At 36.2% G+C, this 61,415-nt stretch overlaps 3 protein-coding genes across 4 annotated transcripts; 1 reads left to right on the top strand and 2 right to left on the bottom strand.

Moving 5' to 3' along the window:
- Positions 1-7,384: 7,384 nt before the first annotated feature.
- Positions 7,385-22,308, top strand: hps3 (HPS3 biogenesis of lysosomal organelles complex 2 subunit 1). The gene is given in 19 exon segments (XM_051094219.1): positions 7,385-7,705; positions 9,136-9,357; positions 9,547-9,834; positions 9,917-10,094; positions 10,184-10,266; positions 10,352-10,538; positions 12,043-12,124; positions 12,898-13,052; positions 15,061-15,169; positions 16,343-16,524; positions 16,604-16,781; positions 16,867-17,002; positions 17,005-17,099; positions 17,179-17,364; positions 18,367-18,561; positions 20,699-20,806; positions 21,089-21,295; positions 21,452-21,539; positions 21,623-22,308. Coding segments are annotated over 19 exon segments (3,009 nt in total). The 5' UTR covers positions 7,385-7,488; the 3' UTR covers positions 21,736-22,308.
- A 1,013-nt stretch (positions 22,309-23,321) lies between these two features.
- Positions 23,322-36,535, bottom strand: cp (ceruloplasmin). 2 transcript variants are annotated; one of them, XM_051094217.1, is made up of 20 exons: positions 36,345-36,535; positions 35,752-35,996; positions 35,450-35,662; positions 34,415-34,588; positions 33,969-34,223; positions 33,719-33,884; positions 33,473-33,612; positions 33,149-33,289; positions 32,997-33,041; positions 32,066-32,280; positions 31,725-31,875; positions 31,396-31,608; positions 30,636-30,843; positions 25,699-25,838; positions 25,468-25,596; positions 24,951-25,057; positions 24,304-24,523; positions 23,910-24,049; positions 23,663-23,825; positions 23,322-23,439 (listed from the first exon to the last, which is right to left on the bottom strand). In XM_051094217.1, the coding sequence occupies exons 1-20, from the start codon at positions 36,500-36,502 to the stop codon at positions 23,399-23,401; spliced, it is 3,264 nt and encodes a 1,087-aa protein (XP_050950174.1). In that variant the 5' UTR covers positions 36,503-36,535; the 3' UTR covers positions 23,322-23,398. The 2 variants fall into 2 exon arrangements, with proteins under 2 accessions (XP_050950174.1, XP_050950175.1); XM_051094218.1 differs by lacking the exon at positions 32,997-33,041.
- A 3,294-nt stretch (positions 36,536-39,829) lies between these two features.
- Positions 39,830-42,105, bottom strand: tm4sf18 (transmembrane 4 L six family member 18). Its single transcript, XM_051095627.1, has 4 exons — positions 41,846-42,105; positions 40,811-40,882; positions 40,566-40,708; positions 39,830-40,477 (listed from the first exon to the last, which is right to left on the bottom strand). The coding sequence occupies exons 1-4, from the start codon at positions 42,020-42,022 to the stop codon at positions 40,279-40,281; spliced, it is 591 nt and encodes a 196-aa protein (XP_050951584.1). The 5' UTR covers positions 42,023-42,105; the 3' UTR covers positions 39,830-40,278.
- Between the last annotated feature and the right edge of the window lie 19,310 nt (positions 42,106-61,415).

Here is a 61,415-nt window from a genome sequence, read left to right as displayed (position 1 = left end):
GGTGAGTGTGATGTCAGCTTTAACTTACACTTATTTAAATATTAATAGCATGCAAACATTAACCATCTGCATATAGTTTGCTTGTTAAACAAAGAGAACATGCAATGCTATTATTTAATGCTATAATTTAACACACATAACTAAACCTATTCTGCCACCTCTTCTGATTTTCAGAATCGTTGTACAGTTTATACGAACTGCAAGGTGTGTTAGGAAGGGGAAGCTTTGGCACAGTGTACAAGGCAATCCGAAAAACCGACGGCCGACAGGTAACACAGTTTCACTGAACATTTTGTTCCTTATGTAGAGATCAAAGAAGTATGTTTGAAATAACTTACAGATTGGAGAATGTGAGAAAAATGAATAATGTTTGTTTATCTCTTTGCAGTTTGCCATCAAAAGACTGTGCAAATGGAACAACACCCGTTCTATTCAAATTGTGAGTTGGCAAAGATTAAAGAATACAATTCAAAAGAATTGTAAAGTACATTTAAATGTATGATAACTAACCTTGTGTTCTGCTTTTCTCTAGCCTGGTTATTCCAAACCTCTGCCTAGAGAAGTGGCACTGATGCTCATGTTGAGGCGTCCTCCAGTAAGCCCCTACGTTATACAAATGTACGAGTGGTTTGATCGCAGATTGGTCATGTCGCTCGTTCTGGAGTTCCCTCATCCGTGCATGGTCCTGCGCAAGTTCATCAGCACTTCATCGGGACTGACTGAACGGATCACACGTGGTTTAATGCGCCAGTTAGTTCTGGCGGTGCAGCACTGCATCGACCACGGTGTTTTTCATAACGACATCCACGCTGACAACATCCTGGTGAACACAAGAACTTTGGGGCTGAAGCTGATTGACTTCGGTGCCGCTCACCTGGTTAATAGCGCTGGCTATGACAGCTGGAGATATTTAGGTGAGGTGGCTTTTTGTATTGCATTGTGTTTTATTTTCTATTGGAAAAATAAGTATGGAATAGTGTTGACCATGAAATGTGAAATGCTTACAGGAGCAGTAGAGTTCTGCCCGCCAGAGGCTTTGTCATGCACCCAAATACTACGCTGTCCCAACAAACGTCTGGTCTCTAGGCGTTGTGCTGTATTTGATGGTGAACAGACAGCTGCCCTTTTACCTATGCCATGCAAACATTGGAAGGCTCTATTAATTCTTTTAAGTCCACCGTATCCACTGGTGAGAAAACAGACACTGATAAACACACACCAAACCACGCTAATATACTTTAAATGATCAGAAGGTATTTTCATACATGTCAGATTTGGTGTCCTGACTAATCATCTCTCTCCTCCAAACTTTTACAGAATGCCGTGATCTGATCGGTCAGTGTCTGAACCGCATTCCTGAGAAACGGCCGACGTTCAATCAGATCTTACGGCACCAGTGGATTCAAAGTGAGAGCTAGAGTGAAGGCAGACGTGGGATTCGCTCTCTCATCTGGGTCAGACGTGAGGTAGTGTTGCAGTCGTTCTCCACAGAGGTCAAGTACTGTCGTATTTTGCATTTCTAAATTATGTTCAGAAAACGAAGCAGCTTAGTGACTGCAGGCCATTTTAATGTTCTGGTCCTATTGTAAACAACATGACTAGATAATGACTAATAATGTGACTGAAGAACACTGGACTGGATAGGAAACAAGATTTAGAGACAGAAATGATTTCAAATTTTCAGACCTCTGAAGGACCAGTGTGGCCGTTTCTTAAAAATGTAAATTTTACGATGGAAAAGAGGGTTTAGCTTTACAGTATTTGAAAAATCAAATTATTTTTCCCGTCTGGCCCGTTATTATTTGCCATGACTGGCACTGAATTGGTCATGATTTTATATTTGAATGCAGCGCTTCCAGGTTCTTCAGTCAAGTAGTTTTAAAAACTTTAAAAACCAGCGCTGTGGATCTAATTAACTCTTAAGCTTTACAATATGCAATGGTATATATATGTATGATCTGTTAAGCTTTACATTTACATTGACAATAAACTTTAGTCATTTAGCAGACAGTATAAAGTAATAAAATAAAATGAAAAGAAATAGACTAGAAATAGAATAGAGAATGCTAGTGTTAGAGGCTCAGGTTTTTATAATAAAAAAAAAAATAGATAGAGTAGAAATAAAATAGAGAGGGCTAGTGTTAGAGGGTTGCTTTTTAATATTACTTAAAAACAAGTAGAATTTACATAAAATAGAGCAAGGGTTCTCAACACCAGGAACATCCTGGAGATCGACCTTCCTGCAGAGTTCAGCTCCAACCCTGATCAAACACACCTGAACCACCTAATTAGGATCTGAAAGAGCACTTGATAATTACAGACAGGTGTGTTTGATCAGGGTTGGAAATAAACCCTGCAGGAAGGTCGATCTCCAGGAACAGGGTTGGGCACCCCTGAGAGCTAGTGGTAGAGGGTCATTTTTAATCATGATAATGATAATAATAATAATAATCATCATAATAATAATTGTTATTACTATTATTATAAAAGCAATTATACAGAATAGAAATAGAACAGAGTGCTAGCAGTAGAGGGTCGTTTTTAATCATGATATTAATAATAATAATAATAATAATAATAATAATAATAATATTATTATTATTATTAGAAAAACAGATAGAATAGATAGTGCTAGAGGGTCACTTTTTAATCATGATGATGATGATAATAATAATAATAATAATAATAATATTTAATCATGATAATAATGATGTGTAATCATAATAATAATAATAATAATAATAATAATAATAATTGTTATAACTTTTAATATAAAAAAGTAGATAAAATAGAAATAGAACAGAGTGCTAGCGTTAGAGGGTCATTTTTAATCATTATATTAATAATAGAATAGAATATATATACAGAATAGAATAGTGCTAGAGGGTCACTTTTTAATCATGATGATGATAATAATAATAATAATAATAATAATAATAATAATATTTAATCATGATAATAATGATGTGTAATCATGAAGATGATGATAATAATAATAATAATAATAATAATAATTATAACTTTTAATATATAAAGTAGATAAAATAGAAATAGAACAGAGTGCTAGCGTTAAAGGGTCATTTTTAATCATTATATTAATAATAGAATAGAATATATATACAGAATAGAATAGTGCTAGAGGGTCACTTTTTAAATAATAATAATAATAATAATATGATTAATAATAATAATAATAATAATAATAATAATAATAATTAATAATGATAATAATAATAATAATTGTTATAACTTTTATTATAAAAACAAGTAGATAGAATAGACATAGAACAGAGTGCTAGCGGTAGAGGGTCATTTTTAATCATGATGTTAATAATAATAATAATAATAATTATTATTATTATTATTATTATTATTATTAGAAAAACAGATAGAATAGATAGTGCTAGAGGGTCACTTTTTAATCATGATGATGATGATAATAATAATAATAATAATAATCGTTATAACTTTTATTATAAAAACAAGTAGACAGAATAGAAATAGAATGGATTGCTAGTGGTACAGGGTCATATTTAATTATTTAATTATTTAATTATTATTATAATTATAATTAATAAATAATATAGGTAGAGAGTATACAATAAAAATATTATAATGTATTATTCAAATTCTTAATAAAATTATTGATTTGATTAATACAATTTATAATAAAGTGATATCTTTTATATATTTTTTAGACAATAAATAAAAAATATCTATATTTTTAAAACGTGTGAAAGTTTGTTGAATACACACCCACACACATTTAACACAACACTTCTAAAGATTGAGAAATTATGCATAAATCCCCAAGTAAAATCCCCAACAAGTGATATCACTATTAATTTGTTGGTTAAAAACACTTCACAACACAAATAATGATATATAGAATGAATGTGAGAGGTTTTGACTGTAAACGTTACTGTTTTTAACAGTATTTTTTAGTACTGAAAGGTTTCTATTCACTGAACTGTAATGTGACTGCATCTTTATAATAGTAACATCATAAATTGGTACAACCTCGCCCCAAAACACACACAAACAGACAGTACACATTTTATGCTTCATAAGACAGTTGTATGTTTAAAACTTTATGGTTTTAACCTTATATATTTTGCTTTAGTTGCTTTACCAGTGGGTAATTTTAGATTTCCAAACATTGTTTTTGCAAATTATGTAATCATTTTGCTTGAATAAGAAGTCCTATAACAGACGGTAAGGCCCACACAAAGATCTGTTCACATCTCACCGTGATCGAGTCTGTCAGAAGAGACTGAGACTACAGCCGAAATCCAAAGAAGAACTGTGGCAACTTCTTCAAGATGACTGGAAAATAAAGTAAACACAAAGTGTAGAAAGTGCAGATGTTTTCAAACATAACAGCATGAATACAGGCTTCAAGGTGCTTAAAGTGCTTGAAGTACTTGATTTGATTTTTAAAATTGAAGGCCTGAAAAACCCTTGAAAATCGCAATATTCCTGAAGAGATACTTGAAGAGTGCTCGATTTTTTTCAGTGTTTCAGTTCATGTCATAAAATTATCAAGATAAACATGGCTGAAGGCGTAAAAAGAGGAAGAGATGAACCAAATCCATTGAGTGAGTCATTTAAGCAGAAACCACTCTGACTGATTCAAACTCTTCTTGACTTCTTTTCATTTCAAGCGACTCACTAGCAAAACCAGATCAAATCTGAAGAGCCGTTCATTTTTGAATTTCGATATCGCTTGGAATGATTTTAAAAACCATTGCGTCGCAACATGATTCACTTTTTCGAAGTGCATATTGTGAGTCATTTGATTCAGATCGGGCCTTCAAATCACATATCACAAATCATTTGATTAAGATCAGAACATGGGAGCGGGTTCACGAGTCATTTGATTCAGATCAAAACTTTGCGTATTGCGAATTAATTGATTTAGTTTATTTAGATCAGAACCTTTAGTAGGGTATCACAAATAATTTGATTCATGTTGGGACTTCAGAGCCGGTTCTTGAGTCCTGATCGGAAATGATCGTTCACAAATCATTATTCGTATCGGGACTTCGGAGCATGGATCGTGAATCATTTGATTTAGATCGGAACCTAGGAGTGTGGATCGCAAATCAGTTGATTCAGATGGGGACTTCGGAGGAGGTTTGCAAATCTTTTGCTCTGAAAACCTGAAGTCCCGATCTGAATCAAATGATTTTCGGAATCTTTTGTTCCAAAAGATTCGCAAACCTCCTCCGAAGTCCTGATCTGAATCAAATGGTTTGCGATCCGCTCTCCTAGGTTCCGATTTAAAGCAAAAGATTTGCAAACCTGCTCCGAAGTCCCGATCTGAATCAAATGATTTTGGAATCTTTTGTTCCAAAAGATTTGCGAACCTGCCCTGAAGTCCTGATCTGAATCAAATGATATTTGGAATCTTTTGTTCCAAAAGATTCGTGAACCTGCTCCGAAGTCCCGATCTGAATCAAATGATTTCCGATCCGCTCTCCTAGGTTCCGATTTAAAGCAAAAGATTTGCGAACCTGGTCTGAAGTCCCGATCTGAATCAAATGATTCACAATCCATGCTCCGAAGTCCTGATACGAATAATGATTTGTGAACGATCATTTCCGATCAGGACTCGGAGCATGAATTGCAAATCACAAATCATTAAATTTGCATAATAATTCAAGAACCGGCTCTGAAGTCCCAACATGAATCAAATGATTTGTGATACTCTACTAAAGGTTCTGATCTAAATAAACTAAATCACTTAATTCGCAATACGCAAAGTTTTGATCTGAGTCAAATGACTCGTGAACCCGCTCGCAAATTCTGATCTAAATCAAATGATTTGTGATATGTGATTTGAAGGCCCGATCTGAATCAAATGACTCACAATATGCACTTCGAAAAAGTGAATCATGTTGCGACGCAATGGTTTTTAAAATCATTCCAAGCGATATCGAAATTCAAAAATGAACGGCTCTTCAGATTTGATCTGGTTTTGCTAATGAGTCACTTGAAATGAAAAGAAGTCATGAGTTTGAATCAGTCAGAGTGGTTTCAGCTTAAATGACTCACTCAATTGATTTGGTTCATCTGTTCCTCTTTTTACGCCTTCAGCCATGTTTATCTTAATAGTTTTATGACATGAACTGAAACACTGAAAAAAATCAAGCACTTTTCAAGTACCTCTTCAGGAATATTGCGACTTTCAAGGGTTTTCCAGGCCTTAAATTTTAAAAAGTCAAATTCAAGTACTTCAAGCACTTTAAGCACTACTGTCTATTTGTGTGTTTTGGAACAAAAGATTCCAAAAATCATTTGATTCAGATCGGGACTTCGGAACAGTCACTATTTTTTTTTTTAAACAGTAGAAAACATTAAAACATAAGTGAGATCTCTAATTGAAGTCTTTGAAAATCAAAGAAAGTGCTTGAAAAGTCCTTGAAAGTCCTGGAGTTTTATTGTACAGTATTTGTACGAACACTGTGAATAGTTTTTATTTGTCAAACTTTTATTTACCTCTGTAAAAATGTTTTATTAGGTGAATTTGCACACGTTTTTGAGATAAGTTTACATTTGAGAATTAAAGAGTAAATCAAGCTTGACTTATAAACAGTCCTAGAGAGATTGTAGTCTTCATTTTAATTTTGGACTAAAATGTGACCTCACCCTGTGATATTCATCCAAAAGTAAAAGGTAAGCTATGAATGTTTTTTTTTTTTTTTTTTTTTTTTTTTTTTAAGACTCAGTGGTGTTTATTACAGAGCTTATTTTTACTTTCGATTCATATGTGAACTGACGTCTGAGGGTGTTAATGATTTTGGGCTGATCGTCACAAGACTGAGACATGTGATATTGATCAGACTAGTAAGCACATTCATCATTGTGCAGCAAATTTAAATTGCTATGTACAATGCCACATTTGTTTTTAACTTGAGGTGGCGCTTACCAGCTCAGAAAACCGAGTCCTCCATTGGGCCGCATTCAAATCTCTAAACGATTTTTGCCTAAAGTAGAACATTTGAACGTGATCACATATAATCGTTTAAAACCTTTAATACTAATAATGAATTCCTGGAATACAAATTAAAATCCGCCCCATCAATCTTTGTAAAATTGTTTATTAAAAAATCCAGTTTTCTAAACTCAAACGGCTGTGATTGGTTCAAACTAACCAGCGCGGAGAAAAGTAACAGCTTTCTCGTGACCACGCTACGACATTTGCGATGCCTCAGCAGGGACCTAAACAATTTATTATTGCCTAAATAATGACACAGAGAAACACAAACAGCAATTAAATTGAAAATACACAGTGAAGAGTTAAAACAGCTAAAGTGATATTTAAACCCAACGCACCTGACCAATAGAGAACGTTTCCGGACAGCGAAACCACGCCTACTTTAAATCCCGTTGTCAGGCGAACTGTCGCTCTGTCACGTATGCTTTGTTTACACAGCTCTTCCGTGATTCCGCACAGACATGTAGACCGCAGACCCCGTCGCAGAAATGGTTCACGTCTATAACTGCCACCCGTTCGCGTCTCAGCACATCGTCGCGGCGGAGCAGGAGCCCGGGCTGGTGTGCTGCAGCGGCGGGGCGCTGTTCGTCGTGAGCGCCGGAGGCTGCAAGATCGAGGCGTATAACCTGCAGCAGGAGGGATGTCCGCTCATATGCCGCTTCAGCAGCATGGGCTCCGTGCTCAGCATCCGACACAGCGCCGTGGGTCAGTGACAGCTCAGTAACATGAGTCGCTTGAATATAAAATGATTGTGTTGTTTACAATCAGTGTCTTAAAAGTACCATGGCTCCTTGTGAAAACAGTGCAGTTTAGCATACATTTCAAAAGTGTACTTACTACGGAAATAATATACTTTAAAATAATATACAGTTGAGGTCAAACGCTTGCATACACCTTGCAAAATCTATAAAATGTTGATTACTGTACCAAAATAAGAGAGATCGTACAAAATGCATGACATGTTATTGTTTATATAGTACTAGCATGTCCTGATAATATAATATATTTGACACGATTACATATACTCCACAAGAGAAAATAGTGAATTTATAAAAATGACCCTGTTTAAAAGTTTACATACGCATCCTGTGTTGTTACCTGACTGATCCACAGCTGTTTTTTTGTTTAGCGAAAGTTGTTCATGAGTCCCTTGTTTGTCCTGAACAGTTAAACTGCCTGTTGTTCTTCAGAAAAATCCTGCATGTCCCACAAATTCTTTGGTTTTGTAGCCTTTTTGTGTATTTGAACCCTTTCCAACAATGATTGTATGATTGTGAGATCCATCTTTTCACACCGAGGACAACTGAGAGACTCATATTCAACTATTGCAGAAGGATCAAACACTCACTGATGCTCCAGAAGAAAAAAAAAAAACATGCATTAAGAGCTGGGGGGTGAAAACTTTTGAACTGAATGAAAATGTGTACGTTTTTCTTATTTTGTCTAAATACCATATTTTTTTCATGTAGTACTGCCCTTCAGAGGCTACAGAATATTCTTACATGTTTCCCAGACGACAAAATAAGTGAAATTTACCCTGATCTTCAAATTCTAAAAGTTTTCACCCCCCTCTCTTAATGCATTGTTTTTCACTCTGGAGAATCAAAAAACAGCTGTGAATTATTCAGGCAACAACACAGTATTAAGAATCAAGCATATGTAAACTTTTGAATAGGGTCATTTTTATAAATTCAAAAGACTGTTATTTTGTCTTATGGATTATTTGTAAACATCTTTTATGTGAAATATCTTATTCAGGTCAGTACTAAATAAACAGTAACATGCATTTTGTTTGATCCCTCTCATTTTAGTAAAATAATTAACATTTAGCAGAGTCTGAAAGGGGGGTGTAAACTTTTGACCTCATTTTTACCAAACTTAACTGAATGCAATGTTTTCAGACACTTAATTAAATGCTCTTTGCATTGTATATTAGTTTTAATCTGTATTTAATGCAGTTAGATACAGTTTAAAGTACGTATTGTCCCATATGAGTAAGAATCTTTATATGTAGTGTCATAATTAATTCTTTTGTCTTTGAAAGATGGTTAAAGTGTGCTGCTAAATGTACTGACAAACATTTGATTTCGTTTAGATTTTTGAATCATTGATTCCTGTGGCTGTTTTGTTTTTAGGGGACTACCTAGTGACCATTGAGGAGAAGAACAAGGCCACATATCTCAGGGCCTACACTAACTGGAGGTACCAGGCTGCAGAGAAGACGCGTGTTGGGGTGCGTCTGTTGGGTCACCTCCTGCGGGGCTCGTCCTTCCGTGGAACTCCTAAAGAGCAGATGGAGATCATTGAAATCCCTCTATTTGAGCCGCCGCTGTGTATGGCATGCTGCAGTATTACTGGTGAGAACACAAAAATAATTTCACGAGTTCGCCTGCCCATTCAATCCTGATGGTTAATGGTAAACAAACATGGCTTTCTGTCCTTAATGGAGGCTTGAACATAAACACAAACACAAAATACGCACTTCATAATCTATTCATATTTCACACATAACAGTTGAGAAAGTTTGCATTGCATTACTTTGGCAGGTGATCTTCTAGTTGGCTGTGCCAAGAGTCTGGTGGTCTTCAGTCTGAAGCGACAGACGCTGAGCGAGCAGCTCTCTGTGCTGGACTTTGAGAGGGTCCTTATTCTTCATATCCAGGGCTGGAGTCCGTCTCAGGTGGCCTTCTGTGCTGGATACGTAGCCCTTCAGACGGATCTGGAGATCCTGGTGGTAAAACTCACCCCGCGGCAGAAGAGCAGCCAGGCTGCAGATGAACACGCACTGCTACCTGAAGATATCATGACTGAAACCAGCTTAGATGAAGATGCAGGTATGCATACTATACTGGTGATTAAATTTATGTCACTTAAATTTATGACACTTGGGTGAATTTGAATTTTCCTTTTTTAAAGAGATGACAAAAGATGGATTCAGCCCGCTTCACGAGCAAGAGGACTTCTTTCTGTTCCCAAAGCATCAGGAGATGTTGGGTAATGACGCCCAGGAGTGCGGCATCTCTTTAGTCCTGGAGTGGACTGGTATGGAGGCAGATAGCCGAGGGGACATGAGTGTAGTTTACGTCTTATTCAGGTATAGCGAACAGCTTCAGAAAATGAGCCGCTGTGCCGTGTTTGTTTGTCAGATTGTCAGATGTCACTTCTCTAATCTGCCCTGTCTAGGAGGTTTGCGCCTGATTTCTTTCAAGGTTGCAGCGTTGAGGAGACACACTTGCATTCCCTGCAGCTCCGCCCTATGTTTAGTGGTAAGTGAGCTTATTGGTAAGCTACATTCACTTTCCAACACCCCTTTCTTTTGGGCTGAATGGTTTCCTCTTTCTGTCTGAACAGGTAAACAGGAAGAAGCCTCCATCTCCAAACGTGGGGAACCTACGTGTATGTTTGTTTTCTTCTCCTTGCCGAACACCGGCTACATGTACAGCTTGAAGAACACAGTGGAGCTCATGTCCACGTATCAGTACCCAGAAAAGGCCCATCAGGCTGTGCTGAGTGACCAGTTCCTCTACGTCATCACCAGGTAGGATGGGCAAATTCTTGCTGTCCACAGCACACACACAGCACTTCCTGACACATGAACTGCTATAAATTGTTGTCTATGAGTGCTGTGATATACTCCATGTGAGAAGAGGAGGTTTGTCAGTTAAAATGGTCTTGACCAGTATTGTATTGTAGTATGAATCACACATTCACAGTAGGATCACCAGGGTTCTTACTAGGTGTTTAAAGTGCTTGAAGTACTTGAATTTGACTTTTTAAAATGTAAAGCCTTAAAAAACCCTTGAAAATAGCTATATTCCTGAAGAGGTACTTGAAAAGTGCTTGAGTTATTGAAAGACAATGTATCTATGAAATAAGTGTTTAATTTAGTCAGTAAGCACATATCTTTTCACACAAAATTCAAGCAATTCAAGAAACATCCAATCTTTTTAGCTTGTTTCAGTTAATGTCAGAAAATAATTGAGGTAAGCAAGTAGTAGTGCTGACAGTGTTGGGTAAACAAGGCTGAAGATGCAAAAGAGGAACAGATGAACCAAATCAATTGAGTGAGTCATTTACGCTGGATCCGCTCTGATTGATTCAATCTCGTGACTTTGATCATTCATGTCAAGCGATTCAGTAGCAGAAACCAGATCGAATCAAAAGAGCCATTCATTTTCAAATTTCGACATTGCTTGTAACAATTTGAAAAAGCACGTAGTGGTGGGTGAAACGGAGCTTTTTGAAACTCAGAATCAGGTAAAGCATTGCGTCTCAGAATGATTCACTGTTTCTAAGCGCTTCGATCAGATCACATATTGAGAATCTTTTTTTTAGATTGGGATTCCAAATCGCATATCGTGAACTTTGCGTATTGCAAATCATTTGATTCAGATGGAGACTTTAGAGCGCATGAATCATTTGAATTAGATGAACAGGTTTGTGAATCATTTCGCAAATAGAATGATTCAAATTAAACGATTTGCAATACGTGATTTGAAGTCCCGATCTAAATCAAATGATTTGTGATCATCGAGATAGAGACTTCAGAACGTGGATCATGAATCATTTGAATAAGATCAGGATTTTGGAGCGATTTTGCAAATCTTTCTTTGGTTAATTTTTTTTCTCTTAAACAGAAAAAAAACTTGAAAACAGTAAGGCAGTACAGTTATAAAAACAAAACAAAAAAAGAAAGTATACACAAATACAAATCCCTTAAGAACATTAATTATTGGTTTACTCTTATAAAAGTGTAGTATACTTTGTAATACTTTAGTAGTAAAACTTTGCTTGTGCATCACTTTATTTGGCCATTTTTTTTATTAGTACATTTTTATTTATCTGTTTCTCTCTTCTTTTTTTTTTTAGAATTTGAAACAGAAGACATTCTTTTAAAAGTTAAAGTCTTTGAAAATCGAAAAAGTAGTGCTTGAAAAGTATTTGAAAGTCCTGGAATTTATTTACAGTATCTGTGTGAACCCTGAATCAATAACATGCATTTCGAAAGTTAGTCTTAGTTCATTTGTGGTTGTTTGTCGTAGGAATGCTCTCCAGTGTTTCACTGTCAGATGCAGTGCGGTAGCGGCTCGGGTCGATGACCCATACATCGACACCACCATGAAGGTAAAGCAAGTCTATGAAGTCTAGTTTATCTCCCAATAACAGTCTTAGTAAGACTGATGCTTAGTTACATGATCAAAGCTCTGTAGTTGTGGAGGGGAAACACATATAATGCAATGCAAATGTTTGAGAGATAAACAAATAAATGTTCCTCAAAGGCCTGATGTATTATCATATTTGATATGTCTTTCTATAATGTATAGCCAATCAAATAAACCTAAGTTGCTGCAGTGCAGAAAGTCTTAGTTTTTAAATATTACTAAGAATATAAAGTTGTTTTTGTTTACTTTATAAAAATCTGTGAAAATTTTACTGCAAAAAGACATGTTGAACCACAACCTGAAGGTGGGCATTTTAAAAATGACATTAAAATGCCTTGCTAAAAAGTATGAAAGTGCTGATTGTGTTGATAATTTGGAGAATTGTGTATCAAATATGATACAGTGGGCTTTTTTTGGGGTTACAATTTAATCTTTTCCTGCAGTGTTTGCTCTACAAACTTGAATGATTCATCATGTGGCTTTTACTGTGCTATTATTACTTCACACCAGATTCTTAATAGATGAAAAAATGGGTGAAAATTTCCCAGAAATGTTCTCTGAAAGAGGAACTTAATTCATATCTTGAAAAATAAATTTGTGTAAGTTTGTGGTGAGTTTGTATGAAAAACTGTCAACCCTCCACAAAACCCTAAAATCATGGCCGTGAGTTTTTCATGTTCAGGAACCTCTAATATTCCCTTCATAACCAGTCAGTGTTGAACTGTGTCCTATCAGGCCTGTCCTCCCATCACAATGGAGGTGTGCGCTTTGAGGATCCAGCTCTTCATTGGACTGAAGATTATCTGTCAGGACGGAAATCATATCGTTCTCCTCACGGCAGCAGATGTGGACAGCAAAGAGGACACTGAGAGACCAGCCCGCAAAAACACGTATGTGTGTGTGTGTTCACAACCACTCTTGTTTCTCATACAGTTTGATTTCTTGACTTTTTTCAGCATGACATTGCTGTTTAGTAGATGTATCATAGTGTGCTGTGTAAATGGCCTGTAACTCTTATTGTAGTGAATCGAGGGAACACAGAGCCCTGACAGGCATTTTAGTAGCTGTAGGTCTAGAGCCGTCCTCAACGCCTACACTGGAAAGCCTTCTGTCCAGGTCCTTCCTGTAAGTTAGCGAATAGCATGAGCCTAACACTGGACCGGTCTGAAACAAACCCTAAAATCCCCCCTAACCCACTGTGAGTGTTACCTGCATGCAGCCATTCAGAATTTATCTAACATCTCAGTTTTGTTCAGATGCAAAAATAAGATGCAAAGCTTTCACTGCGATTCAGAACTTCCTCTTATTTAGAGAAACCTTTAATGTTAACAGAAACCTGTAAACCTTTAACAGAACTGAAACAACCACAGCTAAACTAATCCCACAATCCCTTCCAGACCAGCAGTTTAACAAATAATTAATTGTCCCATCAATTAAAAGTGTTTTATTCAGGGTTTCCACGGGTCTTAAAAAGCCTTAAATCGCTTTAAGGCCTTGATATTCGTATAATCATATCATTAATTTTCATGAGGGGTTGTTTTCTTATGTGTTTTATTTTAAAGTGAAGCAAAAGCGCAATTTCTGTGCTACCATGGCTTAGGTCGCTCAATATTCATTAAACAATATGTGGTAGATAGCGGTATGTGCTGCTTCATCTGTCAGTCACCCGATTTTGAGTTTTTTTTTTTTTTTTTTTTATTTATTTTTTTTTTTTGCAGTAATAAAAATCATTTAGTTTAGTTAGAGAACAGACAATACAACAAATCACAAATCAGATTTTAAACTGAAGATCAGTGGCTGACTGACAAGAACAGATGAGAAAGACAGGAACATGGCAGAAATGCAAAAGCCCTTGTTTTAAAAAATATATGGATTTTGAAAAGCCTGTTGACGTCTGCCATTTATCTAAGGTAATAGTGGAAGTTTCATATGTATTGATGTTTGCTGATTTTTATTTATTTAACCAATTTTTTTCTTAATATATCTTACATCAAGGTGTATGCTGTACTTCCAACCTTTCTTATTTGTTTTGCTAATGAACATTTCTTATTTATTTGGTTACACAGTGATTTACACAGTGTATTATTATTCTTTTGTTAATAAAAGTTTGTTACGTTGCATTAATGATGCTAATTTAAAAGTGAAACAAAAATGCACACAACGCTTTTACAAGCTAATTAAAACAGGAAAGTGAAGAAAAGAAGGAAAACTCAAACAAACTAAAAACAAACAACAGCTAATTTGAAAGTGAAAGTAAAATGTGCATGGTGCTTTTACCAAAGGAAAGCACAGAAAAGAGGGAAAACTGACACAAACTAAAAACAAGACGCTGAATTGAAAGTGGAAATTTGAAAGTGAAAGTAAAACTCAAACTATACTATAGAACATACTGCTGTATTGTTTTCCTTTTTTTCCCCTTACATTTTCTTTAGTTGGTCTTAAAAAGGTTTTTAAGTCTTTAATTTACCTCATAAAACCTGCAGAAACCCTGTTTAATTGGTATTTGTGTCATGAAATAACCTGTTACTGACACATGTAGAGCATAGTATGTGGGCTAAATGTGCAGACATATTTGCAAAATTTTGCAATTTGTTAAAAAGATCAATAATATATTGATGCATGTAGCACAGCTCACACAGAACTCACTTCTAAATCAAGCAGCTTTATGTTGGTCAACACAGCACATTTGCATGACCAACTGTGGAATCTGCATTGCGAAATGTTTAGCCCAAAATTTCCAGTTGTCTATATTCTTATTGAAGTTACTGGATTTCACCAGTAAACATTGAGCAAACTACATTAAATGTGGCTGCACCTTAACTGAAGAAAACACAAGCTGTAAATGCAATGGTGGAGTTGTGATCTATGACTGTTATCATGTTCTTCTACGTTCTTCAGATCCAGGAAGACGTCTGTCTGCAAAGCCACAGAGCCGGCTGACAGCGGTCACGGCTGGAACCTCTACGTGATCAGCTCTGTGTCCACACTGCAGCTCTACAGAGAAATAGTACTGTATCTTCAGCTGTCATATAAAATATTTGATTCAATTATCACAAAACCATTTAGGGGCCAGACTATTGTAGAGGTGTTATAGTTTATTCTGTCCAAGAGCTGCCCACATAGACAGGAAAAGTGTGTCTGACTGATGTGAAAAGCAACAGACAGTGCTAGTAAGGAATATTTACCAGAAAAAATATTTACCAGAAAATTGTAAATACACAACACAGTATTTCTGAAAAGCATATAATAAATTAATTATTTAATTATCCTTTATAAATTCATTAGACATGCTTTTGATTATTAAAATGTAATGAAACAATGAAAATAGAATAAAGAAAATTGATAGAAAACAGAGATTCACAAAACTGAATTTGAGAAAAATAATACAATGTATTTCATAGGGCCTTAAAAACATGTCATTTCTGTTTAACTTTTAATAAATTGCGATTAAATTCTGCAGGTTTTATGATTTCAATTAATTAGACATGTTTTTTGTAAATTTTTTTTAATGTAACCATTAAAATAGTATCGGTTCAGTAGTAGTATTGTGATATTTTAGTCAGGTATCGTATTGAAGTAAAAATGTTGGTATTGTGACTAGAATATACACTAGAATATTATCTGCTGATATAAAAAGTTCACTGTATATTGTAGTAATATAATTTATGACAGCAATGAAATTTAGTTTTCTTTCTACATTAAACAATAAATATTACATATTTTTATGTAATATCATGTATCTCAATTACAAGTTTAGGTCTTAAATTTCATATAAGGTGTTATTAAAAAGGTCTTAAAGTCTAAAATTTCACTTTTTCATATTTACAGAAACACTGCTGATAAACAAGTATAAAAGATCAAAAGTAATCAAAAAGTGGTCAGACTACATAACCTATTATGTGTAATCCATATTATATTACTAACTACCATTTTTGTAATGCAATTTGGGATCATTAAATTTTTATGTTATTTGGATTACACTAAATGTGTAATCCATATTATGTTACTAAACATTACTAAACATTTTATGTTATTTGACAGATGCACCTTCTTGTTCTAAAAGGTGCTCACAGCATATTAGTTAATTCTTAACATACAGTTGTTTTTATTTTGTATCAATTTGATATTAATTGAATTGCTGCTTGTTTTAAGTGTAAAGATTCCTCATTGTTTCCATCAGGTGGAATACAGTAAGCGATACGAGCAGTCGTTGTCTCATAGTTGCATTCACCTGCTGAGTGAGGGTCACCTGCTCCTGCGGACGGCACTGCTCAGCCTGCAGGACTGCGATTCTGCCGAGAGAGCGCAGCTGCAGGAGGCCTTTCAGGAGAGCTGTGCTCATTTAGGAGACTGCTTCAGCAGGTCATCTTGGTCTCTTGATTGTGTGATCCGTGTTCAGTAATTGCCAATATCAGTCTTTGATTTCATGTTTGGTTTGCAGGTTTGATAAGAAGGACTGTCATTTGGCTCTTCCATACTATAAGATGTCAGGCCTCACTGTGACGGATGTTATCAAGAGGAATATGTCCATGAGCGGCATCTCAAACGGTTACGGCAAAGGGTTTATCTTCTTCCTGAAGCATTCGATCTATGAGGAAACCATGGAGGAGCTTAGCAAGGTACCAAATGAAATTTTTTTTTTCAACAAATTTGCATATAAAACAGTTGTTGTAACAGGCATCCTGTGTTGTGTCTGTGCTCTAGGACATGGCTGATAAAGTCCTGGACATCTTTAGTGTGGCTGAGCCTGCTCAGCTTCCTCATGTCGTGAGCAGTCCGTCCATGCTGAACGCTGATCCTGACAGTGCCATGACCCACCTGAAACAGCTAGAAGACTCCGGGCCCCGTCCATCACTCTGTCCCTGTGTACAGCCTCCCTGGCCCTGCGGAAGGGTGACCTGAACAGCTACAGGCAGCAGATGGACCGCCACGCAGAGGTCTTTCCTCAGGAATTTGTGTCGTAACTAACAGGTACTATGTGAAACACATCTGAACTCAAAAACATGTCGTCTCCAGATGCTGCAAGTGTACGGCTTCATAGAAGAGCCCAAACTGCTGCTGCACGGCAGAGGGAAGGCCGTGCTGCCCACCATACTGGCTCAGCACTTGCGTGACACACAGGAGGGTCTGCTGGTGGCGGCGGTCGTAGCGCTGCATGAGAACAGCAAGATCAGACTGGAGGAGGCCGATGTCTTCTTCCAGGTACATGCAGCACACAGAGAGATGTGTGCGTGTCTGTCGTTCTCATATCTGTGTGTGTTTGTCTCTCTCAGGAGAAACATGCACTTACAGGTGTGGAAGCCTGTTTCCACCACTGAATAAAAAATATAAAAGGCAGGCCCAAATTGTGACTTTTTGGTATGTTGCCTTTTTTTTTTAATTGTGACTCTTTTTTTTTTCTTGCAATTGCAAGTTTACACTTTACAATTAAAATTGCATGAAACAAATTCGCAATTCAGACTTTCAGCATGCAATGATGTCACAATGTGACTCAGCACTACCGTTGCGTATTATTTACTCACCCTCCATGCATCCTAGGTGTATGTGACTTCTTTCTTTCAGATGAATGCAGTCGGAGTCTAATAAAGTCTAATAAAGTGCATCCATCCATAATAAAAAGTGCCTCACACAGGATCTCCTGTAGTGAATCAATGCATTTTTGTAAGAAAAATATCCATATTTAAAACGTAAGATTCACTATTAATCTAGCTTGCGCTAACTGCTTTGTCAAGGGGTGTGTCAGTACTGAAACACCGTCTAAGATGTTCGCCAGTCGCAACGCGTGTGACAGCTAACCAATCACAACACATTTTGGTTTTTTTGGAAAGTGGGCCTTTATTAAACCCAGAACTAATCGAGTCATTTGTGCCAGGCTGGGAGAAAGGTATTGTAATAATGTAAATTATGTGAAAAATTTTTGAACCACCAAGCATTAAAGAGCATGTTCTAGTACACCCCCAAAACAAAATCAAGACTTTGTAAAAGAGCGAAGTAGGACCCCTTTTATTACCAAAAACATTAAACCAGAAAAGGTTTTAGATTTTTATTATGTTACTTAAAAAAAAAAATAAAATAACTACGGTGTTTCTGTGTTTACTTGTTTCTTGTTTTTTGTTTTTTGTTTATGTTACTCAGTTTTTTGCCATGAAGATAGCCGTAGATGCTGACTTAGCAATAAAATAAATGACTACTACTCTCTTTCAGGAGCTGTGTAAGGATGGTGTGGAGGTTGACAGCAGTCCCCAGTTACTGGTGGATTTCTGGGAGGCTCTGTTAGTAGCGTCCTCTCATGAATCCATCATACAAGAGCTGCTGTTTCGTCTCACATCTGTCTACATCGACCGTATCACACGCAGAGATCATTCCGGCATCAGAGCCCTTAAAACGGCAGAGGATCTGGTGAGCAAGATAATGCACCTTAATATAGTGGGTGTTGAGTGGTTGTTTACACATTTCTAGGTGATTACTGGAGTGTTGTGGGTATTTGCTAAGGCAGGGGTCTGATGACCACCAGAGGGCAGTAAGTGCTGGGGTGTCCACAATAAAGCTTAGAGAAAATAGTGTGATATATTTCTAGTGTAAATAATAAAATAAAAAAAAAACATTTGATAAAATCATAAATAAATAAAAGTGATACACTATAGTACTATGTAGTCCTATAGTGGTTAGTACTATAGTACTAAGAGTCACCAAGTGGTTTGTTGACCATGATATTTCTGTGCTTGATGGCCCAGCCAACATGCCTGACTTGAACCCCATTGAGAATCTATGGGATATTTTCAAGAGAAAGATGAGAAACAGTCGATCCAACAGTATACAGGCTGATCGCTTACATGTCACACATCATTGATGCTGTAATTTGTGCTAGGAGCAAGTCATATGTGTTGCCGACCAAGTATTGAGTGTATGAATGAACATACTTTAAAGAACTTGAACTTTTCTGTTTTGCAAATCCGTTTTTTGATTGATCTTAGGAAATATTCCAATATTTTAAGATACGGGATTTTTGACTTTCATGAACTGTAAGGTCTAATCATCACAATTAAAACAAAAAAACCGTTAGAAATATTTTGCTTTACATGTAATGAACCACAAAACCAGTCTTAAGTAGCACAGATATATTTGTGACAGTGGCCAACAATACATTGTATGTGTCAAAATTTCGATTTTTCATTTATGCCAAAAATCATTAGGATATTAAGTAAAGATCATGTACCATGAAGGTATTTTGTAAATTTCATACTGTAAATATATCAAAAGCTATTTTTTAATTAGTAAGATGCATTGCTAAGAAGTTCGTTTGGAAAACTTTAAAGGCAATTTTCTAAATATTCAGATTTTCTTTTGCACCCTCAGATTCCAGATTTGTCAGATAGTTGTATCTCAGACAGTATTGCCCTATCCCAACAAACCGTATATCAATAGAAAGCTTATTTATTCTGCTTTCAGATGATGTATAAATCTCAATTTTAAAAAACTGACCCTTATGGCTTATACGTACGTGCATACATACACACACACACACAAACATATACTCATTTTTGTGAAATGTTATTAGTCTAGCCTGTTTTCAGTTAATGAACATTGTAGCACTCCTCCCATTCTATAAATCGCAATAAGCATTGTCATTTGTAACTTTTGATATGAAACAAAGTCTCTGATTTAAAATTCTGTCCATTTTTTACAAGATCCAAACAATAAATAGAGTTTTGGCACTTTATGTAGAGTGACAGATCACTGTAGCGTCTCAGTTCAAGAGAAGCGGCAGCGTGAAGAACACATGAACTGATCGTCTCCTCGGCTTTAAAACCAATTTCAGCACAAAATGTTCAATATTTATGTTTGAATAAATTCGAGTTTTAAAAACAGAATGTTTATATTTTAAAAAAATATTGTTAAGTAATGGTAAAGTTAGTATTATAAGTTTATCATAAATTTAATTGAGTGTAATTTTAGTATAGTTTAGTATACTAATTTTGTATAGCTAATTTTAACCCTCAGTATCAAAATAATATAGTACCAACTCTCATGTATGTTTCACATATATTACGTATATTGAATCGAATCAAATCCCATCACAAGTTAAGCATAATCAAATTAAATCATGAAATTTGTCAAAATCCAGCTCTAATATATATAAAAACACACTAATCATGTAAATATACATGCATGTACCTACATGAATAGTGTGTGTTATTAGCATGTCGCTAAGCACTTTCTAGGGTTTTTTTTTTTTTTTGTAGGTGGTTTTCAATATCAATACCACTTGAATTTTCACGATGAATAAGCAATAAAATGAACATTTAAAAGATTTCTCTTCATACAACATGAGTATTATAGGTATTCATACTTCTTTCCACAGTTGGTCTGGGGTAGTAATTGGGAGATTAGGTTGTTTTGAGTACTAGTTTATTACATTGCAGTGCTTGGTCTTGGCTAGTCGGTTACAGGCTTGGTTCTCACTGACCGAAGTCACAAGACTTCGCCATTTTTTTCGCCATTGTCCGTCAGGTGAATATTGTTTCTTCTTGTGCAGATAAACTCCTGCTCTCATTATGGGATGTTGTATCCTTGGGTGAGCATCCTGACACCTGTCCAGTTCAACATCAACCATGACCACCAGGAGGACCTGCACAAACTTCAGGTGTATTGATAGATTTCTCTCCTTCTGACAAACAATATCATTAAATGATGTAAATTCAACCAGTAAAGGCCTAGTTTAACCTCAGCTCAGTGCAGTAAAAATCCTTACATGCACTTTGTCACTGCTTTAAAAGAACTGTTCACCCAAATACAACAAATCTGTCTTCATTGCCTCACTCAAGTGTCACGGTTGATTTCTTTCTTATGTGTAATGCAATAGATGTTTTGCAGAACATTGGCATCCAAATAAAGTGGTGTAAAGTGCTCTCTTCACTGTGTATAGTCACTGCTGTGCGGCCCAACGTTGGAGGTCTCGTCCATCCTGCCTCTGCTGGAGCAGCTGTCCGAATCTGACAACACCGGACTCAGCGTGCACGTGCTCTGCGCCACCAAACTAGGCCAACACGAGAGATCCATCGTCAGACTTCTAGACCGATGTCCGCAAGCCATCATCTCCTACGCCAACAATGAGCTACAGAATGACAAACTGGTACAAACCTAAGAGCTCTAATTATGGTTTCTAGCCACATAAGCTCAATTTGTGCAGTGCATTGTCAATGTTACTGGCTAAAATAGTCATAAAATAAAAATTGTTAGAAAGGTCTGGAATCAGAGGTGGCTTGACACAATAAATCTCTCTCTCCAGTCTCTGTGGTGGCAGAAGCTTTTCCCTGAGGTCTGTGACAGGATAAGGAAAACAGGAAATGACACTGTTCTTCTCTCAGCACTCAAAGGTAGCAGCCGTTTTATGCTTCCGATGTCCATGCATGACTGAATGAATTTTGGTGGTCATGAAAATGTTGTCTTTCTTTTACAGAAACTTTGGTTGTGGCGTCCAAGGAGTTGAACCCACTGGAGTTCCTGGACTTGTTGCCGGATGATGGAACGGCTCATTTCTTCCTGCCACATCTACTTGAATGCAGCCAATGAAATCTCACAACATTTAGCATTTATTTGAGACAATCAGTCAATCAACACTAAACCTGTTTAAAGACAAATTCTGGATCTACAGTCTTCCTGCTGCTTTGAATGCTGATAGCCAAAAAATAGCTTGTTCATCTCATTATTCATGTGTGACTGCTGTTAACATGATCAGATAGGAGGTACGTTACAATCATTCATATATTCAGGAATATTATAAGTTTACTTTAAAAACAAGGACTCTTCTTGTTATCAGAACAAATATAGACTACAGTATCTCTCTTTTTTATTATTATTGTTAGGCTTGTATTGTTTTTGTTTGAATGTTTGTCAGATATGTGTGTGCACATTATCCATGCAGCTGTCATCTCATTTCATCTCAGAATGAACATTATAAAGTGTCCTTTTTAGTTTTTGTATTAAATTATATTCAAATACAGAATCTTGTGTGCAGCTCATTTTGTAAACATTCTTGTCTGTTTTACTTTTCTATTTATATTTTAAAGCTACTGTAACAAAATTCATGTCTTTTACTACTTTCTTACAAAATCAACCCTATTTAATGTCTTCTTTCTTGATCTTATTGTGCAAAAAGATAAAAAAATCATAACCTTCTTGTATATTGTGTATAGTCTATTTAGAGGCTATTTTTCACCATTTAAGCAAATTTGTCAAATTAAAGAAGTAAAATAACTTTTAATGTCACGTAGACTTTAATGGACTTGATTGGTGCCCCGATTTTGAACTTCCAAAATATAGTTTAAATGCAGCTTCAAAGGGCTCTAAATGATCCCAGTCGAGGAAGAAGGGTCTTATCTAGCAAAACAATCGTTCATTTTTTTCTTTTCTTTTTTTTTTTTTTTGAAAAATAAAAATTTGTATACTTTTTAAGCACAAAAGCTAGTGTAGCACAGGCTCTGAGATGCACGTTCACGATGCTACAAATTAGTGATGGGTCGTTCTTGAATGAGTCTTTAATGTGACTCGGGAAGAACGAGTCGTCTCGGGGAGTGATTCGTTCAGTCCTATTAGGTTCTGTACTGGAATTAGTTCATCTGTTTCGAGTCTTTGGGTTTTTCGAGTCGTTCATCTCATGGGGTTCATCGTCTGTGTACTCCGGCTCAAAAAGTATGGTGAGAAACTCTTATTTTCTCCTACAACTTAAGAATCGTCCGACATCATTGTACCTTTTTGTTTGTAAACAGCATTTGACTAGATCCGCCTCTGTTCGGCGTGACCTTTCGACATGATTCAATAGTGCGTGAACGTGCATCCCAGAGCCTGTGCTACACAAGCTTTTGTGCTTAAAAAGTATACAAATTTTTATTTTCCGAAAAAAAAAATGACCGATCGTTTCGCTAAATAAGACCCTTCTTCCTCGGCTGGGATCGTTTAGAGCCTTTGAAGCTGCATTTAAACTACATTTTGGAAGTTCAAAATCGGGGCACCAATGAAGGCCATTATATGAAGAAAAATCCTGAAATGTTTTCCTCAAAAAACATAATTTCTTTACGACTGAAGACAGAAAGACATAAACATCTTGGATGACAAGGGGGTGAGTAAATTATTTGTGAATTGTTGTTCTGGAAGTGGACTTCTCCTTTAAAGTGTTTATTTAGAAAAATCATGAGCAAGTATCAAATCAATCTTCCTTTTACAGGCACATGGAATTTCAACCACTACCAAACAAACCCAGGAATCCCCTCTTTTTCCCTAAAAAGAAAGAAAGAATATTACATTTAGTTTGTTTAGCTGCTTAAATATAACCAAAACTAATCACAAAACAAATATTTGTGTAACTGGACTTTCAGATTCTTGTGTCAACCTCCACATTTCACAACATGTCCCGCTCTCCCCGTTGGTATAAACTTTGCATAATTATTCTTGTATTAATCTTGAAATTACTAAATTAAAACTCATGAACAGTGAAACTCACCATCTTTTTTAAGTACGGTGTATGTGGTCTCCATACCAGCCTGGATGTGGTCGGTGACGTGACAGTGCAGTAGCCACGTCCCAGAATCCTGTGGACGCATGGTCACTGTCTGGAACGTCCCAGGGAACAGATCAAACACGTCTGCTCGATGTGTACCACTGACCTGTGGGAAAAGCATGTGGTCATCACACTGCTACTCCATAAGATCTTACATTTTATGAAAATGTGAGTGGGATGGATGGATTACCTTGTAGTCAAAGCTGTGGCCGTGGAAGTGTGCAGTGTGTATGTCCACCTCGTTTCCCATTCCCATCAGATACCAGTACACTTTATCTCCAACCTTCATGTTTAGGCCTTTAAGATTCCCATATACTAAACCATTGATTCCTGTCATAAACAAAGAAATAACCATTAATTTATAAACACATCAGGCCCATCTTAACATTTTGGCCATTTTACACTAGAGCTTTTGGTGAATAATAACTTTTGAATGCTTACATTTGAATGCTGAGGCAATGATGTTTTAAATAAGAGATGAACATTTCTCAGGGTTTAACGGTGCTCAGTTATTTAAGAATTATTTGAAAAATGTCTTTAGAAACCATGAGCAAAACTATATAACCCACAGACATTAAACTCACCATGCATCTTGTTGCTTTCAATAAACTCCTCGTCCTCCTTCAGTGCCTTGGGAGGGTTTTTAACATTAGCTTTGATGTTGTCATCCAGATACCAAGATTCATTCTCATCAAAGACCATGAAGAGTAGAGCAAACTCCTCAATCTCTTTCTTCAGCCCCAGCGTACGCGCCAGGCTCTTCTTGCAGACGACCAGCGGCCCGATCAAACCACTGTACATGTCCTGCATGAGAAGATAATCAGATTTACATAGACTCTTGTATGGTTTGAGCTGATTTAAGCTGGTCCTTAGTTGGTCATGAGTTGGTTTAGACTGGTCATGAGCTGGTTTAAGCTGGTCCTGAGCAACAGCTTATAACCAGCTCAGGACCAACTTAAACTAGCAAAAGAGCAGCTAAGGACCAGCTTAAACCAGCTCAAACTAGCTGCCATGCTTCAAAACATACCTAAACAGCATATGCTGGGTTTTGTTTTTTGTTTTTTCAATAGGGGAGATGCTATAAATTCATACAAATTTGTCAAAAACGTAAAATAGCTACAAATTGTCAGAAGATTGTGCTGGTAAGCAGCAGCAAAAAAACATATCATTTAGATCCAAGCTGGATGTAAACAAGGTCCCATGTCCTTGTTTCAATTGGTGAGAAAGGTACCTTGATAACATCTACGGCGGAGTAATACGCTCCGACACTGCATTCCTCCTGCTCTTCTGTCGGCCCAGAATTCTTTGGAAGGTACCAGGTATAGGTCTGAGTTTCACCTTGAGGAAGCAACACATACATTTAGACTTCATAAACAATATCCTGCTGAAAAACAACAACAACAACAACAAAAACTATAGAAACTATTACAGAAATGCTAATGGTTTCCACTACTAAGACCATTACAAAGATTACAAATCATCAACTTTTAACTATTAAAACCATTAGAAAATGCTTTCCTGTAGTGTGTTTTGGTACATACTCCGTTAGGATTTAGTGGTTTTGGCAAGTCATCAATAGAAGGTGACCAATTGTCAGTAGAGACCAACAGGGACCAACCAGAGTTTACATTAAAACAAGTACAATTCCCATTGTAACCAGTAAAACCATTACAAATTCTGTGACGTTTTAGTTTTATTCAGCAGGGTATGTCCTTAAATTTGTCTAAAATACAATTGTCAACTCTTACCTGGACGTGTCAGGGCAACCTGAGGACTTTCAGTTTTAACTCCATGGGCATGTATGGAGTACGGCCTCTTAGCCATGTTCTTAAACACAATCTTCACTTTTTCTCCCACTTTACCATGAATCATGGGTCCTAAGATGAACAATACCAAAGCTAAGCATATTTTAAAGGTTTACAAACATATACACCAAATGAGCCAACCACCGATGTACAGCATATTCTATAGATATTTACCCATAATTCCCAAGTGTTCCATATCAGCAGATCTTTCCTTGGGTTTGGTGAAGGTTTCATCAGTGTACTCTCTGTACAGCACCTTCTTATATTTTGAACCAATGAATTTGCCTTCTTTCTTGAGGAACTCGTTGCCTTTACTGAATACATCAAAATAAATATGATTTAGAACTTGCATTCTCTGTACTGACAGTATATATATATATATATTTTTTTTTTTGTATTTTCATAGATATTGCCTGAATAGTCTTTGTATACTGGATTTAGTCCAAAACTACACTACACTACTAAACTACACTTAATTGGTCAGTCTGTTATAACCCACTCAAGAACCATTGGAGTTTGTGGCATTAATTCAGTTATTCGCTGATAATCTTACACATCACGTCACACCCCAGGACAGTTTGTTGTGTTTGTGGTTTCTTCCTCTTGTGCCCATATTTGGTTAAGTTCCTGTTCCTGTTCTCGTTCTGTCATTATTTGTTGATCCACCTCACCCGTCTGTCCCTGATTAGCACCCCTAAGTTCTAGCCTGTTCAGATCTTCCATGTCCAATATTGAACGGAGAGCTTATATGCCTGCCTGCGTATTACACTTGTGTGGACTAATTAAAGACCATTTGACCTAATCTTCCTCTTTGTGCGTGTTTGATAGACCACGAACCTGTGGCAGAACATGGAACCTAAAATAAACGTAAGCGGCATCTTCCACTTGTTTTGTTTTCCAATTTTGTTAGTTTTTATTTTTTGTTATGAATGATCCCGCTGTCCTCGTCCTCCTGCTGGAGCAGGGGGACCTCTCTCTCAAGGATCACACCGAGGATTTTGTGTTTCTGGCCAACTACACACAATACCTGGACAACTGCCTCTGCTCATTCTATCAGGTTGGACTTAATGCCATCATACAAGTGCAGTTGTCTGGGGATGGTCCTCGAGAGAACTTTGCCACCTTTGTGAAGTGGGTGTTGGTGTTCTGTGGATCACTGCTGATGGTGGTCATCACGGACGATGACACCAGCCCCTTTCCAGACCTAGAGCCCAGCCCACCTTCACCCTGCTGCGCGGAGCCAAAGCCCGAGCCCACCGCGGACCAGAGTATGTGAGCGGAGTGGAGTGGGAGCGGAGCGCGGAGTGGAGCAGTGTGATTTTTAATGGAGTGAGGAGCGGAAATTTTAAAAGTCGGAGCGTTGTGGTTTTTACTCGCTCCAAGAGCGCTCCAGCATCGCTCCATCACGAGTACAATTCATGACAACGACCCATAATATAACTGCATATAGCAAGAATTCACGTGTTAAACAAAGCCTATTTAGCTAGCTTGATAAAGATGGGATCACTCAAATCAGAAAGAATGTGAAAACTAGGATATATGGCAATGGACATGAGCGGAAAATTATAGTTTTCAGTGAATTAGTTTGTTCTTTCAAGATACTGAATATTTTCAAGTAAAAGCGTGATTTAATAATGCATTCAAACAAATGTAAACTTACTGTGGTATTTCATCTGTATATCCGATTCCAATTGGCATGAGGAAAAAATTTGCGCAATAGTGTTCCAATAAGCCACTTTAAAACTATACTTTCGTTTTATTTCTGTTATTTTTTTCCTTTAATGTACATTATGAATAGAACTGTGGTATTTCAAACATACTGAAATAGTTTAGATGCGGAGCGAAGGCGGAGCGGTGTTTCTGGTATCAGTGAGCGCAGAGTGGAGCGGGAGCGGGAAACGGTGAACCCGGAGCGGAGCTGGAGCGGAGCGGTTATAAAATGCACAGAGCGCGGAGGGGAAATTATTGTCGCTCCACTCCGCTCACATACTCTGCCGCGGACGGACAGCATATTCCCGCTATCATAGAGCATCGCCGAGGAGAGCAACATCGCCGAGGAGATCGTCCAGAGCCCAAGCCTCTCGACAGTGGAGGGGATCACAGAGGGGTGTGAGAGCATGGAAGGAAGCCCTACCCACTTCACCACCGCTGGGGGTGAGCAACACTGGACTCAAGAGATTTAATTGACTTTGACTGTGAGTTACCAACACTTCTTCTGTCATCATCTGAACTATTCAGCTTGCAAGAAATCCCACCCAAACTCCCTCTCCCACCTCCTCTTCTTCCAATTCTCATCTCTTCTGCTGCTGCATCCTGGCAGCCCCTCTGCTCACCCTCAGTCTAACATCTGGGCGGTGGGATCGGGGTCTGACAGTCTCCATCATCGTCGAGTCTGGAGGACACCTCGACTCCGCCTCCAGCCTCTGAGCCCTAGATTCTACGTCAGTCCTGTGACCTAGTGGCTTCCAGCTCCCTCACCTCCACCGGAGCCAATCAGTCCACCAGCTCTGCTGGGCTCCCTCATCCCTCCAACTCCGCCTTAGTCAGTTGTCCCCCTTCCTCCACTTTAGGACTGCACTCCTCCGGCTGCACCTTGTCCCTTCGTCATTCCGGCTCCGTTGGGCTTCTCCTTTCCTCCAGCTCCACCTCAGTCCTCTGTCGCTCCGGCTCTGCCGTGGTCTTCCGAAACTCTCTGCCTATGCCTTGGTTGCTGAAGACACCTGCTCTGCCTTGGCCCTCCGGATTCTCGACTTAGCCCTGGCTCATCGGCTCTCTGTCTCAGCCTCGGGATACACCACCTACTCCACCGCCATTGGTCAGCCCCCTGGAGTTGTCAGCCCTTCCTCCACCATGGCTCCTCCCTCAGTCACCTCCACCTTGGGTGGCCATCATGGCTGTGATCCTCCCTCTGTCTGATCCGCCCTGGACTCTGTTTGCCATCCTCCTCTCGGGTGTCTGTCCTCCATCCTTCCTTTTGTCTCTGCGGTGCGAGGTCACGCCTTCCGGGAGGGGGGCGAACTGTCACACCCCAGGACTATTTGTTGTGGTTTCTCCCTCTTGTCATTTTTTGTTGAGCTTCCTCACCTGTCTGTCCCTGCATGTCCCCTACTTTAGTATTAGCCTGTTCAGTTCTCCCTCATCAAGTATTGAATGTAGACATTATTAGTGTTGTTTTTGGTGGCCTGTTTTAATTTTAGTTTTAGTCTAGTCTTTGTGCAAAGCTGTTTAGTTTTAGTCACATTCATACTCTTTTTAGTCTAGTCAAGTTTCAGTCGACTAAAAGTCTGAGCATTTTAGTCTTATTTTAGTCAGAATTATCCATGACTATTTTAGTCTAGTTTTAGTCGACAAAAACTGATGACATTTTCGTCTAGTTTTAGTCAACAAAAATTGATGACATTTAGTCTAGTTTTAGTCAATGAAAATTTTATTGTAGTCTGACAAAAGTAGCTACAGTATTTGGCCAACAAGGGATGCTTAGCAGTGTTAGGTTACTTCCAAAAGTTACTAGTTTTAGTTACTGTATTTTAAAAATAATTAGTTACATTACAATATTACTGTCTCTGAATTGTAATGCCTTACACTACTTTTGAGTTACTTTCACCAAAATATCCACAGAAGTATGACTAGGCATTACAAAATGTAATTTACTGCAGCTCATTATGCATCCAGTGGAGGGTAATGAGGTAGGTCTATATAGCATAAAATTATAAAATCATATTTAGATTTAGATTAGCCTCATATTTAGGCTACTGGTATGTAGGTCTAAATTAAAGTTATAGTTTAGGTTAAACACAGATAAGCACAAAATTGTTACATTTTATGTACAAACAATAAACACAATACATAGCCTATAGACTATTTTGAACGGTTTTCGGAACAAAACAAGAATAAAATACAAAGTTGCTAAACAAGCCAAAACAAATTAGGCTAATTTAAAGCGAAACTGAAACCAAACGCGTTGTTCTCACGCAGCCTACCTCTTTCATTTGGCATGAACCCACTTAAATGTGTCCATATTCGCAATGTATTTGAATGCTAAACTATTATTTATTAGTAAACCAAGCTTTGTACTTAATGCGCGTAAAAACATCCTCACATGAGCAAATATGTGTTTGGCCCGATCTCAGGCTGAACGACACGGATTACACTACGCAGTAAGCAATATTTGAATGAATCAGTGTATATGTTTGTTGACTGCATTTTATTCTGATAATGAACAGGCTGTATGTGTGTGTGCGTGAGGCACCGGCGCGATCGAACAGCGGAAACAAACAACAAAAAATACTCAGTCATTTTTGGTCATACAGATCATTCGAAATGGCAGCGTGTTTACTCTTATTTCTGTCATCTCATGTTTCTTTCCGTGAACTTTCGACGAGCGCTGCGCCACACTCTTTTCCTTTTGTTTTGTTAATCTGTTAATTGGGCTATTTAAGTTAAATATATTTTGCGTATTCATTATATATATATATATATATAGACTATGATTTGATAAAAAACAGGTTTTGATACTCCCAACACTGATGATTAGTACACATGGAGTCAGATAGTTTGACTTGTTTGTTGTCGTCTTCTAAATAATACCGCGAGTGGGGCTTGAGGAAGTGACGTCGCCTGCGTCTGCGCAGTACAACCTGATGCAGCCCACTTCAGAAATACTGCGAAATAATAATAATAACGCGACTAAACAAAACGAAATAACGTATAATATTTCGTTTCGTCTCGTTTCGATTAACGAAAATGAAGAGACATTTTAGCATAGTTTTTATTTTGTAAACCACATTTTGTCTCGTTTTTGTTCGTCAACAATATTGCATTTTACATTTAATTATAGTCATCGTCACATGTCCAGCATTTTCGTTGCGTCTCGTCTTGTTTTCGTCACGTGATAAAGGTTCGTTGACGACGTCATAATTTTCGTTGACGAAAGCAACACTAGACATTATAGGTGTGTTTCTTGCCTGCCTGCCTGCTGTGTATTACCCCGACTAATTAAAGACTATTTGACCTAATTTTCCTCTTTGTGCGTGTTTGATAGACCATGATCCTCTGACATCACAATAAATCTCAAATATCATTTATGAGTTCTGGTGAAGGACTTGGAATACCTTTCTTTCAGACCATTGTTCATCTTTTCCTCCCATGTGCGGGTGGGGGAATAGTCCCAGTCCATCTCAACTGCAGCGATGTAATACTTCTTCTGGTGTAGCATGATCTCAGACTGACGGTCCAAGAAACTGCACTTCTCCACTGTGTAATTGGCTCTCATGCCTCCATGATAGTGATCCGTGGTTTTGCATCCCACCTCAAACTGTCCTGCAGACGTCACATTGCATCATCAGAACAGCACAATGTGTGTAAATTTTGATTTTTGTCTCATGGATGTTTATGTGAGAATGTAATTAATTTATCTTGATTTTGATGCATAAATCTAACAATGCTCAGTAAGGCTCCAAACATGTAATTTGTTTAATCTGGAATGCAACAGAAGAATGTTTCAACTGTTTTTGTTCATATAATGAAAATCGGCCTGGTCCAAAACAAAATTAGACTCCACTAACTTTCTTTGTATAGACAAAAATATCTCAAAATATGTTTCAGAGTAACTTCTTTGGTGTTCCAATAAATAAATGAATACAAATTTGTACACAAATGTCATGGCATGTCAAAACTTTTTCAGGGCCCCAAAACACCGTCAGACCCCAGAGGATTAACATGTCAGCTGATCAAAAAAAGAATTCAACAACACTGTTTTAAAACCATAGTAGATATATAAAAACATGTATGGTGTTAAAATAAGACTTTAAATGCAGCACATAGTTGTTCTTTGTCACAGTGAGTTTAAAGAAGGAAGAGAATGGACTGTACCCATGCTGTCAGGCTCCATGATGACAGTATGAGAGATATGTGGAAACACATTGATGGTGTCTCTCCTGGTATCTTTGTAGAGGAACCTGTTGCCCTCAAAATAAAGTCCATGGATGTCAACCTCAGATCCTAGTCCAGACAGATGCCAAGACACCTTATCACCTTTGCACATACTTAGGCCTTTCAGATTCCCATACATGTACCCATTGAGTGCTGTGAATGAAAAAAAAAAGTTTTGGGTGTAAATGCTAAATAAATAAATAAATAAATACAGCTTGTGTGCTGCAGAAATGCAAAAATGTTTTTCATGAAGTGTGACCAATGCTTACAGTGCATTTTATTGGACTCCTGAAAGTCTTTATCTTCTTTCTTTACAGATTTGGGTTGTTTTGCGAATCTGTTGATGTTGTCATCCAAATACCAGCTCAGGTTCTCATCAAACACAGTTGCAAGAAGATGAAACTCTTTCTTTACATTTTTCTTGGATTGAAACAAATATAGGCAAAGCTATGAGCACATTGTTGGGAATACCCAAACCCAAATGGAACCTATGCTAACAAAACTCAAAAAATCATTTAAGTTCTCTGCATGCTTTCAGCTACTAATATAGTACTACTTTCATCTCCACACATTTTACAAATGTGTAAAACTCAACATCCACCTCCCTCACCTGCTTTGCTGATTTGAGGGTTTTTGGCTTGCAGATCAGAAGAGGCCCAACCAAGCCAGAGTTGGTGTCTCGAATGGGATCCACCGCTGAATAGTACATGTAGGTGATGCAGTCTGGATCTTTTTCGGTTGGTCCTGCATCTTTAGGAACCACCCACTCATACTTGTAGGTGGTGTCAGGCCGGACCAATGCAGCAGGAAGTGGCTCAACCACTCCTTAAAGAGATGAACAACATACAACTTCAACATTTCTACATTCAGTGATTGTTTTCAGTCATAGTACAAGATGTGTTGAGTTCGGCTCCTGGAGGGTCAATGTCCTGTAAAGTTCAGCTCCAACCTGCTCCAACGCACTTGCCTGAAAGTTTCTAATGTTCCTGAAGAGCATGATTTGCTGGTTTAGGATTCAAGCTAAACTCTGCAGGATAGTTTCTTCCAGGAGCAGGATTTGACACCCATTGGATAGCAGATCATTAAACACCACCAGTACCCACTTTTGAAGGGCTTTTTAATTGGAATATATATGCTGGGAAAGCATCCCTGCGACCCCACATAATGGTTTAGAAAATGGATGGATGAATGATAGATGAATGGATTATGAAGCAAACTTTTTTTTTCTTTGGAGTAATGTCAACTGGTGAATTGTTCACAATGAGACAAGAAACAAGTATTAAGAAAGCAAATAGAGTGAATTTTTCATTAAAGCAAGTCATGTGTTTACTAATCACACAGACAATTCAGAGAGACTTTGGTCTCTCATGGATTTGGACTGATTTGTTTGAGTCCAGCCAGGACTGGAAAATACGCTTTTGCGCAATGATCACTGGCCTTGATTCAATATTAGACTTATTAGACAACAGTCTGGGTTTGCTTATCCCTTCATTTCCAGAACAACCAGACCTTTCTGTAAACCATTGAGATCTTTTTCTTACTTGCTTCTTTCTTGATTTCACGAAGCTTCTTGGCAGTGTATGACTCTGCATTTAAAAAATAAATAAATTAATTAATAATAATGATATTTTGTTTAAGTGTGTCATTTAATTTTTTTTTACCTTTACTGTATTTAATGAGGTTTGTACTTTACCTTCCAGGACGTTGTGGTAGAGAGTTCCATCCATTTCTATGTTATATTGCACTCCGTGAGGTTGGATACTGTAGGGCCTGCTTGCTTTATTTCTAAATGTCACTTTAATTGTGTCCTCTTCTTCTGCTCTGATGATTGGACCTAAAACCATCCCAAAGACATTGATTTATACTTTCATTATCGCTGTATAATCAAAGCATTGACATAATGTCAAGACAATTAATGTCCGCACTCACAGGTACAAGCAAATCTCTGCAACTTGTTCTTTGTAATGTCACAGATTCAACAACGTTTGTGTACCCAAAGAAATTGAAATTTTGTTACCCAGAATTCCCAGGTGCTGCTCCTCAGAGGTTCTCTCTTTGCGCTTGGTGAATGTGTCATCTGTATATTCCACATATTGGACCTTCTTGTATTTGCCCCCAATGCGATCATTGCGGTTATCAAAGAAAGTGTCAGAAACACTGTGGATGTTCAGAGACATAAACTTAAATTAAAGGACAAAATTACATTCCCTTTGACTTTAATGTGTCTTTCAGATGAATGAAGATCTTAAAATAGTTGTATTACCTGTCATCAACAAGTTTCTTCCCTGAATACTGGTTTATCTCCGTTGGCCCATAATCCCAAATGATTTCCTCAGCGGCAATGTAATACTGTCTCACTGCTCCAAATGGTCTGGGCTTATGCACATTTGGGAAACACTTCTTAATCTCAAAAATGGCTTGCATGCCAGCTAAAATGGGGAGAAATGTAAACAATGCAATTATAATAACGCATAATTTTTGCATTCATACTGTCAAATCTGGCCTTTCTGTACCTTCCAGATGATCATTGACCTGACAGCTGAGGAGCCACTGGCCGGGATTATCTGCCACCATTTCTACATTGACAAAAGTAGCTGGGAACAGACTGATGGTGTCAACATGGTGCTGTTTTTCCGTCAAGATCTGTCCATGGAAAAAGGCTGAGTGGATATCCACCTCGTTCCCCATCCCAAACAAGTGCCAGTGGATCTTATTGCCCATGCACATACTGAGGTCCGGCAGGTTGCCAAAGACATACCCATTGATAGCTACAATAAAGTTCAAAAAGGGCATTGAGATTTCTGGATAGTTTCCCAGACTTAGAAAAAAAAAGTACATAGGATATACTCTACAGTACGCTACTTTTAGGTAATTCACAGATGTGCTATGTGACCTGATGGCCTGTTCATAGTTCCACCTTTCATGAGCCATTATTCTAGGACATTATTACTAAACTCACAGTGCATTTTATTGCTTTCCTGGAAGTCTTCATCATCCTTGTTGACTTTGGCAGGAGCTGTGCAGTAGGTCTTGATATTTTCATCCAGATACCAGCTGAGGTTCTCGTCAGACACCGTAAACATAAGGGTGTAAAGATAGTCAGCTGTTTTGTCCCCGTGCACATCAAGAAAGCCTGAGAATTGCACAAACAACAAAGAATCATACATTATTAGTGGACTATATCATAACTTGAAGTGTGTGAATTACACTATACAATGTCATGACGTGAGATGGAAAATATCTCATGTCACATATAATACACAGGTCAAAAGTTTACATACACCTTGCAGAATCTGTGAAATGGTAATTACTTTACCAAAATGAGAGGGATCATACAAAATGCATGTTATTTTTTTATCTTGTACTGACCTGAATAAGACAAATAACATAAAAGACATTTACATTTAGTTCACAAGAGAAAATTATAGCTGAATTTATAAAATTACCCCATTTAAAAGTTTACATATGCTTGATTCTTAATGCTGTGTTGTTACCTAAATGATTCACAGCTTTTCTTTTTTTAAGATAGTTGTTCATAAGTCCCTTGTTTGTCCTGAACAGAGGCTACAGAAGATACTTACATGTTTCCCAGAATACAAAATAAGTGAAATTTACCCTAATTTGCAAATTCAAAAAGTTTTTACCTCACTGGCTCTTAATGCATGGTTTGTCCTTTTGGAGCATCAGTGAGCATTTGAGCCTTTATGTAATAGTTGCATATGAGTCCCTCAGTTGTCCTCAGTGTGAAAAGTTGGATCTCAAAATCATTCATTGTCATTGTTGGAAAGGGTTCAGGGGTTCATATACAAAAATGCAGACAAACCAAAGAATTTGTAAGACCTTAAGGATTTTTCTGAAGAACAGCGGGCAGTTTAACTGTTCAGGACAAACAAGGGACTCATGAAAAACAATCTTGCATTGCTTGCATTTGGACCTTCAACTTTACTGAGAGATCCTGACATTTGAATGTGGAAGTAAGGAGAAAGCGTTGTACCTTTTTTACATATAATGAGAGGTCCAATGAGACCTGAGGCAATGTCTTTGGGAGCGTTAACATGCGAGTGGTATATTCTGGTCAGACAGTTAGTGTCATCTTTTCCAGGACTATGTGAAGCTGGTAGGGTCCAAACGTAGCTGAACGACTTCCCAGGGGCCACTGAATCATCTGCTTTCTCCGCTTTTTCTGATGAGTCGGGATATAGTGCTCCTGGAGAGAAATCCACAGTTTTCATAATGAGCAATTTATGAGCAAAAGATAAAGTGATCAAATGAATTCAAATGCTTATTTGACATCACCTTCAAAGGACTTGTTGTAACTAAGGCCATGAGCATGTATGGAGTACGCTCGTTTAGCCATGTTCTTCAGGTGCACAACAACTATGTCATTTTCTTCTGCACTAATGAGGGGTCCAAGGAAGCCCAACCACTTGGGTTTTTCTATCTCTTGCATGTAGTTGGAATCAGTGTATTGCTGGTACACTGCTTTCCTATACACCCGCCCGATCCGCTGCTCACCTCTCTCCAGAAACACACGTGCTTCTCTGTCAAACACCAAAACAAAATTTTCTGTGAGGTTTACATTCACTGACCCAGAAATGGAAGAATTTCTTTCCTCTGTCAGGTAAAAATTATAACTTATAAAGCACACCATTAAATGCTTAGAAAATTTGTAGCACACTCCTCAACAACTACTTTATTACTTAGGGTTAAGGGTTTGTTGAAGACCCAGAATCTAAAGCTGCATTCAAAGTGACAACTATCTGCAGAAACAAAGTAACCGAAGCTTGTTGAAATCATTCATTTTCAATGTACGGCAACATAATCTGTATACAGTATAAAGCAGCAATTCAGTTCACTTGCATACAGAACTCAGAATTGTTTGTACTCACTCATCTTCTTTTATGGTTTTGTTCTGAATCAAATTTTTACCACTAGGAGCATAATCCCACTGAATCTCCTTAATGGCAAAAAAATATTCCCTTGTGATCGAAGACACAATTCCAGCACAACACAAAACCCCGAGCAGCGTCCACTGCAGCCCCTTCATTTTGGATCACTGGGATTTGACTATCAAAATGGAGCAGATGGTTCACCTCTTTAAATAATGAAGGGTGACAGCAGTCAGCCAATCACAACACATGTGAAGAGGGCAAGTTTACTTGTAAACACACAACTGGACCATCTGGCAGTACACAACCCCGTGAATTTACTGGCAGTATGTGACCCAATGAACTCTAGGAAATTCCTAACTTTCAGAAAACCCTGTGTCAATTTTCAGTTGCAGTCATCAACCATCTGTCTGATAGAGCTTAATTGTGCCTGAATTTGTGTTAATATTGTCAAATTCATTTTGAGACATTATGTTTTTCTTGGTTGGACAATTTCTAGATACAATACCAAACAAACAAACAAAAAATATATGAACTGCATAAGATTTGTAAAGAAAAGTACTAATCCCATTGTTTGGGTGTGTTGGTAGACATGAAAAACACTGCTGACCAAAACCCCCAACTTGTTTGCATTACATAATAGATCAATAGGGTTTTAGATATTTGCATTTGAGGAGTTGAGAAATGTTTGTCTGCAGGAACTTGAAAACTCAGCATTTTAAATGAAGTGGGACAGATCATTTTAAAATAATAAATCAATTTATCTGTCTACTATGCTAATATTTGTTGTTAAATCATACCTCACTACTAATGAACAGGAGAGACAGGGTGAAAGTCAACAATTTTATTGAATAATGATGCCCTTAGTGCTGTTTGTACACTGAAAAAATTGTTGTTGGTTTTGTTGGTTCAACTTAGAAATTGTACTTCATGTGGTAAAATCTACAATAACTGGTTATGATGAAATGAAATAAATGATTTAAGATTACTGATTATAACTGAATTCAACCAACCTGAAAAAAAGGTAAAATTGTCACCATTGTTGAGATTCATGTGCTGATTCTTGATCTTTGTGTGAGTCAAAAAGACACAGCTCAAAACATTTCCTCTATAATAAAAGAGAAAAATCTCAATATCATGAGACTTAACAGCTAACATTATCAGACATCAGACTCCTGATATGATCTGTGACCCTGACTATTACATGATGACTAGGTCAATGAGTAATCAAGATCTGATCAGAGTTTCTCTCACAACTGTTGCAATAATGAATGTGCCTTAAAACACGCAGCTGCAGCAATCAGAGAAAAAATGATGTTAAGTGTTCAAGAATCATACTTGATTATTTTCAATAAAACTTCAAAATCTAAACCTCAATTCTCAATAAGAAGTTTAGTATGAAAGAAATAAAGTCACACTGGATTGTAATAAGTGTGTGAGAGAGATATGTTGGTGATTTTTTAAACTATTTTGTTTTACAGTGGTTCTGAAGAGTAGCGCTGTCCATTGTGATTTTCACTTTGCTGCAACTTAAAATATATAATCATTTTAAATCATAATTTGTCACTGAACCAACATTCACTAATCAGCATGGAGCAGGTATGCATGTTTTGAATGTGTTTATTCTGAGCATTATTGGAAGTTGTATGTTGGGTCAATGTAATGCATTTGAGTTGAAATAACATTCTCTCATTTTATGTTACATAATCTTGATTGAACTAGGTTATAACAAAATTAGAATTATAGGTAGTATCAGATAGGAATACCTCCTTAAAGCAACAACTGCACAGGTTCTCTTTTTACAGTGTGTACAAGAATGGTAAACAAATAAACCAGTTCGTTGACTTTGCAACTTGCAATAAAGTCAACACTTAAACCCAACAATTTCAGCAACATGAAGTCTGCTAAAAGGTCTCACCCTTTAACACACTATATCAAAGAAATTCTAGGAATTATTATGAGGAATAAAATGAGCGAAATGTATCAAAGCTATTTCGAAGGTTCTAAAAAAACTTAAGAACCACAGTGACACCGTTAAATTTGGACCAGAATTGGCTGACCTTCCAAAATTCCTTCAAAAGCACATCAACATCTCATCCAGGAAGCCACAAAAGAGCCAAGGAGAACATCCAGGGAACTGCAGTAATCTCTTACATCAGCAGAGGTCAGTGTTCACAACTCTTCTCATATCACATAGACATTGGCCCAAAATGGCATCCATGGAATAATGACAAGGTGAAAACCACTGCCAATCCAACAGAAGAACAGGTCAAGTTCAGTCAAATTTATTTGTATAGCACTTTTCACAATAAACATTGTTTCAAAACAGCTTTGCAGAAAATCAAGATGTTAATGTTTAGAATATCTTTATATCTTCATTCCATGTTAAGGCTTATACACTAGTGCATTTTCGTTTTAAAACGCATAACTTTTGCTACAATTACACCTGTCGTTTACACTACTCCAGTGTTTTCGACCCTCGAAAACGGAGACTTTTCAAAACGCTGCAGGAACGGTTTTAGTTTGAAAACTCCAGGGTTGTGTTTCAGTGCAACCGTGTAAACAATAACATCATGCTCATTGTTGTACCCATAGAAATGTATAGGTAGATCCATTACAGATCCAAAACACACTTTTATGATCCTCAGAACTTTTGAGAGAATGTTCTTTTAATTGTAAGTGAACTGGAGGTCTTTCTGTGTGGAGTTTGCATGTTCTCTCCATGCTGGTGCAGATTCAATCCAAACCACTGCGGGCACTATATTGTGCCTATGGCCTGAAACACTGGGATAGGCTCTAGCATCTCCAAGAACCTACACAGATCAGAAGATGAATGAATGAATTCTGCTGTCTACCAGAAAATACTGAAGGAGAATGTCACTGTGAAGCACAATGATCCCAAGCAATGGAGTAAATACACCTTTGAGTATAGTCAAGTCCTATAGTAAGTCCTGACTTGAACCTGATTGTGATGCTGTGGCAGGATTTTATACAGTTTCTGCTGGAAAACCTCCAATGGGGCTGAACAAAAGTAGTTCTGCAAAAAAGAGTGCGCCAAAATGCCACCTCAGCAATATGAAAGACTGACCTCTGGTTATCTCTAGGATTTATTTGTGATTTTTGCTGCTAAAGTTGGCTTAACCAATTTTATTTTACATTTTTGGAATTCTTTACTTGGGTTGTTTTCTGCACAAGAAAAAAATACATACAAGAAATCAAGAGATCACAAATAAATTTCACAGCTCTGTAGCTAAAGAGTTTATGCTCACATACTTGTGTAGCTTACAGTATGTTGGGCCATAAATCTGCATGTCCTCGAATTATGTACCAAGAGGATTTGGGCAACCTCAACAGTGTGACACAGCTTTATGTTCTAGAGATTATTGCTGCAACTGGATAATGAGGCTTACAGCAACCATTTCCCATGGGATTTTTGCACCAAAATGTGAAATCATCCAAAAGATTAACAAAACAGACAAAAGGAGTCTAAAACAAGACCTATTTATTAATTGATGGGAATATTTAAAACATATAACAGCTTTATAGGTATATAAAACAACATTCATAATCTATTACTCTCAATATTTAAATAATTTACAAAACAACTTCCTGTACAAAACAAACAGAACTCATACAAAAATACATTTATATTTTAGCAAAATGCATATTGCAGGTAGTGTACAATACAAATGTTTGTTTTGTACGGAAAACACGCACTGCTAATACAAACTCGACTGGAGTGATGAGGAAACATCCCAATGCATTCAGATCAAACGTAGTGATCTAGTGTTTACATTTTTATCCAAAGGGACACACAGCGGTTCATGTGTCATGAAGTGTGTGATTGACAGATCTGTCAGTTCTCTGATGAACCAACGGCTCTGCTGCAAATGAGCAGTCCTGTTTCTGACTTGAGCTGGGAAACACTCTTTCCTCAAGCGTTTAGACTGTACTCCTGTTTGTAGCAGCATGGCCGGCACACTGCGTTGACCAGTCCGCTAACAAGCTGCAGGAAACAGATGAGGAACTCCAGGGTGCTGAGACCCAACAGGATGGACAGCAGCGTCACATTCCACTCCACAATGTGTGCCGGCTGAATGCATTCAGACCACTTCTCTCGAGCAAACAGATACCTGAACAAACGGAGGAAAAGATTTCAAGACCTTTTTCTTATGACGTCACCATAAAAGCATTTTCGAAAAGAAAAAAATGAGCTCATGCCTTCCGCCGTCATTCTTAAATGGAGACAACCATCCCAAAAAAGTGAAGCAATATGGCCCCTCCAAGAGTGCCAAAGCAGAGATCAGGAAGCAGTAGGCAGATCCGGCTAATCCCACCAGAGCTGCAAACACTGAACCGCACATCTACACACACAATGCAAAACTGATGAGTCTGGCTGACCTGTGCAACATGTCCTTAAATGAAGGCTCAAATAAGGGCCTCGAACCCCCTTCCCCAACACTCACCGCGCAGCTGTCTGTTCCACAGGAATCCACACACTTCTCCATTCCCAGAAATACGCAGGTCGGTACCAGCATCTGAATGTGAACAAGGAGATTTTAGCACAGTAGAACCACCTAACTGAGTAAATGCACCACATTACTACATTTTATTCCTGATGGAATATTCAAGACAAATCTAGAATGAAACAATGAAATTAATTGTGAAAAGTCTGAAGATGTAGCAACAAAGAAAAACTGGGATAGAGGTGGACCAGCCAGTATTTCATTTTGATGAAAACTTACAAAGATATCATCAACAAGGTAAAGTAACAAATTAGATATCTAAAGATTTTGACCCAGACTGATTGATTACAATTTATAAGCTTTTATGGCTTACTATGTGGGTAACCACTTTGGTATTTTTGTTTCCGCAGTTGCGTGTTTCATGGAATAAGGTCTCGTCATCCATTTAGCGTTAGCTTTTCATTTAAAAGTTGTTAATTAGTCTCCACATTTTGACCATGAACCAAGAAACGCCCCAGAAGTTTACTTCATAACACTCATCACTCATAAAACCACCAGGTCCGCCCCTAGACCCACCCTAAATTTAACCCTCAAGAAGGCAAGGACATATAAATGAGGGTTATATGAACTATAATTCTACAAATTCCCCACCAATTCGCCAAATTTATTTTGAGAGTGTTTTTCATTTCACACACACAGATGAGCTTTTGAACTGATCAATACACAACCAAAAATCTTTCACACTCACAACCATTGGCTTTCAAGTCAAGTCAAGTTGCCAATTTTTTATTTGCTTAAGCCTGAGCTTTTAACCTCTTAATCTAACCCTTAGTAACTTAACCCTAAATCATATTTATATATTCCTAACCCTTACTTAATATTGAGCATTTTCACATCTGAATTAAGACATTAGGGGACATTTGGACGCCCACTGTGCATTTTTCCAATCACCTCAATCCACCAGAACTACTCCACATGTCTGCCCACAACCTAGACACAAAAGGACATTTACACCAACATAAATCTGAAACTCACCGCCAAACCACCTCCTCCGATACCCATAAAGTACCAGACGTATTTGGTCACATTTCCATCCTGAATGTAGTTCATCTTTCCATCAGGAAAGAAGAGTAGGATGTTTGCCACGATGCAGCAGGTGGCAAGAGGGATCAGGGCAAAACCCAGAGACCTGGCAAAGCCCAGAGAACACATCTTCACACTGGCAGAGGGAACGAGCGAAGGCGGCTGTAATCCAGGACAGGAAAGTAGGGTGGTGGATGGAGGAGAGGAAGGGTTTTAAGAGTCTACCCCCCTCCTCAGCCCCCATGAGCCGCTGTTGCACTGAGAAGGAGGAGACAGGAAACGGGTTGACATTATACAGTATGACTGGAAACCCTCTGATAGACGATATGACCGGGACTTTATGTGGGGGTTTGATGAAAGTTACAAGATGTTTTCCTGCCAAAACTCCCAAAGCTCATTTTGTTGGTAATCAGACAAAGATGCATCTCAAAGGCGGACAGATTTACAGTTTAAGTTAATGGTAACACTTTACAATATAGTGTCATTTGTTAACGTTAATGTATTAACTAACGTGAATGAACAATGAATTATACATTTATTACACTATGTATTAATCTTTGGTAATGTTAGTTAATAAAAAATACAGTCGTTCATTGTTTGTTCATGTTAGTTCACAGTGCATTAACTAATGTTAACAAACACAGCTTTTTAATAATGCATTAGTAAATGCTCAAATTAATATTAACTAAAATTTACTTGTTACCCAGTTAACGTTACAAGCCTTGTGCTCAAGTTTGTGAAACCATATGTTCCTTTTTAGAAAGATAATCTAATCTTGATATTTTCTATAAATATCCACTTTCATTTTTAATTTGTTTCACTACAAGGTTGACATTGTAACCACTGGTGGAATTTTTTTAAATGTACCATTTAAAAGTTTAGGATTTATAAGATTTTTTATGGTTTTGAAAAAAAAGTATCAGAAAGGCTGCAATTATTTGAGCAAAATACAGTAAAAATTGAAATATTTTGAAATATTATAACAGTTTAAAATAAGTGAATATACTTTAAATGTGATCATGTCACATGGTCCTTCAGAAATCATTCTAATATGCTTGATTTGATGCTTAAGAAACATTTCTTATCATTATCTATGTTGAAAACTGCTGCTTAATATTTTTGTGGAAACTTACATTTTTTTTTTTTTAAGATTTGATGAATAGGATTTTAAAACTTTAAAAGAACAGCCTTTAGACAAGAGAAATGTTTTGTAACATTGTAAATGTTTTTACTGTCACATTCAATCAATTCAGTGCATCCAAAGTAATAAACATTACTTTCTAAAAAAACAAACAAACAAAGAAATAAATAATAATAAAATCATACCCACCCCAAGTGTTTGAATGGTATATGAGGAACAAAAATGGCATCCATTTTGTGGAATTAGGCCTTTGTCTTGAAAGGGGTGTGTGGATCAGATGATGTGCAGATGGGTTGTGTTTCAGCCACTTCTGATTTGACACTGTAGATGGCATCACTTACTGTAAGGTAGATCACACACATGAAACCGCTTTAATATAAAACAGCTTCTTGCAGACAGCAATGAGATGAAATGAAGAGAAAAACAGATACTCAGAGAAAACTGACCTGTAACCTCACAAGACATTGAGGGGAAAATCTGTAAAAACACCTGAGACAACACTGAAACTTGGATGGAAGTCAGTGGAAACAACTAATCAATGTTACTGTGCACTTGCACACTTTTTGTTTATGGTGTAAAAAACTCTCTTGAGCCAGATAAATCTGAAGTAACAGAATGAAATGTCTACAGTGTTAGTGTGATCCAGGATTAGCCGTTGGTGTAATCAGGGTTTATGAATAAATCTTCCTGTTATGGGGAAGTAAGGCAGTTGATTATGTAACTCAGCTGTATTCCACAGAGGATACAGACGCCCACTGTTGTGTTTGTTGAGCTGTGCGCCGAGGGGCTCTGAGAACAAAAAATATGCTTGTGTCTTGGGAAGCATCTGTAATATGACAAAAATGAGCATTGTAGAACCGCCTCAATGTTCATCTGACAGTAGTTCAGTATCAATAAATTTAATCATTCAGAGTATGGTATGCATTTAATGTCTGTCCTCAATATGTGTTAATAAGAGTTCAATAACTTCTGCTTTTGTATTCACTTATGAAAAATAAGTAAATAACTTTAAATGTTTACTTTAAAATACTTTAAGGGTATTTTATTACAGAAATAATATATGTGGCTCTGGACCACAAAACCAGTCATAAGTAGCTGGGTATATTAGTAGCAATAGCCAAGAATATATTGCGTGGGTCAAAATTATAGATTTTTCTTTTGTGCCAAAAAGTTCATGTAAAGTTCATGTTCCGTTAAGATATTTTGTAAATATATCAAACTTAATTTTTGATTAGTAATATGCATTGTTAAGAACTTCATTTAGACAACTTTACAGGCGATTTTTTTCAATATTTTTATTGTTTTTGCACCCTCAGATTACAGATTTCCAAATAGTTGTATCTCGGCCATACAAAAAAATAATTGCAAAGAAATGAAAATTATTTATTTATTACATAATTTATATGTAATTTCATAATTAGTTGTATTTGTCTTTAAAATGTGGTTAAAAAGTACTGTTGAATATACTGACAAGTGAAAAAAACAAAAAAAACAAACTAGATTTTACTAGGTAATTACACATTTATAATGATGAACTTGCAATTTTCAATTGCAAGTGTGTTACGTAACATTCAGAAAAGTGTACTCTTAGGTACACTTAAGTGGCCTTTTATTTCATTTATATCTGCAAGTATTTTTTTTTTAAATATATATACTTTTAAGATTTGAAGTACATTACAAAAAAAAAAAAGTAATATAGTTTAATACAGTAGCTGCTGACTGTTGTTGTAGAATCGTTTTCATCTAAAACATGGCTCATCCAATCATAACTTTTCATTTAATAAGACTGATTCAAATGTATCTTTCTCACGGTCTTCTGGCAGGGCATTTTCTGACCCTAAAGGCTTTCCTTTTATGAGAGCAAATTAATCAGACTAATGGGAATGAAAACAACGGAAGCACTATGACATGACATCCTGATTAATGTAACAAGTTTATTCTTGTAGTTGGTCAAATCAGCCCTGCGTTTCCTAAAGACACACACTTCTCCTCCACCCGGTTTCCTTTCTGGAGAATGGCTGAGCAAATTCCAGCGTCCTGACACACGTTGAGGGCATTTCTGCTGTGAGCTCATAATGACGTGCCACTGCCAATACTTCAGTCATGTGTTACCCTGTCACACCCAAACAAGTGTGAGCATTGAACTTCAGATTTTAGTGCCCAGTGACAAATATTCATTCATCTGTAAGGCATTCTACAACTTTTAATCACTTACTTGCTTTGTTGTTCACATAAATAGAATAGAAACAGAACATTACATTCCATAAAACTTGCTATTGGTTTCACAGCAGTTATTCCATATGTTCTAAATAGTCTAAATTGTTATTTAGACACACCCGTCACTTCTGGCGTCTGACTCTCCTACAGCCCACTGTTCCCACCATACATTCACATACATTCACAGTCACGAAGCTCTACTATTGGTCAGTTCAGTTTTTTTTTTTAACGGACGTCCACAGTTGACACATTCAGTTGCTGCATCAGTTGTCAAGATTCTGAATCTGGTGAGAGTTTTGCATTACAGCAAGTACATACACAATAACTACATTGAATCAAACGCTTAATTGTATGATGCAAGTGTATATTTATTAAACAAATAGATTAGCAAATGAGTAACTATTAATTTCCTAAATGTATTTTCTCAAGTCATAGTACATGTTTGTTATAATGTCATAAAACTATTCATAACATTGTTTGAAAAAATTATAAATTATAATTAAAAAATAATATAAAATTAACTATATTTTATAAATATATCAAATTAATTATAAAATTAATTATAATTATAAAAATAACTGGAATAATCTGGATTTATTTGTTTAATTGAATACATTTTAAATGCAGTATTACACAATGACCCATAACATTTAAGTCATAATTATTACAACATTTTTAGAAAAATAAAATATATACTTTATGTATAAATATATTTATTTTATAGTTAAGAGTTTTATATTTAAGTATAGTTCAAAATCTATTAACATTTAGTTCAAATCTATTAACATATTTACTGACATATAGCTTGAGACGTAAACTTTATTTGGAGTACTACTTGTGCACAATGCACATTTCTTAAGATAAAGTCTAAAATGTGTTTTAATGCCACTATTGGTGAAGATTGTAGAATCTTTGAATCATATCAAACTGTCTTTAAATGCAAGATAAAGTGTACCTAAAGTATACTTGCAATAGTCTCACTTTAGCACAATCAGATATACTTCAGTATATCTTTAGTTGGACTTCTGCACAATTAAAGTGCATTAAGCACAAAATGAGTTGTTCCAATTTAGCAGGCTTTAAGTATACCAGTTTAGTACACTAAAAGTACAATTGTAAAGCATTTTTAATAAGTACATAAATATGTAAATGTATTTGTAGTATACTTAGAGTAAAATAAATGTATTTTAAATTCACTTAAGTACATTTATTTTACCCTAGGGTAATAATGGATAATTAATTCTGAAGAATTAAATTACAGTAGTAAATTCATTTTAATTCTGCTTTAAATTAAACATTTAAATACAATTTCTATTTGTTTGATAAAATAAATTTAAATTTAAATTAAGAAATGAAATGAAATTCAGTCTTGACGTGGGTAGCTGTATAGTTCTGTAAACAATAAAAACAGATTGTATATAACCACATGCCTGTGTAAACTGCTATAATAATTATATTATTAATAAAAACTACAGTATGTCATCAGCAGGCACAGTTCATTCTTAGTGATATCTTAGTGATCTGTGTTAAGATTTTTAACTGGAAGTAGCCACTGAAACTGTTCAAATACATATGTGGGAAGTAGCTTATTCTAAACTTCTGTAGTTTATTAAGTAACATCTGACGTGAGCGTACTATCATCAGATACAGCAGATAATATACTGTCATATACTCGGAAATGTGCATATCAGGCCCGATAAGAATTTTAACGGTTAATTTTTTAGCTGTTTGAAAGCAACGTGCGCAGCAATGATTCAGATAAGACTTTGTTTAGTTTGGTTGAGAGGTTAAGTGTGTTCAAGCTCTTCTGAAGGTTTATAAACACAGTAAATCTGGGCTGAACTGAGGTAAACTTAGTGTTTCTCTTCACAAGGGCTTTAAAATACAATGTACATTTTTCAACTCTGAGCTGTTTACTTTCTAGCGGTTTGTCCTGACGGTTTGAGGTCAATTCAGTTTAAATCTGAGTTCAGTTTATTCACTTCTTATATTGATCATAAAATATTTTTTTTTTCTCCCATGTACAGAGTCATTCCATAAATAAACTATTTATATTCATGTTTGTCTGAAAAGCATTCAGTGCTTGAAATGTTCAAAAGGGATCTGAAGCGTCACATAATGTGCTTACCTGTACAAGGCCATGCGGCTGCAGCAAAGCCTCTGTCCACATAGGTGGATTATGGTGTGATACAGCCCCTCTCGCCCAGGCCTGCCGTTGCCACGACAACCGTCCTGAGAGAAAATAGCACCTTTGTTCTGTTACAGATACAGGACGAGAGACGGAGAGAGGGAGCGATCGTACACAAACTGTGTTAGACAATGCATTGTAAATCTTACTCTGACCAGGATATGACCTAATGAAGTCTTTCCTTCAGTCTGCTCTATTTCATCCGACACCACATGAGGTAAAAACACACAAAACGTATTGATCGCTGGTTAGGTCACTGCCAGGATGAATTGAACAAAGGATTCATTCAAAGGACAAAACCTAAGTTAACAAGCAACTAGGATATTTGGCTACGCATTAGAACCTGTGTCTTTCACAACATATTCAGATCGATACGCCCGTTGAAAAAGAATTATAGTTTTTGTTAAAATGATCCTTTGTGTCATTATCTCCTTATTTAAATTTTTTGTGCATAAAAAAAGTCACTTTTATGACTTTAGTACACTTTAAAAAACCTTGCAATACTGTGCACCTTGTAATAATGTTAAATTAGGAGTTTAACTATTCAATTTTTTTTTTTAAATAGTTAGGTTTTATCTTTTGTCATGCATTTTGATGTTGACTAAGATACTAAAATTCACCCTAGTGAAAAATAAATATACTAATATGTATTTAAAATACATTTATTTCATGCCAAGTACACTACAAATACATTTCTATATTATGTACTTAATAAAAAATACCCTATAATTTTTATATCAGTCTCAAGCAATATTTCAGTAAACAGACTTTAACTATACTTAGTATAAATTACTAGGGCATGTAAAGTACTTTGATATAAATTTATGTCAGGAAGAACAAAATGGATTCAAGTGCGATTTTCAGATGATAATTTATTTACAATAATCCGGACAAGCGAAGTCATAAAAAGCAAATGGTCGTTGGTGCAGTGGTGGCAGGCTTCCTCAGTAACACTAGGCTGCAGTGGGCAGTAGTCCATATAAGTCCAAATGAGAGACAACGGGTGGTAAATAGTCCAGAAATTGAAAAACAGACAGGCAGTAATCCACAAGAGAGCCGTGACACTACCCCTCCTCCTAGGAGCGCCTCTCGGCGCTACCAGGAGAACTTACCTGTCGATTGTAATCATCGATAAGGGAGTGATCCAATATGTCTCTAGCAGGAACCCAACTTCTCTCCTCTGGACCGTAACTTTCCCAGTCCACCAGATACTGGAATCCGCGTCCCCTCCGCCTTAAGTCCAGAATGCACTTAACCGAATAAACAGGTTTCAATTTAGATACATGGAAAACGGGATGGATTCTCCTGTATGCTGGAGGAAGTTTGAGGCGGACTGCCACTGGGCTAAGAATTTTAGTGACAGTGAACGGGCCAATTAATTTAGGAGCTAGTTTTTTGGCAAAAAGCCCATTCTCGAGCAGCCTCAGGAGCACTCGCCTGACGTGCTAAACATGTTCCTGGAGAGAGGAGAAAAAAATCAATATGTCATCCAGGTAGACATATATGAACTGATCCATCATATCTCTCAACACATCATTGACGAGTGCCTGGAAAACCGCCGGTGAGTTGGACAGGCCAAATGGCATAACCCGATATTCAACGTGCCCCCTGGGGGTATTAAAGGCGGTTTGCAACTTATCCATTTATACGAATCAAATGGTAGGTGTCGTGCAGGTCCACTTTGGTGAAGAAAGATGCCCCCTGCAGCCGTTCAAAAGCTGAAGACATTAGCGACAAGGGATAAGTATTCCTTACTGTGATGCTGTTCAACCCTGAATAATCAATACATGGCCAAAGAGAAAGAACCTGGCACCTGCAGGGGAAAAAAAGGATGGATGTGTCCGACGAAGGATGGATGTGTCCGACGAAGGATGGATGTGTCCGTGCCAAAGAATCAGAAATGTATTTCTCCATGGCCTCCCTCTCTAGAGCAGAGTGCGAGTAAAGCTTGCCTTTAGGTGGAGACTTACCTGGCAACCTGACATTTTAACTCTAGTGTTACAAATATATTTAAATAGGTGCCATACAAGTTTGGTTACACTTTATTTTAAGCTGTCCTTGTTACAGTGTAATTATACATTTAAGTACGGAGGAATATTAATTAACTACATGTACTTGCATAATTAATTGTTATTATAATAGTAAGTACATGTAACGTGTAACAAGGAAACTGTAAAAAAATAAAGTGTTACCCAAGTTTCAATAGAAATGCAATTAAAGCAAAATACTTTATACTTACAATATAAAAGCCGGGTTTCAAGACTAAGCGATTATTAAATTATGATATTTAACCAGCTTTCATAAAAATGCCTTAGAAATAAATATTACTGGTGTGCTTCATAAGACAAAACAATGGCACTGACATATTTTAAGACATGTCAGTGCAAGTTATTTTCAGTTGAGGCAGCTAAAACATGTGTTTTAGTCCAGGACTAGTCTTAAACCTTATTTAATAAGTAATTATGCATTTATACACATAAATATGTAATTATTAAATTAATATAAAAGAACTTCAAAATTATTTTTAAAGCATTTTATTGTATATAAATTTGAACTATAATACATTATTAATTGATTTGTGCTAAACATGCAATCAAGTGTCTGAAAACATAACACTCAGTTTGCACTTAAGTAAGTTTTCCTGTAGTTCAAACATGAAATCTGGCAATTGTATAAATGTAATGTCAAAATGAGAAGTATATTTTCTTCCAGTATTACTTCTGTAATAAGTACTATTTTTAAACACGTGTATTCAAACACAAGGGTGTATATATATAAAAAAGAAATCAAGTCAATGCAGACTAAGGAAAACATAGTTCTATAAACATTTAAAAATAGTAGTAGTACATGTTAAGCTCAGTGGGAAAAAAGTGGGAAATTCCTTCATGTCCAGTATAGACAAATGCACTGTGTCACTTCCTGTGAGAGTGCTGGCACGCTTCCGGCCCTGTGGACAGAGAGCAGATCAACTGAAGGTCAAACAGACTTGTATTAAGCAAGAAAAACAAAGTCTCAAGCTTGTATTAGCGTCTGAAATTTGTTCGAGAAAACACATAATTCTGCTTATGAAACACCTCAACAATACATTTTGAAATGTGGATTTTGAACTAAATTCTCATTCGGTTCATGAACAAATCAATGATATAATATAATCATTAAGATACTCCCCATTACATTTAAATGTCAAAGCGAGAGTCTAAAGTCTGCAGGTAATAACCCACTGCTGCTGTTCCTCAGTCACCGTCGCCTCTAAACAGCATCCTATCATGGTGTCAGCAGATGGAGAAGTGAAAGATCACATGGGTGGAGAAGGGGATAAGCAAACAATGTTATCTACCGTAAGCACAGTACCTGGCACCGCACAGAGACAAAGACAGAACACATTTGTACATATTTTCTGACAAATAATCACACCACACCACATTATTCATCAATATTAGCTAGAAAATATCAACACACCACAGTTGGTCATGTTTTTGTGCTAACAGTAATATAAAAGCACATCAGAGAATAATGAAGACTAATAGCGAGCTACTAAGCTTATCACTAAAAGTATAACCTTCACCCTGTTGTATAATTACTGCATTCTAGGAAAAGTAAAAATAAGTCCAATGTACTATGTTGATATGAAGGGATTTTTACATCGATTTTTGACAGGTATTTTACCCATATTTTAAATTAATCAGTTTTAAATTTAAAGTTTTGCTTTAGGGTTAAAGGAAATGTCATCAAAATTAATATATAATTTAGGATATTACTAGTACCTTTTTTTTTTTTACAGATTTATTTCTTACAGTGTATCATATGTTCATAAGTTCATAAGTGTACTTCTGTCTACTAAACAAAGAGCTTGCTAAGAACTTCATTTGGACAACCTTAAAGACGATTTTCTCAGTATTTAGATTTTTTTTTCACCCTCGGATTTCAGATTTTCAAATAGTTGTATCTCTGCCAAATATTGTGGCATCTGGGGTCTGTGTGTATGTATATTCTGGCCAAAATATTGTAGAATATATGCTAAATATATAAATATATGCAGGGGAACTGGAAACCAATCCATTAAGAATGGAAAACCAATGACTGAAGCACAAGGCTTTAAATACACATACAAAATGAGGGGTGAAACAAGGAGATAAGACAAACTGAAGCAATGAATAACTAAGGTAACAAATGAGCAGGAACAAGACGAGCTAAGAAACTAGATACAAGAAACCAACTAAACAAATAAAACATGAGAGTATGTTGGTTATGTATTAACATCTTAATTAGTGATATATTGGTATTGCTAAAGCTGACTGTGTACTGAAATATATATTTTTTTCAAAAAAAAATCTCAAGCTCCTCCCACCTCTACTGTATTTCTACTTTTTTTTTTTTTTTTTACATACCATTATTTGTGCTTTATTTAAATCATTTAATACAGTATTAATAATGATTGAAAAGAGGGAAATCCCTGTAACAAGTCCAGGATTGAAAGGCTTTCTGTTGTTATCCCAAGTTACTCATAAACCTAAAAGTTTGTATAGTTGTACAAGTTGTAGCTGTAGTCAGTGGTTCAGTGTAAGTGTAGGATATGAAGTCGGCACAGGAGCTGGTAAATATATAAACATTATTTAAAAATGATAAATGGGCATGATTTGATCAGTTTAACTGGTGCAGCATTTTTTAAAAAGTGACTTTAGAGAGAGTATGTAAGGGTACAAGGAGAACAACAGAGGACCTAAGACAGCCTTGGGTCACATCATATTTCACTTTGATAGGTCTGACATTTCTTTATATACTTGAAGTTGGAACAGAGTGGTAGGATGTAATCCAGGCTAGTTTCTGTCTGTAACTATGGCAACATAATTCTCTGGACTGTCCATGACAACGTCACAGTCATTACCCATGATTGTCATTTGTTACTCTGACAACTGTGTTTTCTTCATACACAGTTTAATAACTGCTAGTCTGAAAGTTTTTGGCAAATGTCCTAATCATAGGGATTTGATTATAATAAAAAGGGGTTTCAAAACTTCAGAAATACCTCTCTGTAGCTTTGTGTGTAGTTTAGCACGTCCTGTTCTATAATAGTGAAGGACCAAAGTTGCAAATGCAAATCCCTAGTTTTGTAAGGTTTTTGAACTTTTTTAAAATGTAGAACTTCCCTCTCTTCCTCTTTTTGTACAGATATGCTTTAAAAGATGAAACTCTTAGTGACCTCTGATGGGAAAGTGCTCAAGAACATTAAAAGTATTATGTAATCAAATGATGGAACAGAGAGAAAAGCTTGTGATTGTGTGTTGTAAAAAAACAGGTCAGGGGTCTGATTTCGTAGGGTTAAAAAATGTAAATGCTGGTAATGCAATCACAAATAGTTAGGAATAGCAAAATAAATCACTCTTAAAAGACATTTAAAAAAAATACAGTAAAAAACTAACAGATGTGCTTGCCAGAATTTTACTGTAAAAACTATGGTAACAATATTTGAAGTTTTACTGATTTCATTTAAATTTAAATTAAAAATTAACTGATAAAATGTTAATATACCAACCTATCAAAGCACTTAAATCTGTTTGCTACTTTTGTAATACACACATAGTAGGGGAACTTACTGTTAACCAGTTAACAGGTTTTTACTGTAACATTTTGCAGTCTTTTACTGTAAAAATCATAGTCATTTTTTGCATTGTAGCTTGTCAGTTTTTACAAGGGAAAACAAAATGTTAACCCATATACAGTCATGGCCAAAAATATCAGCACCCTTGCAATTCTGTCAGAAAATGCAACCCTTCTCTCAGAAAATTGTTGCAGTTGCAAATGTTTTGGTACTCACATGTTTATCTTTTTTGTTAGCATTGGAACAACACACACACAAAAAAAAACAAAAAAACAGAAAAGTCAAATCTGATACAATTCCACACAGAACCCAAAAATGCACTGGACAAAATTATTGGCACTCTTAACTTAATATTTGGTAGCACCCCCTTTGGAAAAAATAACTGAAATCAGTCACTTCCTGTAACCATGAATGCTTTTCTTACACCTCTCTACTGGAATTTTGGACCACTCTTCTTTTGCAAACTGCTCCAGGTCATTCAGATTTGAAGGATGTCTTCTCCCAACTGCTGTTTTGAGATCTCTCCACAGGTGTTCTATGGGATTCAGATCTAGACTCATTGCTGGCCATTTCAGAACTCTCCAGTGCTTTGTTTGTAATCATTTCTGAGTGCTTTTTGAACTGTGTTTCGGGTCATTGTCCTGCTGGAAAACCCATGACCTCTGGTGAAGACGCAGCTTTCTGACACTGGCCACTACGTTACGCCCCAAAATTCTTTGGTAATCATCAAATTTCATGACACTGTTCACACAGTCAAGGCATCCAGTGCCAGAAGCAGCAAAGCAACCCCAAAACATCTTTCAGCCTCCACCATGTTTGACCGTAGGGACTGTGTTCTTTTCTTTGAAGGCCTCATTTCTTTTTCTGTAAACAGTGCCATGATGTCCTTTACCAAAAAGCTCTACTTTTGTCTCATCTGTTCACAGTACATTCTCCCAGAAGGATTGTGGTTTTGTCATATAAGTTTGGCAGACCCCAGTCTTTTTTATGTGTCAGCAGTGGTGTCCTCCTGGGTCTCCTACCATAGCGTCTCTTTTCATTCAGATGCTGAGGGATAGTGCGAGCTGACACTGTTGTACCCTGTGTCTGCAGATCAGCTTGAATTTGTTTGGAAGTTAATCAGGGTTCTTTATCCACCATTCAAACAATCCTTCGTTATAATTTTTCATTAATTTTGCTCTTCTGTCCACGTCCAGGGAGGTTAGCTACAGTGCCATGGGCTGTGAACGTCTTGATGATATTGAGCACAGTGGACACAGGAACATTAAGATCTCTGGAGATGGACTTGTAGCCTTCAAAATGTCTATGTTTGTCCACATTTTTTTTCTCTCAAATCCACAGAAAACTCTTTACGCTTCTTTCTTTTCTCCGTGCTCAGTGTGACACACAACACAAAGGTTGAGTCAACTTTTCTCCATTTTAACTGGTTGCAGGTGTGATTACTATATTGCCCACACCTGTTATTTGCCACAGGTGTGTCTAAATACAATTACAGGAGCATCACATGCTTGAAAAGCAATTATTTCTTACAATTATGACAAGGTGGCAATAATTTTGTCCAGTCAATATTTGAGTTCTGTGTGAAATTTTATCAAGTTTGACTTTTCTTCAATTTGTTGCAGTGCAAACAAAAACAATAAGCATATGAGTACCAAAACATTTGCACTTGGAAAAAAATTCTAAGAGAAGTGTTGCATTTTCTGACAGAATTGCAAGGGTGCCGATATTTTTGGCCATGACTGTACTTTTTTAATGATGTCAAAGACTGTATTTATTGGTATCCAATGTATTTTCACACAAATTAATCTGGTTCAAATCTGTATCCAGGAGCAACCAGTTAGGAAGCACTATACTATGCTCTAAAACAATAAGGTACTCAGATACTAATCTAAGTTGAGATCCTAAGTATGTTTTGTGGTAAACGTGACAAAAATGTACCATTAACAAGTGTCAGTGATATGGGACTAACCCCAAGCTTAGAAATTTGCTAGATAAATCCTTTACAACAATGTATAATAATTATGGTGATCATAAATGGGTTGGCCTGATGTTTTACAGCTGTCGTAACTGATACCAGTGAGATGATGTTGAGATGAAGTTAGTGTGTGTATGTGTCTCTTTATATCAGTGTGTTCATGTGTATTTTCTGTTTGTCACTTACTGCCAGGCAACTAATAAATGAACAGGCCTAAATATATTTAACTTCTTTAACTCTCATAATGTGGTGCATTATGTCTGTTTCTCATTAACAGAACTGTCATTTGAATTTCCTGTTTTTATGAAATGGATTGTTTCATGTACTGAAAGTCGATAAGAGTTGATTTTCATCATATAGATAAATATTCTTCAAACATCATCTTTTGCGTTCCAGAAAAGAAAGCGAGTTATTCAGACATGAAGATTAGTAAATGATGGCAGAATGGTCATTTTTGGGTCAACTATCCATTTCAGAGTCAAAGTAAAAATAGATTTGGTGCTGGGTACATACTGATGATGTAATCATGGCAGCTTTGTGTGTGTGCATGCTTTCAAGTGTGCGTCAACCCAGTCAACTATCCCAATGAGAAACTAACTTGTCATGGAAACTGTTGCTCTGAGCAACACTCTTGTATTTTATTCATGCGCATCGATTCTTCTATTGACTTACTATTGACTTCCCTCCCATTAATGATAAGGACTGAGTTATAGAGAAGTTCTTTGGACCTGTCAGTCTTATCATTGAACCCTGAAGACGACACACCCTACTAATGGGGAATGGTCTAAGCATACTTCTGTGAGCAGGTCTCATGACTAGATGTGTGAAGTTCAGGTTGTGATGCTGTGATGTTACACAATCTATATACACTGTTCAACAGAAATAGACTTTTATAGACCATAATAATTTATTACTGTATGGTCATTTAATGACATCAGTGTACTTTATTTAGATTCACAAAGCGAGGTTGAAAGGGCTCAGAAGAAACATTTGACATTACAGATTTCTGAAAATAAAAAATGTTGTCAAGATATTTGATAACTTATGTCAAAATATTTTTTTTAAGCTATAAGCCATTAATCGCCTCAAGCTGTATATTAAATTAATAGCAAAACTGCATTGTAAAAAACTTTTGTAATACACACAGTATCATTTATTACACATTCATAAACTAAAGGTCATCATAAAGGGATAAATGTGCTCATATGGGTATCATAAAGTATTGGTCAACATCATCTTAAGAAACAACTGATCTAAAAGTATCATAACTTTATTATCTCACTATGTTTAGGTGGAGGATGGTTAATGTTCAAACTCTGACTTTTGTCCAGTGCTAAAATATCCTGGGGAAGCCCTGTGAGAACATTTTTAAAAGCCTGAACTAAACAAAAATTGAATATGTTGTCTTGACGCCTAACTGAAGTAAATGTAAACTGAAGCATTAAAGCTCCAATAGTTGTTCTAACAAACACTTTTCAGTTGACTTTACTTAATGTCTTTAAATAATTGTAAAAATCTAGTAATATGTGCCTGTTACCATAATATTTTTTGGTTACTTAGAAAATCCCAATTTAAGATTAGTTGATTGGTTTGAGTGCCATTTGGTCAGTTTCGTCAAGGGGCAATGATTAATAGACTTTTCACTCATTTCCTCCATGTCTGCAGTTATCTTTCTCTAGCTGCATTCATTCATTTCCTGAAGTCATATTGAATGTTGAAGACAATACAAATGAAAAATGTGAGAGAACATCACATAAGCTGACTTCATAAATTGATGTTGATTTTCCTAAAATGTAAAGGTGACCAACTTCTAACTAAATCATTGACTAGTCTATTTTTGTCATGTTGTCAAGCTTATAATTGTGTCACACAGACTTCAACATTCAGCATGAAAACATAACAATGGTAACAATGAAATTTTATTAATATAACTTACTAGTAATAATAACTTACTAGACTCTTACTTACAAGAACTCTTGTGTAAGTGAACTGTACTAAGCATTTGTCAGTACAACATACTACTCCAATTTCACTTTTTTTCAACTTGTTTTCTTTCATTTAGCATTGGTTTGTGTTTCTATTTAGATCTGATTAATCATTGGTCTCATTTTTCTGAGAGTAGGTTCCCCATTTTTTGTTTCTCACACTAGTGTGCTTTAGTATTTAATCAGGAAGTTTGCTGTTCAATGCTTTTATTTTGTACAAAATTGCAAAAAGTCACTCTTATGGTATTCCCGGTCAAAAAATTACCAGACTCCAAATAATTGCTTATAAATCTGTCATTATGCTATATTATCACCAAATATTGGATTCAGTCTTTTTGTCAACTTGTTTTCTTTCATTCAGGACTTTTTTTCAGGTTTTGTGTTTCTATTTGCATCTGATTAATCGTAGGCCTCATTTATCCAAAAGTAGGCATTTCATTACTATTGTGAGTATTATACCTATTTCATCTTACCCTGAACTGCATGCAGTATACTTTTATGATAACTTTCTCTCTATCTCTCTCACATACACACTCAAATTGCCTTTAGCCTAGGTTTTGAGGCTTTCATGTTCTCACAGAGTAGATGAAAGTTTACAAAATAAATGCTTTGGCAGAGAGAGAGCTTCAGCTTGATGTTTCATGATATTGTCTCTGTTTGACAGTGAAATATAACTGAAATATAACAGTTTTGGTTTATTGTTCCATGAAATGTTATAATGTAAATAATCTCAATGTGTTCTTTCTTGTATGTCACGATGGTCAGATTTAACAGGAACAGCATAAGTGTTACTTTGTGCCCCTTTTCAGAAAATAAAAGCATTTCAAAATAAAGGGCATGTTTGTGATCTTCCCCATTCATGTTCAATGGCTGGCCATTTTTGACAAGTGTGACTTTGTGCAATTTTGTACAAAATAAAAGAATTTAAAAGCAAACTTCCTGATTAAACATTAAAGCACACTAGTGTGAGAAACCGTGCAAATTTTCATAATTTTTTTACCTCATATTGTGAAAATTATTCATAAAAAATGTTTTTTTTTTTTTGCTCAAAAAAATGAGGTGCCTACTCTCGGATAAATGAGGCCTACCATTAATCAGATGTAAATAGAAACACGAAACCAGTCCTAAATGAAAGAAAACAAGTTGACAAAAAGATTGAATCCAATATTTGGTGATAACATAGCATAATGACAGACTTATAAGCAGTTGTTTGGAGTCCGGTCTATTTTGACTGGGAACACCACAAGTGTGACTAAGTGAAATAAAACCCACAAAAAATTACGAAAATTTGAAAAAAACAAACAAACTGAGAAGTACTTATACCCTATGTCAACAAAATCAGTAAGTTTGAGTCCAATGCGATAGCTTTAACTAGTATTTTTGGGAAAAATAACATTTTCTCCAGGTCAGTTTGTCCCAAACACAACCAGAGGGTTAAAGTAAGCCTAAATAAATAAATTAAATAAAAGCTAATTCAATATATTATTAAAACATATAGTAGACACAGTATATAGTAGTCAACATTTGAAGTGGATCAAAACCTTTCATCAGAGTTGTCCAAAACAACCAAAACAATACCCATTCTTGTCTTAGGACAACTCCGATTAACTTTTTTGATCCACTTCAAATGTTGACTACTGTATACCAACCCTAAACCTTAAACTTTATAAACCTAAGCTTAAAAAAACTTTCACTTTAGCTGAAATACATTAAATTGATGTTAAAGTGCTAAAAATTACTTAAACTGAAATAAAAATAAACAGATATTAAAAATATCACCAAAAATGACAAAAACACTTAAAATCACTAAACTTAAATTAGGATGTCATTTGTAATAAAAATGTCATTTGTACTATTATTAAATACTACTGTATAATAGTATATAAAAATACTACAATAATATTCATACATAAGCACCAGAAAGACTGTATTTAGGAGCACAATGCAAGCATTAAACAGTTTATTGTTTTTTTTTTTTTTTTTCCAATATGAATTTTAAAGATTGTGCTGAGAGGAATGAACAAGGAAACTCCTACAAAAGAAATGCAGATATTCCACGGAGCGACCCTGGGAACTGAGCCAACCATACAGTGAATGAACAGCTGGAAACATTGCGAGGACAATCAGGGTGTGGGGAGTCACAGGGGTGAGCTGTTATTCAGCCTCGCCAGTGGTTTTATATTTAAAACATGATTTTATTTTAGCCACTGGGTGTGTGATGAAGTCTAGCAGAACCCTGTCCACATGATCCAACTTAAAGACTTTCACTTCAAGCGAAATGGTTCGCTAAACGCTATTTCCTTTTAACGCAGGAAGCTGTTGCTGGACATTCCGAAGGGTTGTGTTAATGGGAGGGACATTTCATTCTGAGAGCATTTGAGTAGACAAACATTTAGATATGCAAATACAAAAACATGACATTGAATACTTACTGCAAGCCAGTTTGGTTTGACTTTTCTGTTCACAAGAGGTTCTTTATAGTGCTAAAACATGCATTAGATTTATAAAATGTTCTTAATAGTAAGCAAAAAATTGTCCTGTTGGAACTGTTCACCGTAAGGTGCTTTGGGGAACCAAAATACTGTTGTGTTAAACAGTTTTGGAGCCTTTTTTTTTCATTTTCAAGTAATTAAAAAAAAAAAAAAATAGACTTACCAAATCATTATTTGAACTTATTTCAATGAACCTTTCAGTGAACAGTTCCTAAAAAATCTAAAGAATCGACTATAAAGAACCTTTTCTGCATTTAAACAGTTGTTCAAGGTTCTTCATAGAACCATTGATGAAAGTAAGGAACCTTTATTTATAAGAGTACATATAAAAAAACAATTTGATTGGCTAATAAATTTAACAGTCTGAAGATACAGTTTGTTCTGGATGATTTACTGGAGAGTCTGAAGGCTCAGACTTTCCTAGTAAATGACGAGCAATACATTTTATAACGTTTTCACAGCTCTTGTACTCTGACAAAGTATAAAATAGGCAGAATGCAATCGAAAATACAAATATGAAAAAGAATACAAAACAACTAAATTCATTTGAAAATGTTGCATTTTTGAATGTTTTTTTTTTTTTTTTTTTTTTTTGAGACCTGTTTTGCCAGTTAAGAATGCTTTGTTGACAGAGACTTTGCCACTGAAGACTACAATTTAGTATAAAGAGTAAATAAAGCCCTACAAAATATTCTTTATTGGCCTGTAAAGTCAAAGTAAATATTTGTACAGAAGTTATACTCTGTGAAGGCTATATGGGACATCATATATGTCATTTAATATGGTCTCATGAAATGTAAATATTTCTGTCACAGCCTTACATTTCCTCCACGTGTAGTTTTTTCAAGTCTAAAATCTGTTATAATACGTGTAGCAAAGTCACATCTCTTGTGTTTCATAGTTACATTGTTTAACTTCTATATTGTTTAAAGTATATATGTGACCCTGGACCACAAAACCAGTCTTAAATAGCACGGGTATATTTGTACCAATAGCCAAAAATACATTGTATGGGTCAAAATGATAAATATTTCTTTTATGCCAAAAATCATTAGGATATTAAGTAAAGATCATGTTCCATGAAGATACTTTGTAAATTTCCTGCTGTAAATATATAAAAACTTAATTTTTTATTAGTAATATGCATCGCTAAGAGTTTAATTTAGACAACTTTTTAAAGGCGATTTTTCCATTATTCACTTTAAAAAAATGTACCCTTATGACTGGTTTTGTGGTCATCTGTAATTATGATTAAAGAACAAAATATTGAGAAGCAACTAGTTTGTGGACGACTAATATCACATAGGTTACCTCTTATTGAAAAACTGTGGCAATACTGTTGGTGATGGTATCAGACAATACATAGTACAGCTAAAACCATGGTAAAGTTTTGTTTTGGACTGTAAGTTTTCCTTCAATGTTTGTGAGATGTTCGTTTCAGTTCCCTGTGTTCATTTCCTCATTTGCTGTCACAGTTAATGATCGCTTAGTGCAGCAGTTTCTTGTCCGGTTTGTTTTTTCCAGTGTATTTAAGTCTTCGCTCTGAAACAGAAGTCTATGCTAAACAAACTGTGAATCATTTTTCATTCAGACAAAATGCATTCAATGACCACATTTCTAAAAATCCATGAATACTGTCATTCGTACTCCACAACCTGCACAACACTACATTTTCAGCACATTTTTCCAATGCTAACACACTGCTTTTAAACTGATAGAAGCACATTCAAATCAGAACAATGGCAAACTGTCCATTTCTGCACACATTATATTGAAAGATAAAATCTTAGCAGAAATTTTATGAAATTGAATAATTATTATTCCAAACACAACTAATTTAAAAAAAAAAAAAAAAAAAAAAAAAAAATATTTGTGAAATAAATAAATAAATAAATGAATAAATAAAAAGTTGAGGAAAAAAATAA

This window comes from Labeo rohita, chromosome 22, assembly GCF_022985175.1.
Source record: "Labeo rohita strain BAU-BD-2019 chromosome 22, IGBB_LRoh.1.0, whole genome shotgun sequence".
NCBI classification, from domain to species: domain Eukaryota; kingdom Metazoa; phylum Chordata; class Actinopteri; order Cypriniformes; family Cyprinidae; genus Labeo; species Labeo rohita.
Note: the sequence above shows the minus strand (reverse complement) of the source record. Positions and strands in the feature narration are given on the sequence as shown.

Excerpts from the sequence above, each read along its gene's own strand:
- tm4sf18 (XM_051095627.1), bottom strand. The coding sequence starts at position 42,022 with ATGTGTTCTCTGGGCTTTGCCAGGTCTCTGGGTTTTGCCCTGATCCCT. Across the intron at positions 40,883-41,845 it reads TCGGAGGAGGTGGTTTGGCG|ATGCTGGTACCGACCTGCGT; the intron begins GTGAGTTTCAGA and ends GTTCACATTCAG. Across the intron at positions 40,478-40,565 it reads TTTAAGAATGACGGCGGAAG|GTATCTGTTTGCTCGAGAGA; the intron begins GCATGAGCTCAT and ends CCGTTTGTTCAG.
- cp (XM_051094217.1), bottom strand. The coding sequence starts at position 36,502 with ATGAAGGGGCTGCAGTGGACGCTGCTCGGGGTTTTGTGTTGTGCTGGA. Across the intron at positions 32,281-32,996 it reads TGAAATCAAGAAAGAAGCAA|GAGTGGTTGAGCCACTTCCT; the intron begins GTAAGAAAAAGA and ends CATCTCTTTAAG. Across the intron at positions 31,609-31,724 it reads GGAGTCCAATAAAATGCACT|CACTCAATGGGTACATGTAT; the intron begins GTAAGCATTGGT and ends TTTCATTCACAG.